The 72,089-nt window shown below is 36.2% G+C and overlaps 4 protein-coding genes and 1 non-coding gene across 6 annotated transcripts; 1 reads left to right on the forward strand and 4 right to left on the reverse strand.

The window, feature by feature from the left end:
• Positions 1-12,451: 12,451 nt before the first annotated feature.
• On the reverse strand, positions 12,452-14,109 carry LOC149495701 (uncharacterized). Its single transcript, XM_089723235.1, has 2 exons — positions 13,426-14,109; positions 12,452-13,240 (listed from the first exon to the last, which is right to left on the reverse strand). The coding sequence occupies exons 1-2, from the start codon at positions 14,107-14,109 to the stop codon at positions 12,452-12,454; spliced, it is 1,473 nt and encodes a 490-aa protein (XP_089579361.1).
• Positions 14,110-16,463: 2,354 nt separating this feature from the next.
• On the reverse strand, positions 16,464-17,300 carry LOC149495702 (uncharacterized). The gene has a single exon (XM_089723236.1). It carries the CDS (start codon positions 17,298-17,300, stop codon positions 16,464-16,466), a length of 837 nt encoding a protein of 278 aa, XP_089579362.1.
• Positions 17,301-29,480: 12,180 nt separating this feature from the next.
• On the forward strand, positions 29,481-29,852 carry LOC149495703 (uncharacterized). Its single transcript, XM_089723237.1, has one exon. The coding sequence runs from the start codon at positions 29,481-29,483 to the stop codon at positions 29,850-29,852; it is 372 nt and encodes a 123-aa protein (XP_089579363.1).
• Positions 29,853-29,891: 39 nt separating this feature from the next.
• LOC119371525 (small nucleolar RNA R71) lies at positions 29,892-29,998 on the reverse strand. The gene has a single exon (XR_005179143.2). It is a non-coding gene; the product is annotated as a small nucleolar RNA R71 (small nucleolar RNA).
• A 17,739-nt stretch (positions 29,999-47,737) lies between these two features.
• Positions 47,738-49,412, reverse strand: LOC149495704 (cytochrome b-c1 complex subunit 6-1, mitochondrial-like). 2 transcript variants are annotated; one of them, XM_089723337.1, is made up of 5 exons: positions 49,347-49,412; positions 48,899-48,948; positions 48,183-48,267; positions 47,980-48,069; positions 47,738-47,902 (listed from the first exon to the last, which is right to left on the reverse strand). In XM_089723337.1, coding segments are annotated over exons 2-5 (210 nt in total). In that variant the 5' UTR covers positions 48,901-48,948; positions 49,347-49,412; the 3' UTR covers positions 47,738-47,869. The 2 variants fall into 2 exon arrangements, with proteins under 2 accessions (XP_089579463.1, XP_089579464.1); XM_089723338.1 differs by having other exon boundaries at positions 48,899-48,953; positions 49,242-49,366.
• Positions 49,413-72,089: the final 22,677 nt, after the last annotated feature.

The raw sequence follows: 72,089 nt of genomic DNA on the forward strand, positions 1-72,089 counted from the left end.
AGATTAGGAATGGTTTGCGGTAACAGGGAGGACGCTTTGGCTGTCCGTCGACATAATCAAAGAGACCTGCCGATCAGCGCTACTTGCTATCCAGACTCAGAAGTTTGAACAGAAGGAGAAGAAATTCATTTGAAATTCATTTTTTTATGCAATGGAGAAAAGGATTCTCAATCGTGCAAATAAATCAACAAGTTTTAATGTTTTAATCACGCTTTACGATTAAGTCCAAATTTCCTGATCAAGTATTCTTAAAGAAAGAACACTCGATTCGTGCTATGATATCCTGCAAAACAAGGCACAACAAAATAATACCCTAAAGAAGGGCAGGTTAGTTTACACAGCAATTGTAGTCCACTTTTATGCAAAAAGATTACATAATTAATTTTCCCCAGTGAAGTCGCCAAACTGTGAACCCCTCCCCCGAATATCATAGGCATATGAATGCATATGATTAAGGATAGAAATGCACGTGAGTGTGTGAGTCGCCACCTTGTTTAATTATTTTAGGGTAAACTAGGAAAAAACCCTATGTGACTCCAATTTTAATTAACCTAGTTACTAGATTAATTATCCCAATGTTTAAGGCACAGTCTGCAAACCCGAAGTGGATCCCGAGACTATGTCATGCTGATAAACTAACCGATGAATGAATGCTTTGCAAGGTGAATGATGGATTAATGAAATGTTTGAGTGATTTTGACTTGCTGCTCGGGGTTAAATCCCTAACGTGCCTACGTACTTCCGTTTGAATGGAAGATCAAAGTCAACGTAGTTCGATAGGCCTTCTTTGAAGGGCTTTGAAGGTGCATGCTTAATGCATGAGTGTGTGTATGCTTCGTGCATGTTTGTTTAGGCATTTTGCCAAAGGATCCATTGATTCGATTAGGCATTCGTCGCCAAAAAAGTTGGTTTTAAGGCATTTGTGCCAAAAACGGTTGTCGGGCGATTTGTCGCCAAAATTGATATTTGGGCTTATTATTGCCAAAATTGATGTTCGGGCTTATTATTGCCGAAATGATTGATTTTAAGGCTTTTAGCCAAAATGTGTTGATTTAGGCAATTTGTTTGCCAAAATGATGTGATTGGGCGATTGTCGCCAAAATGATCGATTTTAAGGCTTTTAGCCAAAATGTGTTGATTTAGGCAATTTGTTTGCCAAAATGATGTGATTGGGCGATTGTCGCCAGAATTGATTGATTTTAGGGCCTTTGGCCAAAAGATTGATTAATTTAAGGCATTTTGCCAAAAAGTTCGATTTAAGCGATTTGTCGCTAGACAGTGGTTAATCTAATTTATAGGCAATTTGTTTACCAAAATTGATTAAACCGTAAGCAATTTGTTGCCAAAATGTGATTGATTAAACTGTAGGCAATTTGTTGCCAAAACGCGATTGATTAAGGCTTTTAGCCACAATTATCGATTAATCGGACCTTTAGGCGAAGTGTTCGAAATAAAGGCAATTACACCGTAGTTATTGATTAACTAGGCATTTTAGCTAATATTGTCGGATTTAAACTTTAATACCACGGTTATTAATTAACCGGACATTTAAGCTTAATCGTGTTTAATTAAGACAGTTTATTTGTCTAAATGATGACGTGAATGCATTTATGCAGTTGTAGAATTATTAAGAGTAGAAGAGAAATATGCATGAAGTGCTAAAATTAAATGAGCAGAGTTTCGTTTGTGTACCTGATTTAATCGACGGCCGCTTCTTAGCTCCAGATTAAGCTCCTCGTTTAGGAAATATTAATTAATTTTATTTTGTTTAATTTTAGTGACCAAGTATCACAATAAAAATGCAATAAAAATTAAATTAAATGCAAAAAGCGGTAAAGAAATCGCAAGGAGCATGGGAGGGAGGAAGATCGTCCGTCAACACAGACAGGGGTGTCAAAATTGAAGAGGTAAGTGGCCTTTTATAGGCAAAAAATGGGTCGCCGGACTGTTTGCAGTCTGGGAAAGTTACTGTAGCAAAGTCAAATTTACTGTAGCAAAGTCCAACTAATTGGCATGGCACTGTTGCAGGCCGGACTGTTTGCAGTCTGGGAAAACTGGCTTTTTGAGCCTCAAAATTTGAGTATTCACAAATACTTGTTTTGACCAGGCGATTAAAAGTTTTGGCTTTGATCAGTGTCATGATGAGTCTTGTGTGTATAAGAAATGGAATGGTAGTAAGGTTGTTTTTCTGGTACTATATGTGGATGATATTCTACTTATAGGGAATTGTGTAGGTATGTTGAATTCTGTCAAAGATTGGCTATCCCAATGTTTTGATATGAAGGATTTGGGAGAGGCTGCTCATATTCTTGGGATTAAGCTTATGAGAGATCGCAAGAAAAGGATGATTAGCTTATGTCAAGCACTTTATATTGATACCATTCTTGCTCGTTTCAGCATGCAGGATTCCAAGAAGGGTTTTCTTCCCTTCAGACATGGAATCACTCTATCTAAGGACCAATGTCCTAAGACACCTGAGGAGATAGAGAACATGAAGGCAGTTCCATATGCTTCTGCAGTTGGAAGCCTTATGTATGCAATGTTGTGTACCAGACCTAATATCTGTTTTGCTGTTGGCATGGTTAGCAGATTTCAATCTAATCCTAGGCGAGAACACTGGACTGCAGTCAAGCATATAATCAAGTACTTGAAAAGGACTAGGGATTATATGTTAGTTTATCAATCTGACGATCTTGTACCCATTGGGTATACAGATTCAGATTTTCAGACTGCTAAGGACTCTCGGAAGTCAACCTCTGGTAATGTTTTTGTCTTGGGAGGTGGAGCCATAAGTTGGAGGAGTATTAAGCAAACTTGTGTTGCTGACTCCACCATGGAAGCTGAATATGTGGCAGCTTCTGAAGCTACAAAGGAAGCTGTATGGCTTAGGAACTTCCTTATGGATCTAGGCGTAGTTTCTTCAGTGCAATTGCCTATTACACTTTATTGTGATAATAGTGGGGCAGTTGCAAACTCGAAGGAGCCACGGAGCCATAAAAGGGCAAAACACATTGAGAGGAAGTATCATTTGATACGAGACATGGTTCAAAGGGGAGATGTGGTAGTGACAAAGATTGCATCGGAAAACAACCTGGCAGATCCTTTTACAAAAAGCTTACCAGCAAAGGCTTTTAACAGTCATGTAGAAGGAATGGGAGTTAAAGTTATTGATGCATGGTTATGAGTCTAAGTGGGAAATTGATAGAGATATACTATTAACCATGCATATGTAATAGTATAGCTATGAATGATTTTCTATTGACGATTATTTCTTTGTATTTAATTGGAAATTTGCATTAAATAAATGTTATTAGCATATGAACAATAATTGTGATTAGTACATTTTGTATGTATTTAATTGGAACAAGTAGAGAATGGATGTTTAATACTGACTATTAAACATATTCTCTAGGACATTAGAAATAATGTTTATTGTTCTTAATCTTGATTTATTTTAATATGAGCAAACATTGATTGTCTTGTGCTTTGATTCATTAAAGGGTGAGTTTCATTGTTGGAATAATATTCTCGGTGAATTGGGCAAAGATTTTTTGTGTTTGTGAAATATTAATTAATGATAGAATCCATGTCTCGGTTTAGAGATTGATGATGCACTTGAAGTAAGCTTATAAGGTTTCATAGTGTAAACCCTGCAGGTAGATATTGAATCCGACACATGAAATAAGTTGAGCGACAATCTTAAAGTTATATTGTGATTTAAATAAATTGTCAGTAAGTTATTTAAATGACAGCATCTGTAATCTTAATGTGGGGAACATTATTTTATTATGTTGTGGAATTGTAAAATAAATAAGGAGTTCAGTCATGAGTTTTTAGTGGAATAATTCATGATTAATTATAATAAGAATATGTTGGTCTACATAGGTTCTTATTATAATTAGTAGCCTGATTTATTTTATTCCTGCGGTCCCTGTAGTGCCCTAATTATTTGGAAAGGTAAGAGTGTATTAAATAATAGATAAATTATTTAGTTTTAAAATAATTGATAATTATTTTAATTAAATAATTTTTTATTTAATTTATTTTATATTAAAAAATATCTTCCTATCGAAGAGAAATTTTTTTTAATATAAGATTGGAAAACCCTAAGAATAGAGAGACGCACGTTATTCTATTCTCTGCCACTCAGAGAGTTCCTAAAGAGAGATAGTTAGGGATTACTGCAGAAGATCGTGGGTGACTCCAAGATCTCTAGAAAGAAGACCGGTGATCGATTCTGCGCTTCAAGAGGTCAGTTTATTGATTTGTTCGATAATGTTTTTAGTTTGCCTCATATGGTTTCGATGAGGGTTGTTTCCGCTTTATATCCAAATTCCTCTTCCAGTCAACATAGTTTGGACCCTCAAGTTTGTTTTGGGTTAAGATGTTTGCAAGGGGACTGAATGATGCCATTTCTATATCATGCATTAAACAAAAATAGCATATCAATAATAAACATTGAATAAATCAAAATTGCAAATATACAACATTGATATCACAATTCAAAAAAAATACACATTCACAACATTCATGAATAGCAACCTCGATGGGAGAATTCAACCAATCACATGTTTTGCATATTATAATTAGATAAGACCGGCACATACTACTCGATGGGAGATAGCATGCCTCTTAAATTAACATTAATGTGTGAGAAAATATTACATCTGATTCATGTCACTAATTAATTTACTCAGATGGAGAGTTAAATCAATACAAACAAATTAGACTAGTTCAGTAATTATATTAAAACATGACATCTTCCATGGGGAAGAAATGCAAATAATTATAACTAGAAAGTAATAAAAAACCACTCACAAATTAATTCATATAATTAAAATAAATTAATTATAATCAAAATTGCAAAATAATACATTTTTTAAGACAATGTTGCAAATAAAATTAACATTTTTGGTTGAAAATGTTAAAAATTTAGTGTTCTGGTCTATTTATGCAAAAAAAAATTAAAACATTCTGGGTTTATCTTGCAAAAACAGAAAATTCTGGGCCATTTTGCAAATTTCAGAACTTGTTTGGACTATTTTGCATAAAACAGAAACTATTGGGCCAAAATTGCAAAAATCGAAAATAGTCTAGGCAATTTTAATAAAACCAGAAACAATCAGGGTCACTTTATAATTTAAATAACTCCAGGGGGCCAAAACGGAATAACTGATACTTTCTGAGTAAAAAAAAATAATAACTTAAAGATCAGGGGTCAAAAATATAAAATTTAAAAAATTGAGGGACCAGATGGGAATTTTGGCAAGCAGCAGCTTCTTCTTCACGAAGAAGCCCTAGCTGCCGCTGCCCCTTTTTCCTGTTCATCGAAAAAGAACCCAAAATATATATATATATATATATATATATTTTATATTAATGCCCATTAAAAACCACAGTTTCAAAAACAAAGGTTGTATCAGGTACTGCACTTTTGTGCTGCTGTCCTTCAAAAACTCTTGAAGCTCTCTTGTAACCATGTACCAATCAAACAATCAAAACAGATTATAGATACACGATTGAAACATGACAAAATAGCCACCATCATACAGTTTCGTATGGCTCTGATACCAATTGATGGGAGCGGGTATAAAGCGGAAACAACCCTCATCGAAACCATATGAGGCAAACTAAAATCATTATCGAACAAATCAATAAACTGCCTCTTGAAGCGCAGAATCGCTCACCGGTCTTCTTTCCAGAGATCTTGGAGTCACCCACGATCTTCTGCAGTAATCCCTAACTATCTCTCTTTTGGAACTCTCTGAGTGGCAGAGAATAGAATAACGTGCGTATATCTATTCTTAGGGTTTTCCAATCTTATATTAAAAAAAACTTCTCTTCGATAGGAAGATATTTTTAATATAAAATAAATTAAATAAAAAATTATTTAATTAAAATAATTATCAATTATTTTAAAACTAAATAATTTATCTATTATTTAATACACCCTTAACTTTCCAAATAATTAGGGCACTACAGGGTCCGCAGGAATAAAATAAATCAGGCTACTAATTATAATAAGAACCTATGTAGACCAACATATTCTTATTATAATTAATCATGAATTATTCCACTAAAAACTCATGACTGAACTCCTTATTTATTTTACAATTCCACAACATAATAAAATAATGTTCCCCACGTTAAGATTACAGATGCTGTCATTTAAATAACTTACTGACAATTTATTTAAATCACAATATAACTTTAAGATTGTCGCTCAACTTATTTCATGTGTCGGATTCAATATCTACCTGCAGGGTTTACACTATGAAACCTTATAAGCTTACTTAAAGTGCATCATCAATCTCTAAACCGAGACATGGATTCTATCATTAATTAATATTTCACAAACACAAAAAATCTTTGCCCAATTCACCGAGAATATTATTCCAATAATGAAACTCACCCTTTAATGAATCAAAGCACAAGACAATCAATGTTTGCTCATATTAAAATAAATGAAGATTAAGAACAATAAACATTATTTCTAATGTCCTAGAGAATATGTTTAACAGTCAGTATTAAACATCCATTCTCTACTTGTTCCAATTAAATACATACAAAATGTACTAATCACAATTATTGTTCATATGCTAATAACATTTATTTAATGCAAATTTCCAATTAAATACAAAGAAATAATCGTTAATAGAAAATCATTCATAGCTATACTATTACATATGCATGGTTAATAGTATATCTCTATCATATACAAGCCATGAGGCATAGACTTAGACTTGGCCTGTTTACAGGCAAGACAAGAATCACAAACTTTCTCGACATGTTTATGCATATGAGGCTATTAAAAATGTTCATTTAACATGTCATAAGTCTTATGTACCCCAAAATGTCCCATCAATCCCCCACAATGAGACTCAGGCACAAGCAAATCACACATAGAGCATTTAGGCACACAAAGTTTGCTGCCCCTAAATAAATACCCATCATGTGTATAAAATTTATCAAATGCTCCATGTTCACATGCCAAATATACATTGCCAAAATCAAAATCAGACACATACAATTCCTTAAGATACTCAAATCCTAGCAACTTAGAACTAAGAGTAGTATGCAAAGCATATCTTCTGGACAATGCATCAGCAACAATGTTATCTTTCTCATGCTTGTACTTAATTACATAAGGTAATTGCTCAACGAACTCAACCCATTTACCATGTCTTTTGTTGGACTTACCTTGGCCCTTCAAGTGCTTGAGGGCTTCGTGATCGGTATGAATGACAAACTCCTTAGGCAATAAGTAGTGTTGCCATATGTGTAAAGTCATCACCAAGGCATATAGCTCCTTATCATAGGTCGAGTAATTGAGTTGTGCTCCATTCAACTTTTCGCTAAAGTAGGCAATTGGCTTCTTCTCTTTTCTCAAAACTGCTCCAATTCCTACACTAGAAGCATCACGTTCAATTTCAAAGGTGTTCTCAAAATTAGGTAAAGAATGTATAGGAGCGGATGTCAACTTCCCTTTAAGTGTGTCAAATGCTTTCTGTTGTTCCTCGCCCCACTTGAACCTAAATTCCTTTTTAATTACCTTCGTGAGTGGTGCGGCAATCGAAGAGAAATCTTGTACAAACCATCGGTAGAAACTTGCCAACCCATGGAAACTTCGGACATCCGAAACGGATTTCGACGTTGGCCATTCCTTAATAGCTTTCACTTTCTCCTCATTCACCTCGATACCCTGCGCACTCATAACAAAACCAAGGAACACAAGTCTATCTATACGAAATGTGCATTTCTTAAGCTTAGCATACAATTGGTCAGTTCTCAAAGCTTGTAATACTAGCCTAATATGCTCAACATGATCATTCAAAGACTTGCTATAAACGAGTATATCATCAAAATATACAACTACAATTTTTCCTAAGAAAGCACGTAAAACATGGTTCATAAGCCTCATGAAAGTACTAGGTGCATTAGAAAATCCAAAAGGCATCACTAACCATTCATACAAGCCATACTTAGTTTTGAAAGTAGTTTTCCACTCATCACCTGGTTGCATTCTAATTTGATGATAACCGCTCATTAAATCTATTTTTGTAAAGTAAGTCGCCCCCACACAACTCATCTAACATGTCATCAAGTCTAGGAATAGGGTGACTATACTTTACTGTGATTTTGTTGACCGCTCTATATTCAACGCACAATCGCCATGTACCATCCTTTTTAGGTACTAAAAGTACTGGAACGGCACAAGGGCTCATGCTCTCTCGCACCAATCCTTTCTCCATAAGCTCATCAACTTGCCTCTGCAACTCCTTTGTCTCCATTGGATTGCTTCTATAGGCTAGTTGATTTGGAATATTGGAGCCGGGAATGAAGTCAATCTGATGTTCTATCCCTCTCAAAGGTTGCAATCCACTAGGCAATTCTTTGGGAAAGACATCATTGAACTCCTGCAACATAGAAACAAACATAGAAGGTAATCCATCAAGGTTAGTGTCAGTGTTAGAAAACAAAGTCTCCTTGAACCTAAGAAGCAACACGGGCTGCCTCAAGGCTATAGCAGACTTAACCTCTTTAGCTCTCATATAAAAAGTGTGTTTCTTTCTCTCCCCTCTCGGTGTTTCAATCACCACTGGGTCATTAATCTGTTTGGTATCTTTTGTGGCCTCTTTGTTCCCAACCTCACTCTTAACACTCTTTTGTTCTCTAGAACTTGAAGCCTCACTCCCATTTTCCCTCAAAGCTGAAGCCTCTCTCTCTCTCTCTCTCAAGCATTTTCTTTTGATCGGCATACACTTCTTGAGGTGATAATGGAACAAGAGTCACCTTTTTCCCCTTATGAACCAAAGAGTATCGGTTGTAGAACCCATCATGTATGCCCTTCTATCATATTGCCATGGCCTTCCCAACAACAGATGGCCTACCTGCATAGGTACTACATCGCACAAGATCTCATCTTTGTACCATCCAATAGAAAATGGCACAAGTACCTAGCGTGTCACCTTCGCCTCCCCACAATCATTCAACCACTGTAGCCTGTAAGGCCTAGGATGTCTAACACATGCCAATTTCGGTTTATTTGCCATATTTACACTAGCTATATTAGTGCAACTACCCCTATCAATAATAAGGATGCACACTTTCCCGCTAATCAAACACCTAGTGTGAAATATGTTCTCTCGTTGTTCAAGACTCTCTTCCTTAACATGCATATTCAAAGCACATCTAACAACTAGAGATTCTCCATATTCAGCAAACAACAAGTTATGATCATCCACATCCAAATTATCATTATCATCATCATGCAAATGTGGCTCATCATCATTATCACTACATTCAGACTCAAAACTAATATTCCCATCATCCTTAGCAATCACAACCCTCTTATTAGGACATTGAGATGCAATATGCCCTTTCCCCAAACATTTAAAGCATTTAATCTCTCTAGAAGGGATTATAGGATTAGAAGTACCTTTGTTACCCTTGAATGTAGATTGGGCAACCTCTTTACCTCTTGAAGTTGATTCTGCCCTTTGGGAACTATTACCTCTGAAATCTCTTCCTTCAACTCCTTTGGACCATTTTGATCCCCCAGTATTGCTGGAATACTTGTTGGTGATTCTTCCCTTTTTCTGTCTTTTAAGTTTCATTGCCATATCTACCATTTCTTCCATTGTATCATAGTGATACATCTCCAAAGCATTGGCAATCTCACTATTCAATCCTCCAAGGAACCTAGACATAGTAATTTCTTCAGCCTCTTTAATCTTGGCTCTAGCTATGCACATCTCCATTTCCTTGTAGTATACCTCCATCTCAACAATAACTGTTCCCACCAGAACATTGCATACCCCTTGAATTCAATAGCTACTAGGTGAGACTTCTTCTCCTCCGAGTAGTTATGGCACTCGAAGATCTTCTCAACCTTCCTTTCCCACTCAAGGTACTCTTTTATGTTGTTGTTTCCATAGAACTCTGGAATCTTCATTTTGATGGATCCCAAATCACCATCAACTGTACCAACTTCAAGATTATTGACCTCGTCATCTTCAGGAGTTTGAAATCTAGTTGGTGAAGTATTAGTTGTACGAGCTCTTATTGTATTTGAACTTTGGGCGGCTTTAATCTCCTGCAACTCCTCTCTCATATCTTGGAGGAAGCTGTTGTAGGATCTAAATTGCGCTTGAATTGACTCCATAAAGAGCTTCAATTGGGGATCTTTAATTTGATTTCCTTCCCCACTAGTTTCTCTAGTCTTTCCTTTATTCATGGTTAGTACTCAAAGAAGTAATCACAAAAGAAGTCAGGTTAAAGTGAAGAAAACACTACCTCATGTGTTTACAGTCCTTACCACTCTTTGCAAATCCTCCAATTGTACTTCAGAATTCCAGGCCAACCATCCAATCTCAAAGTACGTTTAAACTCAATGAAATAAAATCTTAACAAGGAAAGCAAGCTCAATTTCTAGAAAGAAAAAAAAAAGACTCAAACAAAAGACGAATGGTAGCACAAGAACAAGAATGATGTACTACTTAATTATCAATTAGAGTGTAGTAAACAAGCAAATACACCCTAACAACATAAAAGAAGCAAAGGAAGCACAAAGCAAGAAAATAAAAACTAGAATCAAAGAAAGACAAATTTTGGATATAATAGATGAATTTAGTTCACCACAAAGTAACTAAATATGGACCTATGTAATTCTATCCAAAACAAAGCAAGCAAACAAGAAAACCAAGGTTTGTTTTGTAAAAAAAGGTTAGGGACTAGCACGGGGCATGCTAGATGGAAGCACGGGCGTGCTAATAGGTTTTGGTCCGAAATGGAGAGTCAGAGCCTAGCACGGGCGTGCTAAGGGTGGAGCACGGGCGTGCTAGTAGGTTTTGGTCCAAAAATGAGAGTCAGAACCTTGCACGGGCGTGCTAATTGTGAAGCACGGGCGTGCTGACTTCTGTCCTACCTTATCCCACACAATATAACCAAATTTAGGTAGGGTATAGTCCTTAACAAGAGATAAATGGATGGTTTGTGTCCTAAACAATCCCAAAAATTGTTTAATAGTCTTATAAATGCTTAATAATTGCCACAATTTATTTTTTTTTCTTTTTTTTTTCAATTGAGCAAACCTAAGGTCTTTGTTTTTTCTTTCTTCGTTTCTTTTCTTTTTTGATGAAGCAACTGTATGGTCTCTAATTCAATAGATTGTGTGTTTGTTTTTTTTTTTTTTTATTTATCAAGAACACAAGCAACACAAGAGAAGATTTCAAGATGAAGGTTTGATCTAATATGGAACACAAGAAAAGGAATTGAAATGAACCCTAAACTAAGATACCAGAACTTATCTTAAATCTTTGATTTGGCTCTGATACCAAATGATGCGAAACCCGTAGGAAATGGATTCCTAGAACCCTTAATCGGATGGATCAGAAGATCAAGATGAAGTTCACCTTTATGGCACCCCTCGCTTATAAGGAAACGGGAACACCAATAATTGAGAAGTAAGAATCAGATAAATGCCACAAACGAGTTGATAAGTTTATCTAGAATTCTTGATGCAATTAGAGCAAGCAATCTCTTACTATCACTCTAAGCAAGGAAAATAAGCAAAGCTTGAAATTCTGTAATTCAATTGATCAAAGTTGTTTGTTTACAAAGAGGATGATAATATTTATATTAAAACCTAAACATAATGGGCTAACTTTATGAAATAGACCCATTAACAAAATGCCCATACAAAAATAACAAAGAGGCTAAACTAAATAAAGCATAAAATGATAAAAACACATCCAAGTCAGTATCTAGCATGCCCTGGGCGTGCTACCTAGCACCCCCGTGCTACAAGAGGCAGACTCTAGCACCCCTAGGGTGTGCTACACAGCACGGGCGTGCCACACCATCAGCACATGCCTCCAACATAGTAAGAAGCCTAGGAAGGCCTTCAAGTTCCTCACAACACTTGTTAAATGCCACATCATGAAGTTCTTGTGTTATTTGGACTTGAACATATAAGGACATGGCTGCCCCATATCGCTTGGCACGACTTCGTGTAATCGATCCATTAGGAACCACCAACGGATCTCCTACATTGTTCTCCATGCTTCATTGAGCTTTATTGATGAGTGGTGGCGAATCTGTATCAGTATAATTATATGAATCGTAGAACATGTGGTAAATATGTATAAAGAAAGTCAACATACATGGCCGACTGGTCTATGACTTAATTATTAACTATGACTAGCCTAGATTTTATCAAAATTCCGAAAGAACCGCACCTAAAATTTGATTAAACCACTTCGAAACTTAATTTAATTACTCTTAACCCCTAAAATTTAACTTCACTGTAAAAGGTTAAGCAAATAAGCAAATAACTAAGTAAATAAACAATTGAAAACTAATATTAGCTTAACCTTTACATCCTTCTTGTGTAACTATCTATCTATCTATCTATCTATCTTTTTTTTTTTTTTTAAAAGAAATATATATTTTATTGATAATGAAAAATAGGAGAAGATACATCGGTAAGAATAGCCCCCCTAACTATTTTGGGCAAACTTGAGAATGTAATAAAAGTGGTGTACAAATTATGTTTAAGAGAAAATGAAGCTAAATGGTGTGCAGCTTGGTTCCCTTCTCTAAAAATATGTTGAATGTGAATGTTATGCTCCACCAGCAATTTTTTGAAGACCCAATTATCATTCGCCGTTTCAGTCCGTTTCTTCAAATCCACAGAGTCGGTCTCCAAACATTGAATTTCACCTAGGTTAATTGCCCAGAGAGCTCCCTTGAATGCAACTTCCATCGCCAAATCTAGCGAGTGTGATGCGTCAATTTTGAAAGATAGACCAGCTATGAATCTTCCTTGGTAATCCCTAATGATCACAGCGCCAGCCCCTCCATTTCTTCCCTTCACTCCATCTGTGTTGATTTTAAGTTTATTTTTGTCTGGTGGTACCCAACTGACTCTAATTATTCTATCCGAAATGTGTAGGTGATATTGGGGAGTAAGCTTTGCAAGAATTAATCTTTCGTGATTTTTGGCTAGTCTGGAATGCTCAAGATTCATTGCCCAATGGTAAGTCATCCATGTAATTTCCTGTATCAGCCTGTTCTGATTGAATTGATCCTCACCATGAGTGATGTTGTTATATGTTTTCCATATGTGCCAAGTAATAATTCCTGGTAGCACACCCCTTATGATTTTGACAATATCTTTCTCCCCTGCTTGTAGCCACCATAGCATGCATATCTGGTGATAGTTATTAGCTGTTATTACCTGCAAGTCCAAAATATCAGCAAAGAAAAACCATATTGTTTTAAGTTTTGTACATGTATAAAACATATGGTTATTGGTAGCTTCGTCTTTCTTGCAAAAAGGGCATTGGGTGGGTAGGTGGAACCCTATCTTCCGCAAATTGTCAGGCACAGCTAGACTTCTATTAAAAGTTTCCATAAGAAAACCTTAATTTTTGGAACTTGTTTGAAACTCCATATAGCTTTGTCTATGAATGAGCCAATGGTCTGTCCTTGACACCATGTATAAATCTGAGATAGAGAATGAGTGGTTGTGTTTGGATCCTTAGGAACCTCTGCTATCAACTCCTTCCCTCTATCGTTGAAAGAACAGATAGTTTTCCAAATAGGAGAGTCCACTAGTTTGGCAATAAAGTTGTCCCCCCTTGGATATCTTGAATGCATAAAATGTCCCCACCAAGAGTTATTAGCAACATAGTCTTCCCAAATTTTTAAATTTATGGATTTTTGAAGTTTGTCTATGCTTCTGATTCCTAGACCTCCCTGTGTAGTAGGCATGCATAGTTTACTCCACTTCACCCACTGATGCTTATTTACATCAGTTGTTGAGCCCCAGAAGAACCTTGCCATTTTCTTGTTTAAAAGTTTTATAACTAATTTTGGAAGAGGGGAAGCTGCCATAGTATGTAGAGGGATGGCACTTAGGACATGCTTTATCAGGACTAGTCTACCACTTAGAGATAGAGTTTGCTTGACCCATCCATTGAGTTTTTTGTCAAATAGATTAAGGAGTTTGGTGCAGTATTTAGTTCTATTGATGCCCTTTAATATCTGAGCACCTAGATATTCAAAGGGCTGACTGCTCCTTGACATACCCAGGGCTCTCTCCATTGCTCTAAGTTTGTGGCTCCCCAATTTTTCTGATGCTATGAAATGACTTTTTTGGAGGTTTATCCTTTGTCCTGATACTGATTGGAATCTATTAAGGAAATGCTTGAGTTTCAACAGATTAGGCAAACTTCCATTGGTGAATAGTATTAAGTCATCTGCATAGGCTAGGTGACTGACCAGTTGAGAGTGTCTTCCAAGAGAATATGGTGTAAGAACTCCTGATGTGAAATGCTTGTTAAAGCCTCTAGAGAAACCCTCAGAAGCAATGATAAAAAGTAGGGGGGAAAGTGGGTCTCCTTGCTTTACCCCTCTACTTGGTTTGAAGAAACCTTGTGGACTTCCATTAATTAAAATTGAGAGGTAGGTACTGTCTAGAAATTGAATAATAAGATCTTGGAATTTAGGAGAGAATCCAAATGCATTCAATATCTTTGAAATGTAGGTCTAGGACATCATATCAAATGCCTTCTTCATGTCAAGCTTGATAACTAGGTTCCCCCCTCTCACTTTTTTGTCCAAAAGGTGAATCATTTCCTTGGCTATTAATATATGTTGATGAATGCTTCTTCCTGGGATAAAACCAGCCTGTTCCACTGATATTATCTTGTGTAGAACTTTAGAGAGCCTGGTTGCTAGTATCTTGGTGAGGATTTTGCTAAAGAAGGTTGATAAGCATATTGGCCTGAATTGATCCATTCTATTAGGACTTTCAGTCTTGGGAATAAGAGCAATTAGGGTGCTTCCTGCAGCTTTTTGGAATTTTCACCCCCAGAAAAAATTCTTGGCAAGCTGAGGTGACATCAGTATGAATAATATCCCAACATTTTCTAAAGAAATATCCATTGTAACTGTCTGGACCTGCTGAACTATCTGGATGCAAATCCCATATTGCTTCCTTAATTTCCTTTTCATTTGGGATGGATAACAAATGTGAGTTATCTTCTTGTGTGATGATCCTTGGTATACTTGAGAAGAAATCCTCATCTTCCTCCACTGGTTGAAATTGGTACAGATTAGAGAAAAATTGGATGGCCTCCTCTTTGATTTCATCTTGATTATCAGTCCATGTTCCATCCTCCCTTTTAATGGTTAAGATAGCTTGCTGTCTTCTTTTTTCTTTGGTTAGGTTATGGTAAAATTTTGTATTTGCATCTCCTTCCTTAAGCCACTTCACATTTGCCTTTTGTTTCCAATAGTAGTACTCCTCATTAGTTGCTTTTGTCAATTCTGCCCTTCTTTGGAATGCTAGAGCTCTGTTTGCTGCTGTTGGATTATTTTCAAAAATTATTTCTGCCTCCCTTGCTGTTATTTTTGCCCTGTTAATTTTGTCAAAAATATTCCCAAAGACCTCTGAGTTCCATCTTCTGAGTGTTTCTTTAAGAAATTTAAGCTTGAGCATTAGACCATGCATGCCATTACAAGGAGGATTAGAGTCCCAACTTTTCTTAACAGTGTCATGAAATGAGTGATGGGAAGTCCAAACATTAAGAAATCTGAAGCTTTTTGGTCCCTATCCCTGAGGCAGCCAACCTTTCAAGAGTAAGGGATTATGATCTGAGGTTCCTCTGGCTAGAATTTGAGTGGTAAGGTTGGGGAAAATGTCTGTCATTGGAAGGTTGTAGAATACTCTGTCAATTCTTCTCCAGATCCTCCCATTTCTTCGAATACCAGTCCAGGTATAAGATTTGCCCAAAGTGTCATTCTCCAATAGGTCACTTTCTTCTATACCACATACATTCCAGAATAAACAATTCATGAGGTATGGGTGAGGGTAGAAGCTTGTGCCATACTCCGGGTGCATATTCTGCTAGATTGTTGCTTTCTTCTATGATGCATCTTCCCATCAAATTCAGTATCACTAGTGGCAAGTCTTACCAGAGTATTAGTGTCCTCTGTAGTAGTATTATCATCTTTACTAAATTCTTCTTCCTCTCTGTCCAGGTTGATTTGAGCTGGCATTGCTTTGAGGAGTTCCTGCTCTTCCTGATTGAGTTTGGTGAGGGATGTAGAAATGTCTTCAATGTGACCATCATTGCAATTATTTTCTGTGTATGCAGGTTCACTGGGTACCAATATTGCTTGAGGACTCCAGGAGCTAAGAGGATTATCCAGAACTTTCAGGGGATTTTCACCTTCATTATTTGAGAGAGGAGGTAATTGATCATCATGTACCATATTGTCTTCAGTAGGGACCACCTCGATTGAATTGTTTTGAATTTTAGCCTCGATAATCTCCAAAGTGGTAGCCAAATGATTCTCTTGAGTTACTGTATCAAGGTTGGACTGCACTGTTTTCTCATTAGCATGCTGTGCTACAGTGTCCACGTTGGACTTTTGCTCTGTATTATTTTGAATTATTGTGTCCAGTGTGGACTTTTTTGTTTGCACATTATTCTTGGTGACTTTTGGGACCCAGTGCTTTTCTGTGCCTGGCAACTGTGTAGATTATTTGCTGCCTTATGTTTGGCAGCTTCCGATCTTGGTTCACTGGATTGAACATCTGTTATGAGTTTTCTGCATGATGATTCTTGATGACCAATCTGATGACAGGTTTTGCAATAAAATGGGACTTTTTCATAGTTGGGATATAGGTAAAGCTCTGTGTCCCCATTCATTACCCTTATTTTTTGAGGTAGTTCTGAGGATATATCCATTTCAACACAGAAACGTGCAGTAGATGGTCTAGAGAAAGAAGCAGTTGCAGCATCAAGGGTAATAGGCGTACCTAGCAGGCTTGCAATGGAGAACAATGCATTTCTGTCGTGTAAGTGGATTGGAAGATGTTGGAGAGAGACCCAAACAGGCACAATTGGATTGTCAAACCTAGGATCAAAGTCCGGAGACCATTTGGTAATTTTCATAGGGAATTTTTGCACAGTCCAGTTACGCCTAAGAAAGCATCGCTGGTAATCTTCATGGGAGGTGAAGTTCAGCAGAATGTGCCTGTCATCAAGAAGCCCAATAGATGGTCCTCCCGTAAAGCCAACCTTCTCGAACCAAGTTTTCAAAGAAGCCAATGACGGCCGGTCTTGTGAGAAGGATGCTACCAATGCTAAGGAGAAGCATTGAGCCAAGATGGAGACTTCCTCTTTACAGAAAGATATAGAGGGAACGCCCTTATGCTTACTTCCAGATTTGATAGGAATAGAAGTAGTAAAAGTACCTGATAGGATGTCTTTGTAAGATTTCATGATTTGAGTTTTTTCTGTAATATTTCTTCCGCATGATGAAGATGGATTGCAAACTGCGTTGTGTTCCATGGAATAAATCGAAGTATTATTTGAAAAAATAGAAGAAAGATTAAAGAAAAATAGGCTAGATGATCTATCTATCTATCTATCTATCTATCTATATATATATATATATATATACCTTTAATAATTATATACTACTAATTTACAAACAAACTCATCCATTCTTTTCTTATTAATTAAGATCTCGTAATTACAGTTAATGATCCATGAATCATCGTCTATTGAATATGAATAAGCATTTACATATATATCTTTCAACTAGGAATTTTGAAAATACACTTATTAATCCTTAATTAATAGTCGACTATATTACTTAATAATATTAACCTTCATTAGTATTAACTTCATAGAAACGAAAACATCCTAATTATTATCAAATTCATACATATAACTTATTTTAAACACTAAGAAAATTTAATTACTTTGCTAACTAGCTAATTAAACCTTTCTAAGATCGTATAGTTCTTGTTTTATCGACTTTCCGTGATTCTTCAGCCTGAAGCCTAATTTCTAAATTTACGTCAATCCACAGTTCAATATCAATTGATGTCAGATAGTAAAACTAATTATATGTTTATAATCTACACGAAAAATGCAACATTCTGCCTCTTGGGAACTCTGGTCACTGGAGCCACTGCTATTGCCGCCTTCTACGGTGGTCGGAGGTACATGGTTTCAGAATCTTACAACTCTTACAAAAAAACATAGCAAATTTCATATAGAACTCAGTTCTATAGCCAACTACTACAAATTATGTCAATATCTAATGAAATCCCAATTTTTATTACCCTAAGTCCCATTTTGATCAATTCGTTCAATAAATCGCCTAATCTATACAAAATAATTCGTCAAGGAGTGAAGTGGGAGGACAATCAGCTTACCTTATCGGCGATAATCGTCGGAGTTGCTCGGAGGGAAGGACGAAGATGCCACTGTCTCGATCGAGCTGCAGTCAAAGCTTCGCTGTGACTTTTGCACTCACCAAAAATGGAAATGGAGCGAAGGGAAAGGAAGGTCGGACTACAGCGGTGAGGAGTCGATGGCGAGGAGACACGGCGCAGGTCTTTGGTCGTCGAAAAAATAAGAGGAGGAGAGGGGCACGCCTGCGCTTGCTGAAGAGGGAAGAAGAAGAGAAAAAAGAAAATAGTTTCTGGAATTTTCTAGGCCACACTTTAATTTGCGACCCTAATCGGTCGCAACAGTATTGGTCGCAAATCAATCACTAATCCCTTGTAAACGAAAAACTAAGTTTGGCGCTAAATTGCAGCATGCACTTTAGCGACGAATTGTGAAACGGTGATAGATCCATCGCAAAATTGATCACAAATTCATCGCAATTGAATCGCAAAATAAAAACCAAACTGGGGGGAGTTATTAACGCTAGAATTTGCAATCGATATGCAGTCGGTTGCAAATTCGTCGCTAAATTTGTCAGATATTAGTTGCAATTCCGTCGGTGAATATTAAATGTCTGTAACTTCAATTTTCATTGCAAATGGTCGAAATTTTGCCGCCATATTGCAACCGATAATGGGCGGTTGCAAAAATCGGTGGCAAAATCGTGTTTTTTTTTTGTAGTGAGCCGTGCTATATGGCACGCCCGTGCCACAGAATGATATCGATTCAAAGGCGTGTTCACCTAAGCACAGCCCTGTGAACCCCTCCCCAAAACATCAATGCAATGAGAATGCATGTGACTAAGGAAGAAATGCACGTGATGTGTGAGTCGCCACCTTGTTTAATTATTTTAGGGTAAACTAGGAAAAAACCCTAAGTTGACTCCGATTTTAATTAACCTAATTACTAGATCAATTATCCCAATGTTTAAGGCATGGTGTGCAAACCCGAGATGGATCCCGAGACTATGTCATGCTGATGAACTAACCATGAATGAATGCTTTGCAAGGTGCAAGATGATGTGATTTGGACCAATGAACAATGTTTATGTGATTTTGACTTACCGCTCGGGGTGAAATCCCGAACGTGCCTACGTACTTCCGTTTGAATGGAAGATCAAAGTCCACGTAGTTCGATAGGCCTCTTCTAGAGGGCTTTGAATGGGGATGCTTAATGCATGAGTGTGTGTATGCTTTGTGCATTTTGTTTAGGCATTGTGCCGAAGAATTGATTTTTAGGCATTTGATGCCAAAAGTGTTGATTTTGATGGCTTTGAGCCAAAAGAATTGTTTGATTGGACTTATTTGTTTGCTAAAAATGAATTAAGGCTTTTAGCCAAAAGAGTTTTGTGATTTAGGTAATAAATTGCCAAAAGTGTTGATTAGGCGATTGTTGCCAAAATGGCTAATTTTTAGGTTTTAAAACCAAAAGATTGATTTAGTTTTGAGACATTTTGCCAAAACTTTGATTTTAAGCAATTGTTGCAAAAAGTTTGGTTATTTAAAAGGCTTTTAGCCAAAATGTGTTGATTTGAAGACCTTTAGTCAAAAGTGTTGATTTAGGCAAGTTGTTGCCAAAAGAACGTGATTGATTAAGGCCTTTTGATCACAATTATTGATTAATTGGACTAAAGCCGAAAATTGTTCGAAATAAAGGCAATCATACCATAGCCATTGAGAGACTAGATATTTTGAGCCAATATTGTCGGATTTAAACTTTAATACCACGATTATTAATTAACCGGGCATTTAGCTTAATCACATTTTAATTGAGGCAATTTTCTTGCCTATATGACGGTATGAATGCATTTATGCAGTTGTAGAATTATTAGGAGTAGAAAAGAAGCATGCATGAAGTGCTAAAATTAAATAGGCAAAGTTTAACTTACGTACCTGATTTAATCGTCGACCGCTTCTTAACTCCAGGTTAAGCTCCTCGTTAAGGGAATTAATTTTAGTTTAATTTTAAGTGACCAAGTATCACAAAAAAATAAAATAAAACTAAAATTTAAAAGATGCAAGAAAGCAATAAAGAATCGCAAGGAGCGTAGGGAGAAGGAGCGTCCGTCAACACAGACTGAGTGCCGAAAACGGAGTGCCGAGGCCACTATTTATAGGCAAAAACGGACTGGTCCAGCGGCCGGTCTCGGCGGTCGGGTCGCCGGCTCCCGGCGGCCGGACTCGGCCGCCGGCTCCGGCGGCTGGGGCTGCCGGCCCGGGCCGCGCGGCTCCGGTGGCTGGGCCGCCGGTGGTCGGTGGTCTTTCTATCTTTTCACTCCGGAGGCCTTTCCGGGCGCTCCGGACCTCCGAAAAAAATTCCGGGCCCAGATTCGCGATCCTCGCGACGTCCCGGACGTTTCAAGTACCATATTGGCATACTTTCGGTGAACGTCCAAAATGGCCTTTAGTCCGGCCGGACTGTTTGCAGTCCGAAAAAATTGGCTCTTTGAGCCTCAAAATTTGGGTATTCACAGTTGCCCCCCACTGGCTATCATAAAAATGATTTATGAGAGCCAGTGGCTGTCTGAAGGAGCAAATTTTGAGGATGGGCAAAGGAGGAAACCCTGCCGTTGGTCTTTTCTTCTGAAATGAAATGATCAAAATGCATGGATTTATGTTTGGAACTTAAAAATATTTTTGCCTTTTTGAGGACTTGAAAAGAGATTTCGCCTCTTAGAGGACTTGCAAAGATGTTTTGCCTCTTAGAGGACTTGAAAAGATGTTTTGCCTCTTACTGAGGGCTTGAAAAGAGATTTGTTTTATTTTTTTTCTTTGAGAACCAAGGGTCCACCTAAAGTCGAAATGATCAAATGGCTTGGTTTTGGATGAAAAATGGTTGGTTATTGGTTAGAGTTTCGCCCTAGGTTTTATGTAAAAAAGGTCAACCATTAACCGGGTTCTACCCTGGGTTTGTGTGAAAGAGATTGACAATGGTTGGGTTCCACCCTGGGTTGTGTATGTTTTTTTTTTTCATAACACTTGCCCCTGAATCCGACTTGGAGGATTTTGCCCCCTGCTTGAGAGAATTGATGCCCTTATTAGCTGAAATAGAATTTCTTCTTAATGAAAGACTAAAAATTCCGTGATTACTTCTGTGATGGGAGAATGGTGAAGGTTCTTATCACTCCTTGCCCCCAGAATGGTGATGACCATGGAATTCTTCAAAACATTTGTGTTGCACTTGTCCAATCGATTGAGGAAATCAAAGAGAACAAAGCCACTTATATGACTCGAGGAAACGGACAATGTGGATGACATCGCTCGTTTGAAAGGATCGAAGAAACGATGGTCCGAGTGGCGATGAGGTATTAAAGAATTACCTCTCAACGAATATGTTTGACATTTTTTAGGGTTGTTTTGGAAACCCCGGGGATTGAATTGACATTTTCCTCTCTCTCTTTTTTTTTTCGAGGAATGACTCAAAGAGTGACGCTTTCAAAACGAACTTTTGAGAATGGCTCGATTTTTGTGAATTGTTGTGGAATGACCACTGGTGATGGAGACTTGATTTTAAAGACTCATTGGAGACTCGATTTAGAGACTTAAATTTTTCTTGTAGTGAATATTGACTCGAAGGAACTCAGTGATTTCTGGAAAAAATGATTTATATACTCCCAAGGAGACCGTTGAAAGGGATTTTTTTTTTTTTAAGGACATACTTTGCTGTTTATCCTACAAAAATGGACTCTCTAAAAGAATTCATGAAAGCACTTTTTTTTTTTTCCTTAACTTTTGCCTAGTAGCCGCCCTTTCGGGTTTTCGACTCTAGCAGGCTCAATTCTTGCCTGAAGCCGCCCTTTCGGGTTTTCAACTCCAGCTTTTATTTTTCTTTTCTTCTCTTTTTTTTATATATTTTTTTTATATTGGCAAAGAGAAAATGTTATTTATGATGCAAAACTTATGTTTGTGACCGCGCCTTTTGGGCTGCCTACGTATCTCCAAGAACTCTTCGGGGGATGGGGAGAATCAGGTCTTTCGTAGTTCCCTCTGGGATGCGAACTTCGTGCTCGGCTGGTGCGGAATTCATCTCCGACTTGATGCGAAATTTGTTTTCGACTTGCTGTTGGGGCAAAATTCAATTCCGCCTTAATGCTGATTGTGGAATTCACTTCAGATTTGATTTCTTCGGGATTCCTTCCCGACTTGATATTAATACAGAATTCATTTCTGACTTGATTTCTTGGCGGGATTCCTTCCTGGCTTGATGTTTTTGCGGGATTCCTTCCCGACTTGATGTCTTTACGGGATTCATTCCCGATTTTGATGATGTTGAATCAACTTATTGACTCGAGCTCGTATGATAGTGATGGCCCTAGGCGAATTTGACTTTGTCGTTGTAGTGGTTTTAGCACTGGTTGACTGAAATATGACTTGTATTCATCACAAAGAGTTTTGAATACCCACATTGTGGTGGTAACTTGAGTGGCTTGAGTGTTGAAGAAGTTTTATGCTTTGAGTTTGTGGCTTCGCCATGTTTGAATTCTTGAGGTTAATTTGATTCCTTTTCTTGAACTTTATCTTCCTCTGAATTTGAAACTTATTTCCTCAATGGTTCTCCTCTCCATAAGGAATTTTAAGGAGACTCTTCCTTTTCCTTGTTTTGAGAAATGATCCTTGTTTATAAGGACACTTGTGCCTGTGCCATGCTTGGCGCTTGATTTTCAAAGTGTTTGTTGTCATCCAATTTGTGGAAATGACTGCTTCTTTTAACTTGCTTTTTCAAAATGTGAGCAGCCGCTTGGTCTTTGTCCTTATGGCTGAAATGATTTGTCATCTACCCTTGATGGGCTTGAATTTAACGGAGAGCTTGCAGTTGACCCGTTTTTGACAACTTGATTTCCTGTAGCTTTGTCCTTGATTCCTTTCTTTTGTGCAGAGGTTCCTTTTGACCCGTTTTTTTTCTTTTGCTTGTTTGCTTCCTTTGACCAGGGGTTCCTTTTGTCCCGTTTTTTCTTTTACTTGCTTAGAAGCAGCCTCTCCATAAAGAATTTCGAGGCAACTTGATTCTGAGATGACTTGAGTAGTGTATGGATAGCATTGCGACTTCATGCAGACCCAGCCCAATTCCAAACATAACTTCTTTATTCTGTCGCTTTCAAGCTCAAAATTCAGACACCTCTCTGTCAGAGCATCTTCCATTCCTGGGTTTTCGGAGAAACCATTCTGGCCCTAACCCCCTTCAATCGGCTTTACCTCGGTACTGTTTGAAGTCTTGCGTACCCTTTGCTGGATCCTTTCCATGATTACCCTTCAAAACTTCCCCTTTGACAGTGCTTCTTAGGATGCCCCCAGCTTTGATTGATGCAGAGCAAATGAAAGGATGAATGCATTTTTCTTTGCCAATTTTTTATTATCCTTTTTTTTTGTCATCATTTTTTTTATTTTTCAATTTTTTTTATTATTATTTTTTTCGATTTTTTGTTTTTTTTTTTTTGTGCTTTCACAGCAAAGGATAGGGAAAGAGTATAAACATGATTGGAACGTAAACTGATCCCTTTTTATTGATAAGACAAAATTTGTGTACAAAAGACACTTAGATTTACAAATTTGAATTGAATGAAAATGAAAGGAAAACTAAAACTAGACCCTAAAAGATAGACGCTAGGTGGACTGTGATGGACTAGGATTGGATTGACTGTAGTGACTTTGTTCTTCTCGATGCTTAAATCGACCAGACAGGTTGTTGTTGGTCTTGGACAACTCCTTTGTTCTTTTGGAGGTTTGGTCTTAACCTTCTCAGACACAAACTTCATTCATTCTTAAGAAAAGTTCGAAAGGATCGAACAATTCTTGTTCAGCAATTTTTTTGCATTAATCCCATGGTTAGGCAAGGGATTGGTTGATGTTCAGCTTGCTCTTGGGATGATGGACCCATTGTCAACCAGGTCTTGTAAACGGTTTTTCAAAGTCCAGCATGATTCGGTCTTGTGCCCATGTCCTTGATGGTACTCACAGTATTCATTGGCTTTGACATTCCGGGGCAGGGGGTTTGGTAATGGCCTTGCTTCTAAGGGCTTCAGTAAATTTGCTTTCACTGCTTCTCGGAACACCAAAAGGATTGGCATGCCGAGATCAGTGTATTGCCTCCTTGGCTGATTGTTTCCCAAATTCCCAACACGTAAAGGATTCATGGGGATTATACTGGCTATTTCATTTGTCTCACTGGACCCAGCATGATTCTGCTTCTTGTATGAGTCTTCTTTGAGTTGACCCAACTAGATTAAGTCTTCCACCTTAGTTGCAGTTGCAATGAGCGATTGGAACGTAGGCAAGTACTGTGTTTGAAGCTGTGACTGGTAGACAGGCAGTAAATTCTTGATTATTATGTCAACTTGTTCCTGTTCAGAGGGTCGGTTGATCATTTGAGCAACTTTGGCTCTCCACCTCGAAAGGAACGAGGAGAAGGGCTCATTGTTCTTTTGTTTAGTGGTTTCTAGCTCCCTCCGGGTAACATCCACTTCGACATTATAATGGTACTGCGTGTTAAAAGCATTGCATATGTCCTCCCAATTCTTCATTTTGGAACGATCCAAGCTTACAAACCATCTTAATGCAGCACCAGTCAAAGATTGCTGAAACAACTGAGCAAGGAGCTCACTGTTCAGGCCGAACGGGTTTAGTGCACCCACATACATTTTCAGGTGTGTTTTGGGACAAGTGATTCCATCAAACTTGTCCATGTTGGGCATTTCGAACTTCGTGGGCAGTCTTGCTTCAGGGAACAAGGACAAGGAGTCCATGTCCACCACTTCCTTGTGTGTCATAAGGGCAGTGATTGACCTTTCTAACAATTCCAGCTTCTCTCTCATTTTCTGAGCTTCCAGCTCAGAAGCAGTTCCAGAGGGCATGTCATCCAGGTTAAAGGTAGGGTTTGTCGGTTCAGCACCAGGTTCCTGATTGGAGGCAGCAGGTCCACTTCCCCCAGCGGAAGCCCCATTTCCATTACCACCACCTAGTTCAGCTAATAGGGCAGTTCTCTGGGCAGCCAATGCCTCATTCATTCTAGCCTCCATTCTGGCTTCCATTTGTTTTATGAGGTTTTGAATATCAGACAGTAATGCCATTGGTGCAGTTGGGGTTGTCAGACTTATGTGTGAGAGCTCAGTTGGTGTTTCGAGTACGGGTGGTCTCTAGAGGGGCACCTGTGAAAGGACATAGTCAAAATGGTTAGACTATCCTATATAAGGTGTTTTCATAGGGTATGTGAGATAGTGTGAGGTAGGGTGCTTAGGGCTGGACAGCTCGACTTTTCGAAAGGACCATAGTTCTCAAAGAAAATTTTTTTTTTGCTTTTGAAATGGAATGTTCTTTTTAATGAGATGATATGTCATGAATGCGCACAACATCACGTCATACTTCATTTAATGATATGATTCGTATCATTGGGTGCATACAGTCCTAAAGGATAGGTTCTATAGGCTATGACACAAATAGAGAATTGGCTTATAAGGGACCCTTGAACCTTGAGTATGGATATACCTAACCACATGTGAATCAAAGAGTTTCACGTGGGTCCAACAGTACGCATACTCATGGGCCACCCCCAAAAGGATTAGGAGTGGTTTGCGGTAACAGGGAGGACACTTTGGCTATCCGTCGACATAATCAAAGAGACCTGCCGATCAGCGCTACTTGCTATCCAGACTCAGAAGTTTGAACAGAGAGAGAAGAAATTCATTTGAAATTCATTTTTTATGCAATGGAGAAAAAGATTCTCAATCGTGCAAATTAATCAACAAATTTAAATGGTTTAAAGTAAATTCCAATCAAGTTCAAGTTTTCCTTATTAAGCATTCTTAAAGAAAGAATACTTAATCCTTGCTAGGGTACCCTGCAAAACAAAGCATTGTAAAATAAAACCCTAAAGAAGGGCTGGTTAGTTCACACAGCAATTGTAGTCCACTTTTATGCAAAAAGATTACATTCAGTCCCCAGCAGAGTCGCCAAACTGTGAACCCCTCCCCAAAACATCAATGCAATGAGAATGCATGTGACTAAGGAAGAAACGCACGTGATGTGTGAGTCGCCACCTTGTTTAATTATTTTAGGGTAAACTAGGAAAAAACCCTAAGTTGACTCCGATTTTAATTAACCTAATTACTAGATCAATTATCCCAATGTTTAAGGCATGGTGTGCAAACCCGAGATGGATCCCGAGACTATGTCATGCTGATGAACTAACCATGAATGAATGCTTTGCAAGGTGCAAGATGATGTGATTTGGACCAATGAACAATGTTTATGTGATTTTGACTTGCCGCTCGGGGTGAAATCCCGAACGTGCCTACGTACTTCCGTTTGAATGGAAGATCAAAGTCCACGTAGTTCGATAGGCCTCCTCTAGAGGGCTTTGAATGGGGATGCTTAATGCATGAGTGTGTGGATGCTTTGTGCATTTTGTTTAGGCATTGTGCCGAAGAATTGATTTTTAGGCATTTGATGCCAAAAGTGTTGATTTTGATGGCTTTGAGCCAAAAGAAGTGTTTGATTGGACTTATTTGTTTGCCAAAAATGAATTAAGGCTTTTAGCCAAAAGAGTTTTGTGATTTAGGTAATAAATTGCCAAAAGTGTTGATTAGGCGATTGTTGCCAAAATGGTTGATTTTTAGGTTTTAAAACCAAAAGATTGATTTAGTTTTGAGACATTTTGCCAAAACTTTGATTTTAAGCAATTGTTGCCAAAAGTTTGGTTATTTAAAAGGCTTTTAGCCAAAATGTGTTGATTTGAAGACCTTTAGTCAAAAGTGTTGATTTAGGCAAGTTGTTGCCAAAAGAACGTGATTGATTAAGGCCTTTTGATCACAATTATTGATTAATTGGACTTAAGCCGAAAATTGTTCGAAATAAAGGCAATCATACCATAGCCATTGAGAGACTAGATATTTTGAGCCAATATTGTCGGATTTAAACTTTAATACCACGATTATTAATTAACCGGGCATTTAGCTTAATCACATTTTAATTGAGGCAATTTTCTTGCCTATATGACGGTATGAATGCATTTATGCAGTTGTAGAATTATTAGGAGTAGAAAAGAAGCATGCATGAAGAGCTAAAATTAAATAGGCAAAGTTTAACTTACGTACCTGATGTAATCGTCAACCGCTTCTTAACTCCAGGTTAAGCTCCTCGTTAAAGGAATTAATTTTAGTTTAATTTTAAGTGACCAAGTATCACAAAAAAATAAAATAAAACTAAAATTTAAAAGATGCAAGAAAGTAATAAAGAATCGCAAGGAGCGTAGGGAGAAGGAGCGTCCGTCAACACAGACTGAGTGCCGAAAACGGAGTGCCGAGGCCACTATTTATAGGCAAAAACGGACTGGTCCGGCGGCTGGGGCTGCTGGCCCGGGCCGCGCGGCTCCGGTGGCTGGGCCGCCGGTGGTCGGTGGTCTTGCTATCTTTTCACTCCGGAGGCCTTTCCGGGCGCTCCGGACCTCCGAAAAAAATTTCGGGCCCAGATTCGCGATCCTCGCAACGTCCCGGACGTTTCACATGCCATATTGGCATACTTTCGGTGAACTTCCAAAATGGCCTTTAGTCCGGCCGGACTGTTTGCAGTCCGGAAAAATTGGCTCTTTGAGCCTCAAAATTTGGGTATTCACAAGCCCATGCTGCATCCATCCTGGTAACTCAAAGCCCGGCACGCCCTAGCCCTGCGGTCCAGCACACTCGTGCCACAAATTTATCTCAGAGCGTGCTCACTTGAGCATGGCCTATGCTCCGATTACCTTAGAACTAAAGCATGCCCAGACCGTTACCAGTGGCACGCCCGTACTGAAAATCAAGTTTCGTTTTGAGTCGAAAACGTCAGCCCAGTCCCTACCACTTGTATGGGCCCACATGAGATACTTTCCTAACGTGCCAATCAAGTTTAAATCCTATTTAAACGTATGGGAGAGTCCTAATTGAGAAGAAATTAAAAGCCTAAATAGTCTCCTATCTCCAAGAGATTTCCTACTCAATAAAGACTCTATTTCCTAAAAGAAGCCAGAGTTTTCCCTAGGAAGTCTATATAAAGAGAGAACAGATGCAGTGCAGGGGATCGAAGGATATACCATCTTTTGTTCTATTGGTTTTCTCTCTCTAAGACTTCAAGTAGCCAAGATTTGTGTCAAGATTCAAGGAGGCCGTCCACGTTATTTGTTGACTGGTTTTTATCTCTAAACTTTTAATCTTGTTTTTTACTTTTCATTATTCACATTGATTATGGAATTATTTTCAAGTTTAATTGAATTTTATTTAAATACTATGTCGAACTAAATTCTCATACTAGGGATTTGATGTAGCTTAATTTCCTTTCTAATTTATAATATTAGATTTGCTTTTCTTTGTTCAAAGTATAATTCATTATTGAACTTAATGCTTCCAGGCAGAGTTTCTCTCCTAGATTGATTTATTTCATTAATCACTATCAGGAGAAGGGTTTTTGATGTGAAAAAGATAATAAATTACATGAGAATAATAACTTGATGTGGAAGTTATATGTTTTTACTGATGGGGGGTTTTCATAATTTAATGAGCTTAGGTTATGAATTCACAAAACAAACCATAAAACTTAATGATTTAATTCATTTTTGATTGCACTATTGGAAGATAGGTAATTAGATCGGGTTAAAAAAGCTAACAATACATCGGGAGAGCTTGTTAGTGATTTCAGGGTTGTTTCTCCTACTTGAACAATTAAAACTGATTATCAAACTAATAAAATAAATTGGATACAATTAAGTGGAGTCAAAATCCCTAGTAGCTTTTAATCATTGATTTCTTATTATCAAAAAAATTGCTTGCTTGCCATTTATTCTCTTTTTATTCTCTTTTATTTGTTGAAGTTAATTTCTTAAAATAGTTCCCTTGATTGCCATTTAAATAATAGTAGGTTAACATAATTTTTGTACTTGGCATACAATCCTCATGGGAACGATACTCTACTCATTCTTTATTACTTGTCGCGACTTCGTACACTTGCGAAAAATCATTGTCAAGTTTTTGGCTTCGTTGTCGAGGATTGGAGTTACCAATATCAATACTAATTACCCTATTATTAATTTAGACATTTATTCTTATTTTTAATTTTTTTTAGAAGATTATTTCAGGTGTTTATTCAAAGAAGATCAGGCAGAACTGAGCTCTTAATCTTTGATCCAGAAATCAAAAAGACTTGTTATATGAATAAGACCGCTAGGGGAGCACGTGAGAGCAAACAAGGAAAACAATCAAACATGGCAAATGAAATCGACCTAGAGGATAGACCTCAACCTCATCTCCGCACCTTGCTAGATTATACAACTCCTTCTCTCAATGGAGCAAACTCAAGTATCACTAGGCCTAGGGTGGAAGCTAACAGTTTTGAGATGAAACTTGTAATTATTCAAATGCTTTCCACCTCAATTCAATATGGAGGTCTACCTAGTGAAGATCTTAATGCTCATATCATAAATTTCCTGGAGATTTGCGATACATTCAAACAAAATGGAGTTTCTGAGGATGCCATAAAATTGAGACTATTTCCTTTCACTCTAAGGGATAAGGCACGGTCTTGGTTACAATCATGCCCTGCTGGAAGTTTTACAACATGGGAGGAATTAGCTTAGAAATTTTTGGCGAAATTTTTTGCATCTTCAAAGACCATAAAGCTTCACAATGAGATAATGACTTTTTCCCACCAAGGTCAAGAAAGTTTGTATGAAGCTTGGAACAGATTCAAGGACCTATTGAGGAAGTGCCCACATCATAGCTTGCCTAAGTGGTTACAAGTACAAACTTTTTATAATGCATTATCTCCTAATATAATAATTACTCTAGATGCAGCTGCTGGTGGATCTTTTGAAAGAAAGGAAATTAATGAGGCATATGATTTGATAGAAGAGATGGCAAGCAACAGCCATTATCAACACAGTTTCGAAAGGAAGAAGCCTGCAGGAGTTTATGAGATTGATGCCATTACTGCACTCAATACCAAGGTGGATAATATGGTAAGAAAGTTGGATTTGTTGACTACTAACTCTGTTAATTCTATTGTGAAAGCATGTTACAGGTGTAGTGGACAACATGGAATTGGAGAGTACATGTTGGATTCTTTAAATCTGCAAACTTTGGAGCAAGTCAACTATGTGATGAATCAAGGAAGGAAGAATTACCTGTATTCTAACTCTTATGATAACAGATTGAGGAATCATCCTAATCTTTCTCTTGGGAATCCAAACAATGCCTTGAATGCACCACCAGGTTTTCCTTCTCAAGAGAAAAGGACTCAAGATGACCTTCTTACTGCTCTCTCCAAATCTCACATGGACTTCATGAATGAAACTCAAGAAAACAACAAAATCCAACAAGTTGCGATAAGGAACTTGGAAATTCAATTAGGGCAGTTTATAAACATGATAACTTCTTGACCCCAAGGTACGTTACCTAGTAACACTAAGAAAAATTCCAACGAACATGTACAAGCTATCACTTTGAGGGATGGCAAACAATTAGAGGATCCAACCAGAAAGGAGGAAGAAAGGAAAGAGCAGAAGAAGATCCCCATCATTGGCCTAGAAGAAAAAGAGGAAGTAAAGCGTTATATCCCACCTGTTCCTTTCCCACAAAGGCTCAAGAAATTACAAGATGATAAGAGTTTCCTCAAGTTTCTTGATGTCTTCAAAAAGCTTCAAATAAACATCCCTTTTGCTGAAGTCCTTACTCAAATGCCCAGCTATGCGAAATTCTTGAAGGAGATCCAGAGCAAGAAGAGGAAGATCGATGATCAAGGAACGATAATGTTAACAAAGATGTGTAGTGCTATCATTCAAAATAAATTACATCCAAAGTTAAAAGATCCAGGAAGTTTTTTTATCCCTTGTAATATTAGAAATCTTGATTTTGAAAAAGTTTTAGCAGATTTAGGTGCAAGTATTAATCTTATATCTTATGAAGTTTTTAAGATGCTAGGGATGGGAGAGCTGAAACCAACAAGAATGTCTCTACAGTTGGCAGATCGATCAATCAAATACCCAAGAGGAATTGTAGAAGATGTGCTCATCAAGATAGGTAAATTTATTTTTCCTGTTGATTTTGTTATTCTTGACATTGATGAAGATAGAGAAGGATCCTTAATCCTTGGAAGACCTTTCCTTGCAACTGCAAGAGCATTGATTGATGTTTATGAAGGTAAATTAACCTTAAGGGTTGGTTAAGAGGAAGTTGTTTTTGATGTTCTTAAATCTTGTAAACTTCCTATGGATTATAATGATTGCTTTAGAATTGATGTTATTGATGATTGTGTAAAAGACACCTTGAATTTTGAAAATAAAGTGACCATTGATAAAGGTGACATTGATGATCAAAGCATCAAAGGTAAGGAAGTAAGTGAATTACCAAAGCAAGAATTAAAACAACTTCCACCTCATTTAAAGTATGCATTCTTAAGTGAGAATAATTCTTTTCCTGTCATTATTTCTTCTCATTTATCACTTGATGAAGAGAAAAGGTTATAGCAGGTTCTAGAAAAGCATAAAAAAGCCATAGGATGGTCAATTTCAGATTTGCAAGGAATAAGTCCAAGTGTGTGCATGCACAAGATCCTAATGGAAGAAGACTACAAACCTTCAATTGAGCATCAAAGGAGATTGAATCCAAACATGAAGGAAGTAGTCAAAGCTGAAATCATAAAGCTTTTGGATGCTGGCATTATCTATCTAATTTCAGATAGCAGTTGGGTAAGCCCGATTCATGTTATCCCAATGAAAAGAGGTATGACAGTTATGTCTAACAAGAATAATGAGTTAATTCCTACTAGAACTGTCACAGTTTGGCATGTGTGTATTGATTATCGAAAGTTGAACAAAGCAACGTGCAAAGATCACTTTCCTTTGCCTTTTATTGATCAAATGCTTGAAAGACTTACAGCTAACTTATTATTGCTTTCTAAATGGTTATCCAGGGTATTTTCAAATACCTATAACTCTCAAGGATCAAGAAAAGACCACTTTCACTTGCCCTTATGGTACTTTTGGTTATAGAAGAATGCCTTTTGGGTTATGCTATGCTCCTGCGACTTTTCAAAGGTGCATGATGTCCATATTTTTTTGATATGATTGAGAACTTTATTGAAATATTTATGGATGATTTTTCTGTGTTTGGTTCTTCTTTTGATTCTTGTCTCTATAACCTCTCTCTAGTAATGCAGCGATGTGAAGATACTAACCTTATTTTGAATTGGGAAAAATGTCATTTTATGGTTAGTGAAGGTAATTGTTTTAGGGCATAAAATCTCGGAAAAAGGGATTGAAGTGGACAAAGCCAAGATAGAGGTAATTGAAAAGCTACCACCTCCCTATTCAGTAAAAGTAGTAAGGAGTTTTCTTGCTCATGTAGGTTTCTACAGGAGATTTATCAAGGATTTCTCCAAAATCACAAAATCTCTTTGTAATTTATTAGTTAACGATGTTCCTTTTGATTTTAAACAAGAGTATTTGAATGCTTTTAACAGGTTGAGCAAAGAATTGATCTCATCTCCTATCATTGCTACACCGGATTGGAGCCTACCTTTTGAACTCATGTATGATGCTAGTGATCATACTATAGGCGCTGTTCTTAGGCAAAGAAAAGAAAAGAAGTTGCATGTCATTATTATGCTAGTCATACATTAAATGATGCACAATTAAATTATACCACCACTGAAAAAGAACTTTTTGCTATAGTTTTTGCTTTTGATAAATTTATAGCATATTTAATTGGAGCTAAAACAATAGTCTACACTGATAACTCAGCTATTTAATATTTGTTAGAAAAGAAAGATGCAACGCATAGACTAATTCGTTGGGTTCTTCTCTTATGGGAATTTGATTTGGAGATTCGTGATAAAAAGGGAACCGAGAACCTTGTAGCTGATCACTTGTCAAGACTTGAGTTGGGGGAAGAAGGGCAAGCAGAGTTGCAAATTAATGAAGACTTCCCCCATGAACATCTTCTTCTTCTAGCAAATATATAAGCTCCATGGTATGCCGATATAGTTAACTACCTTGCTTGCAAGATTACTCCTCCCAATCTTTCTTATCAACAAAAGAAAGAATTCTTTCAGGATCTTAAATATTACTATTGGGAGGAGCCTATCTTGTTCAAGTATTGTAATGACCAACTCTTCATCGAAACTATATGAGGCAAACTAAAAACATTATCGAACAAATCAATAAACTGACCTCTTGAAGCGCAGAATCGCTCACCGGTCTTCTTTCCAGAGATCTTGGAGTCACCCACGATCTTCTGCAGTAATCCCTAACTATCTCTCTTTTGGAACTCTCTGAGTGGCAGAGAATAGAATAACGTGTGTCTATTTATTCTTAGGGTTTTCCAATCTTATATTAAAAAACCTCTCTTCGATAGGAAGATATTTTTTTAATATAAAATAAATTAAATAAAAAATTATTTAATTAAAATAATTATCAATTATTTTAAAACTAAATAATTTATCTATTATTTAATACACCCTTAACTTTCCAAATAATTAGGGCACTACAGGGACCGCAAGAATAAAATAAATCAGGCTACTAATTATAATAAGAACCTATGTAGACCAACATATTCTTATTATAATTAATCATGAATTATTCCACTAAAAACTCATGACTGAACTCCTTATTTATTTTACAATTCCACAACATAATAAAATAATGTTCCCCACGTTAAGATTACAGATGCTGTCATTTAAATAACTTACTGACAATTTATTTAAATCACAATATAACTTTAAGATTGTCGCTCAACTTATTTCATGTGTCGGATTTAAAATCCACCTGCAGGGTTTACACAATGAAACCTTATAAGCTTACTTAAAGTGCATCATCAATCTCTAAACCGAGACATGGATTCTATCATTAATTAATATTTCACAAACATAAAAAATCTTTGCCCAATTCACCGAGAATATTATTCCAATAATGAAACTCACCCTTTAATGAATCAAAGCACAAGACAATCAATGTTTGCTCATATTAAAATAAATCAAGATTAAGAACAATAAATATTATTTCTAATGTCCTAGAGAATATGTTTAACAGTCAGTACTAAACATCCATTCTCTACTTGGTCCAATTAAATACATACAAAATGTACTAATCACAATTATTGTTCATATGCTAATAACATTTATTTAATGCAAATTTCCAATTAAATACAAAGAAATAATTGTCAATAGAAAATCATTCATAGCTATACTATTACATATGCATGGTTAATAGTATATCTCTATCAATCTCCCACTTAGACTCATAACCATGCATCTATAACTTTAACTCCCATTCCTTCTACATGACTGTCAAAAGTCTTTGCTGGTAAGCTTTTTGTAAAAGGATCTGCCAGGTTGTTTTCCGATGCAATCTTTGTCACTACCACATCTCCCCTTTGAACTATGTCTCGTATCAAATGATACTTCCTCTCAATGTGTTTTGCCCTTTTATGGCTCCGTGGCTCCTTCGAGTTTGCAACTGCCCCACTATTATCACAATAAAGTGTAATAGGCAATTGCACTGAAGAAACTACGCCTAGATCCATAAGGAAGTTCCTAAGCCATACAGCTTCCTTTGCAGCTTCAGAAGCTGCCACATATTCAGCTTCCATGGTGGAGTCAGCAACACAAGTTTGCTTAATACTCCTCCAACTTATGGCTCCACCTCCCAAGACAAAAACATTACCAGAGGTTGACTTCCGAGAGTCCTTATCAGTCTGAAAATCCGAATCTGTATACCCAATGGGTACAAGATCGTCAGACTGATAAACTAACATATAATCCCTAGTCCTTTTCAAGTACTTGATTATATGCTTGACTGCAGTCCAGTGTTCTCGCCCAGGATTAGATTGAAATCTGCTAACCATGCCAACAGCAAAACAGATATCAGGTCTGGTACACAACATTGCATACATAAGGCTTCCAACTGCAGAAGCATATGGAACTGCCTTCATGTTCTCTATCTCCTCAGGTGTCTTAGGACATTGGTCCTTAGATAGAGTGATTCCATGTCTGAAGGGAAGAAAACCCTTCTTGGAATCCTGCATGCTGAAACGAGCAAGAATGGTATCAATATAAAGTGCTTGAGATAAGCCAATCATCCTTTTCTTGCGATCCCGCATAAGCTTAATCCCAAGAATATGAGCAGCCTCTCCCAAATCCTTCATATCAAAACGTTGGGATAGCCAATCTTTGACAGAATTCAACATACCTACACAATTCCCTATAAGCAGAATATCATCCACATATAGTACTAGAAAAACAACCTTACTACCATTCCATTTCTTATACACACAAGACTCATCATGACACTGATCAAAGCCCAAACTTTTAATCGCCTGGTCAAAACAAGTATTCCATGACCTAGATGCTTGTTTAAGCCCATAAATGGACCTATTCAATTTGCAAAGCAAATTTTCTTGGCCATTGTTTATGAAACCTTCTGGTTGCTTCATATAGATGCATTCATCAAGACTTCCATTTAGGAAAGCTGTCTTGACATCCATTTGCCAAATCTCATAATCATAATGAGCTGCAATGGATAGAAGAGTTCTAATAGACTTTAGCATGGCTACCGGCGAAAAAGTTTCCTCATAATCGATCCCTTCTTTCTGAGTAAACCCTTTCGCAACAAGCCTTGCTTTATAAGTTTGCACTTTACCGTCTATACCCCTCTTTTTCTTATAGATCCACTTGCATCCGATGGGTTTAACCCCTTCAGGTGGTTCTACAAGTTCCCAGACTTGATTAGAGTACATGGACTCCATCTCAGATTTCATAGCTATAAGCCACTTATCAGCATCTTTATCTTGTAGTGCTTCATCGTAACAGACAGGTTCAATATTCACTTCTTCAGGGATTCTATCAAAAGCTTCTCCCAAAAGTGTATATCGAACCGGTGGTCGTCTAATTCTCCCACTACGACGAAGTACTACAGGTTCTACAATCACACCTTCATCTTGCTGTGGCTGTAAAGCCGGGCAAGTCCATGACTGGTGGGACTACATTTTGATCATGTTCTGAACTTCAACATGTCTGTCATCACCAGGAGGCAATGAAATGTTAGAAGCCCCAACATTGTGCTCCTGTATATTTGGATCAACAGCTGCCACTTCAGTTTCTACATAACTCCTACTACTTTCAGGTGGTAGTGAAATGTTAGGTACTGAATGTTCAGGCTGATGTTGATTTACTGGTCGACTAACATTTCTTCCACTGCGACTAGGCAATGGAATGTCAGCTCCAACCAGTGATGGTTTAGGTTGTTGTTCTATTGGAAAGGTTCTAGTTGGTATATTTTCTCCTCTCAATTCATACAAGGCTAATTGACTTTTGGGAATATGGTTTTTAATATAGTCTTCCTCAAGATAATGTGCATTGGTGCTAACAATGACCTTTTTATCTTGAGAACTATAAAATAAACCACCTTTCGTTCCTCTAGGATATCCAATAAAGAAGCATAAGTCTGTTTTTGATTCCAACTTATCTGCTTTCCCTTTCAGCACATGGGCTGGACAACCCCACATCCGAACATGACTTAGACTTGGCTTTCGCCCAGTCCACAGTTCTGTAGGAGTTTTAGGTACTGACTTAGATGGAACCAAATTCAGAATATATGCTGCTGTTTCTATGGCATACCCCCAAAACGAAATGGGCAAATCTGAATAACTCATCATTGATCTAACCATTTCCATAAGCGTCCTATTTCTTCTTTCTGCTACACCATTCTGTTGTGGCATACCAGGTGCAGACAACTGTGAAGTAATTCCTTTTTCTGATAAATAAGTAATGAATTCCCTAGAGAGGTATTCGCCACCACGGTCAGACCATAACGACTTGATATATTTTCCATGTCGTTTCTCCGTTTCTGCCTTGAACTCTTTGAATTTCTCAAAGCATTCAGACTTACGGCGCAACAGGTAAATGTATCCATATCTTGAGTAATCATCTGTGAAAGTCACAAAATACTCAAAACCACCCCTAGCTTGGACACTCATTGGACCACACAAATCAGAATGAATTAATTCAAGTACATCATTAGTTCTATTACCCTTTATAGGAAAAGGCCTCTTAGTCATTTTACCTTCTAAACAAGATTCACAGGTTGGTAGTGCCTCCACTTTCAATGAACTCAATGGTCCATCCTTGACCAACCTAGAAATCCTATCTAAATTAATATGACCAAGCCTTAAATGCCACAAATAGGTATGACTAAATTCAATAGGACGTTTTCTTTTCAATGGAACAATGACATCAAAGTTATTAACTTCAGAATTGGGAATTTGCAGTTCAGGTGAAACTTTGAGAATAAAAAGATCATCAATCATTGAGCCAGAACATATCATTTGTTTTCTAAATTTAATAACGACAGAATCATCATAAAATTCATTAAAACAAACCGAATATCCATTCTTGCTCAAACTAGAAACTGAAATTAAATTCCTTCTAATTGAAGGTACATATAAAACATCCTTCAAAAACAATGTTCTATTATTCTCAAAATTCAAAGAAACATTTCCTATAGCTAGAACTGCAACTTCTGTGCCATCTCCCAGAAAAATGCTTACATCTCCTTTATTTAGCTGACAAGTTACCTGAAACCCCTGCAATGAATTGCAGACATGATTAGTGGCTCCAGAATCTACACACCATTGGAGTGTAGTCAACACCGCTAAACAGGTTTCAACTATCAGCATATAAAACAGAGACATACCTTGCTTCTTCTTGGCTAACCATGTTGGACATTGTGACTTCCAGTGCCCAGGTTGCTTGCAGTGAAAACACTTACCCTTAGGCTTTTTCACAGCAACACTTGCACTAGTAGATGCACCACTCGTTTTAGGCTTAGCCTTGTGAGCATTTTTCTTCTTCTTACCCTTGTTCTGGGCAGAAGAAGAACCTCGCTCAACATTAAGCACAACAGGTGTAGCTCCTTGCTTAATGATAGTCTCAGCAGCCACCAGCTCATTCAGCAACTTAGACAGAGTGAAATCCATCTTATTCATGTTATAGTTCAAACGAAACTGCTGAAAACTGGTTGGCAAAGTGTTCAAGATCATTTCTACCTGTGTAGCATTGTCAACCTCAGCACCAAGAACCTCCATGTCATTCAGAAGACTCATCATCTTCAAGACATGAGTTCTAACTGGAGTTCCCTCCTCCATTTTGGAAGTAAGAATCTCCCTCAGTGCATTTTGCCTTGCTGCACTAGTTTGATCTCCAAACATCTCCTTGAGATTTTCGAGCATGTCAAAAGCTGTGTCCATCTTCTGATGCTGATGTTGCAAAACATTTGACACAGAAGCCAAAATGTAACATCGCGCCATCTCATCAGCTTTAACCCATTTCTGGTAAGCTCTGGTGACCTCTTCAGAGGCACCCTCACCGGGTTTTTCAGGACAAACTTCAGTAAGCACAAACTTATACTCCTCAGCAGTAAGCAAAATGTCCAAATTCCTCTTCCAGTCAACATAGTTTGGACCCTCAAGTTTGTTTTGGGTTAAGATGTTTGCAAGGGGACTGAATGATGCCATTTCTATATAATGCATTAAACAAAAATAGCATATCAATAATAAACATTGAATAAATCAAAATTGCAAATATACAACATTGATATCACAATTCAAAAAAAAATACACATTCACAACACTCATGAATAGCAACCTCGATGGGAGAATTCAACCAATCACATGTTTTGCATATTATAATTAGATAAGACCGGCACATACTACTCGATGGGAGATAACATGCCTCTTAAATTAACATTAATGTGTGAGAAAATATTACATCTGATTCATGTCACTAATTAATTTACTCAGATGGAGAGTTAAATCAATACAGACAAATTAGACTAGCTCAGTAATTATATTAAAACATGACATCTTCCGATGGGGAAGAAATGCAAATAATTACAACTAGAAAGTAACAAAAAACCACTCACAAATTAATTCATATAATTAAAATAAATTAATTATAATCAAAATTGCAAAATAATATATTTTTAAGACAATTTTGCAAATAAAATTAACATTTTTGGTTGAAAATGTTAAAATTTAGTGTTCTGGTCTATTTATGCAAATAAATTAAAACATTCTGGGTTTATTTTGCAAAAACAGAAACATTCTGGGCCATTTCGTAAATTTCAGAACTTGTTTGGACTATTTTGCATAAAACAGAAACTATTGGGCCAAAATTGCAAAAATCGAAAAAAGTCTAGGCAATTTTAATAATACCAGAAACAATCAGGGTCACTTTATAATTTAAATAACTCCAGGGGGCCAAAACAGAATAACTGATACTTTCTGGGTCAAAATATAAAAAATTAAAGTTCAGGGGTTAAAATATAATAAACAGAAGATCCAGGGTCAAAAAATAAAAAACTTAAAGATCAGGGATCAAAATATAAAATTTAACAAATTGAGGGACCAGAAGGGAAATTTGGCAAGCAGCAGCAGCTTCTTCTTCACGAAGAAGCCCTAGCCGCCGCCCCTTTTTCCCTTCAACCTGCATTAACGCTGCTGGCCCTTTTTTTTTTTTTTTTTTTTTTCTTTTGCCCCTCTACTGATCTTCAAAACAAAAACCAAATTTTGTCTTTTCTTGCCCCTCTCCTGCTCATCGAACCAACACCCAAAATATATATATATATATATATATATATATATATATGCTTTTTTTATATATATATATTAATTGCCCATTAAAAACTACAGTTCAAAAAAAAATTGTATCAGTTACTGCACTTTTGTGCTACTGTCCTTCAAAAACTCTTGAAGCTCTCTTAACCATGTACCAATCAAACAATCAAAACAGATAATAGATACACGATTGAAACATGACAAAATAGCCACCATCATACAGTTTCGTATGGCTCTGATACCAATTGATGGGAGCGGGTATAAAGCGGAAACAACCCTCATCGAAACTATATGAGGCAAACTAAAAACATTATCGAACAAATCAATAAACTGACCTCTTGAAGCGCAGAATCGCTCACCGGTCTTCTTTCCAGAGATCTTGGAGTCACCCACGATCTTCTGCAGTAATCCCTAACTATCTCTCTTTTGGAACTCTCTGAGTGGCAGAGAATAGAATAACGTGTGTCTATTTATTCTTAGGGTTTTCCAATCTTATATTAAAAAACCTCTCTTCGATAGGAAGATATTTTTTTAATATAAAATAAATTAAATAAAAAATTATTTAATTAAAATAATTATCAATTATTTTAAAACTAAATAATTTATCTATTATTTAATACATCCTTAACTTTCCAAATAATTAGGGCACTACAGGGACCGCAAGAATAAAATAAATCAGGCTACTAATTATAATAAGAACCTATGTAGACCAACATATTCTTATTATAATTAATCATGAATTATTCCACTAAAAACTCATGACTGAACTCCTTATTTATTTTACAATTCCACAACATAATAAAATAATGTTCCCCACGTTAAGATTACAGATGCTGTCATTTAAATAACTTACTGACAATTTATTTAAATCACAATATAACTTTAAGATTGTCGCTCAACTTATTTCATGTGTCGGATTTAAAATCCACCTGCAGGGTTTACACAATGAAACCTTATAAGCTTACTTAAAGTGCATCATCAATCTCTAAACCGAGACATGGATTCTATCATTAATTAATATTTCACAAACATAAAAAATCTTTGCCCAGTTCACCAAGAATATTATTCCAATAATGAAACTCACCCTTTAATGAATCAAAGCACAAGACAATCAATGTTTGCTCATATTAAAATAAATCAAGATTAAGAACAATAAATATTATTTCTAATGTCCTAGAGAATATGTTTAACAGTCAGTACTAAACATCCATTCTCTACTTGGTCCAATTAAATACATACAAAATGTACTAATCACAATTATTGTTCATATGCTAATAACATTTATTTAATGCAAATTTCCAATTAAATACAAAGAAATAATTGTCAATAGAAAATCATTCATAGCTATACTATTACATATGCATGGTTAATAGTATATCTCTATCAGTTTCCGCTTTATACCCGCTCCCATCAGTAATGACCAACTCTTCAGACGATGTGTGCCGGAAGAAGAGAAAAAGTGTTCTTCGTTTCTGTCATTTAATGGAATGTGGAGGATATTTTGGAGCAAGCAAGATGGCAGCACGTATGTTAGAAAGCGGTTTGTATTGGTCTAACTTGTTTAAAGACGCTTTTAACTTTGTTCGTATTTGTGATCGTTGTCAAAGGTTATGAAATATCTCTAAGAGACATGAGATGCCATTAAACAATATCCTTGAAGTGGAGATCTTTAATGTTTGGGGCTTGGATTTCATGAGACCATTTCTATCTTCTTATTCCAACCAATACATTTTAGTAGCGGTGGATTATATCTCGAAGTGCACAGAAGCTGTTGCTTTTCCAAGCAATGATGCCAACAGTGTAATGAACTTCATTAAGAAATATATTTTAACACGTCATGGTACTCCAAGAGCAATAATCACAGACGGAGGTAAGCATTTTTGCAATAAGTACTTAGATTCTCTTCTTCCAAAATATGGTGTTACTCATCGTGTAGGTACCCATATCACCCTCAAACAAGTGGACAAGTAGAGGTAACTAATAGGGAGATCAAGAAAATACTAGAGACCACAGTTGGCCAATCAAGGAAGGACTTGTCAAAGAAACTTGATGATGCACTTTGGGCCTATAGAATAGCATTTAAAACACCAATTGGTATGTCTCTATATCAAATGGTTTATGGTAAGACATGTCATCTTCTTGTTGAGTTAGAGCATAAGGCATATTGGGCAATCCAGTTCCTTAACTTTGATATCAAAGAGGTTAGTAAAAAAAGGTTACTTCATTTGAATATGATGGATGAAATGAGACTTCATGCTTATGAAAACGCCAAGATCTATAAATACCATACCAAACAGTGGTGTGATAAGCACATTATTCTGAGAAATCTGAAGGTAGGCCAACACGCATTGCTCTATAATTCTAAACTTCATCTTTTTCCAGGAAAATTGCGCTCTAGGTGGTCGGGACCATTCATGATCAAAGAAAATTTTCCACATGGAGCAGTTGAAATAGTGGATGGAAACCAGAGTTTCAAAGTCAATACTCAATGATTGAAAGTTTGCCAAAATGGAGACTTTGATCCAGTCAAAACCACTATAAGTCTTGCTTAATCTTGCCTAAATTTGGTCTAGTGCGTTGAGCTTAACGACGTTAAAAAAAAGCGCTTATGGAGATAACCCATATTCTTTTCCCCATCTCTTTTATTTTGGTTTATTTTTGTTATTTCTTTTTATCATTCCCCCAAAAACTTTAATCATGCTTGTTCTTCTATTTTTAGTTAAGTTCTTTAAGGTAAAAGTTAAGACATAGGCTTTAGCATGCCCAAGCCGTGCCAGTTAGCACACCCGTGCTGGCAAAAGGTGCAAAATTGGTCTTCCAAGTTCAGACTCTAGCAGCCCTAGCCGTGCTCATCAGTAGCCCGTGCCAGGTAAGACAATTTTTTCCTCACAAGTCAGAATCTAGCTCGCCACAACCGTACTCATCAGCATGCCCGTGCCAGGTAAGATAATTTTTTCTCATAGGTCATAGGCTCTAGCACGCTTAAGTCGTACTAGGTAGCATGCCCGTGCTTCAAGGAGATGTCGATCTCTAGCCGTGCTCACCATAGCACGCCCATGCCAGCCACCGCCTCAAAGACTTAGGAGTCAGCACGCCCTAGTCATGCTACGTAGCACGCCAGTGCCATGTTCCAAATCTAAATTTTTTAAAAACAGCACGCCCTTTCGGTTACCACACAACTCTTCATTGCCTCCCTATTTAAAGTGCACGCCTAACCCCTCACCTCCATTTTCTCTTCTTCTTTTTCTCAAAGCATGCCCTTCTTCCTCTCTTTCATATCTCTCTTTTTCTCTCCACCAAAAGCTTAGCAACCCTTTTCTTTTCTCTTCTCTTTCTTTCATCATGCCTCTAAGATATAAACGAAGCAGATCTGCCGCTTGAGTGGCCACTAGAATTCAGCCAACGGTTCCTCCTCCTACAGTTCCTCCTCCTACGGCCCCTACTCCTCCTCTGTTTGAGTTCGGCTCGCTAGAACAACAGGAAAGGTACAATAAACTCTCTCTTCGCCTTATTTTGCCTAATCGCTTTATTGATGAATCTGCTCTAGCAAAAGTAAGGCTTAGAGATGCTGTGTTAGAACCTCTTAAGAGCATTGAGTAGGAACAATTTATTGCAATGAAAGATTTTGTTTATGCACCAATGACCTTAGAATTCTTGAGTTCATATTCTGCTCTTATTCGTCTGTTGCCTGATAATTTCCCTAGTAAAATTAAGTTTAGGCTTTTTGGGAGAAATTATGAGCTTTCAGTAACCAAAGTTAGTCATATCTTTGGGTTCCCCATTGAAAATGCCTTAAGCAAATACCTAAAGATTTTAGAGATCGAAGCACATGGACAACACTAACTGGGGAGAATAACTATAATTCTAGATTGTCAAAAGCTTCTAAATTGAGAAACCCAATCTATCAATATATTCACAAATTTTTAGCCAACACAATTTTTGGGTGTAGTGAGAGTCATCGAGTGTTGAGTCTAAATGAATTATACTTTATCTAGGCAATAGATCAGAGGATATTTATTAATGTTGGCTATTGGTTATGATAACGATGGGCTAGAATAGCAAGGGCATACAAGGGAGCTATTATGATGGGGTATTTTGTGACCCGTATTGCATCCTATTTGAGAGTTTGGAACCCTGCTCGGCCAATTTATGACATTGTGGGAGGTGGAAAGGGTACTAGACTTGACTTAAGTGTCATGGTACATATGAAATTAGCAGAGAAGGTAGGGGATTCATACCGTATTGTGAGATCCCGAGAAGAGAGTTTTGATGATGAGGAAGCTAAAGAGGTTAGCGATACTAATCTGAAGGAGTATAATCCGCAATCCTTCCCTGGTTTTGGTACTTTTTCTGGTGCAGGTACCTCTAGAGTTGGCCCTTCCTTTCAGGGAGCGTCTGATTTGTCCAACGATGAAGTTTTTGAAAGTATGATGTCTAAAATGGACATGTTTGATGCCGCCTTAATGGAATGAAGACTATGATATCTAACTGGTTCCAATCCATAGAAATTATGCATGGGAGCACTCGACTCTCGAATAGACACCATGCAAAGCCAATATCAGGGAATTGCTAGCCAACTCCAAACAGTGATTCGATTGCTGCAGCCGCATCCACCTCCACAACCTGAGGATTGATTATTTTTGGTTATTTTTCATTTTTCATTTTTTTTTATTTTTTCCTTTTATTTAATTGTACTATGTATTTTGGATATTATGTTTCCTTGTTTTTAGTGTTTTTTTTTTGTAGCTTTAATAATTTCCAACACCCGACTCTTATCATATCTTTTCCTTCAAATTTTATTGTATTCTTCAATACAATGGTGGTAATGTTTCTGAGCTCTCATATTCTTTTGGCATGTTCTTGATAATATGATAAGATTGGGGAATTGATTTTAAGCACATTTGGGACAATGTGCTAGATTAAGTTGGGGGAAAGGAAATTTTAGTTAAAATTTTAGTTTTATTTGTTTCATTAGTTTAATAAGGTTGAAATAATTATGAGCAAGCTTGGAAATTATCATAATCTATTAACTCGTGATGAATTCAATTGTTTTCGAAGCTAGTTGCTTTTGAGCTTAAATTTTTTTTTTTTTTTACTTAACATGATTGTTTGGTTTAACTATTTGTTTTTAAAGATCAAGAACAAGATTTTTTTTTTTTGTGATTTTATGATATATAAGTATGTTTTAATCAAAATTTATTTAACCTTGGAATTTCTATAACAAATTAGAATTCCCTTTGAGGCAAAATTTCAAATGCTTACATTCAGAAAGAGATGATTTAAGCATTCTTTGTTGAACTCCATATTTAGCCTAGGCCACCTAAGTTAAATTATGACCAAAAATTTTCTTGTTCAACCTTATTAAACCTAACCATTAAACCAATTTAAATTCTTACCATGAGTGCAATAATGTATAAATGAAGAATTTGATTCATATTAAAACATAGCAACAAAAGGGAGAAAATTCCATTAATACTAGCAAGTGAAGCAAGTAGAAAAAGTCAAAGAGAAACACCCTATAAAAGAAGCAATTAATCAAAAATTCAAGTTTGGGGAATTGAAGCAAGGAAAAGTTATTAATAAATAAATTATGAAGAAACCTTGCTAAAGTGTCTATAATTTTGAGCTAGTGAAGAACTTCAAGATAATCTCCCTTTACAAATAAAAATTTGTTTTGATGTGATGAAAATCTTGATATTTTGCATTGTTTGCACTTTTTGTCTATCCTTTTATCCTTTTTCTTTGTTTAGCTAAAATTATACCTAAGGACCCCATTATAACTTAAATAAAAACTTTTTGATCTTGCTGATTGTGTGCATTTCAATTGTGAAAAAGGGATTACTAATTTTACCTATGGGAATGTTGGATTTATATTGTTAAAAAATCTTATTTAAGGTTAAATAATTTCTGTGAAAATTCATATTCTATTTATCATAGGTTGAATAAATTGGTGTTGAAAATCTTATTAACTCATGATTAAATTAAAGAATGCGTTTTTTTGATAATTGGATTTTTCCTAAGAATATAAGTAGCATAGGAAACACTTGATCCATTCTCATGAATAATAATTTTTGATACTTTTAAGTTGTGAATAATTATCCCCATCCATATTAAGTTAGCTTTATTAGTTTGTTTTAGCTTTTGTTTTTCTTTTATTTTTAGTTTTGTTGCTTGAAGAAAAGCAATAGTTTAAGTCTGGGGAATTATGATAGGTGTTATATTTATAATATTTTTAATATAGTTTTTGTTAGGATTTTTAGTAGTTTTAATCACTTTAGTTAGTTTTTATTCAGTTTTAGTTATGTTTTTTTTTTTCAAAGCTTCCTTGAAACATAATTCACTTGATCTTGACGAAATTTGTAGGATTTTGACACAAAAAAGAGCAAAGTAAGCAAAACTCTCAGAGGCTGGCACGCCTTGGCCGTGCAGCCCAGCACGCCCATGCAAGAATCAAGGAAAAATCAGCTTGGAGACTCAGAACATAGCACGCCCTAGTCGTGCTTTATGGCATGCCCGTGCCACAGAATGATATCAATTCAAAGGCATGTTCACCTAAGCACGGCCCATGCTGCATCCATCCTAGTAACTTAGAGCCTAGCATGCCTTAGCCGTGCTGTCCGGCACGCCCATGCCATAAATTTATCTCAAAGCGTGCTCACCTGAGCACGGCCTGTGCTCCGATTACCTTAGAACTCAGGTTCCAACACGCCCAGACCATGCCCAATGGCATGCCGGTGCTAAAAATTGAGTTTCGTTTTGAGTTGAAAACGTCAGCCCAGTCCCTACCACTTGTATGGGCCCACACGAGATACTTTCCTAACGTGCCAATCAAGCTTAAATCCTATTTAGACATATGGGAGAGTCCTAATTGAGAAGAAATTAAAAGCCTAAACAGCCTCCTATCTCCAAGAGATTTCCTACTCAATAAAGACTCTATTTCCTAAACGAAGTTGGAGTTTTCCCAAGAAGTCTATATAAAGAGAGAACTCATTCGGTGTAGGGGATCGGGGGATATACCATCTTTTGTTCTATTGTTTTTCTCTCTCTAAGACTTCAAGTAATCAAAATTTGTGTCAAGATTCAAGGAAGCCGTCCACATTATTTGTTGGCTAATTTTTATCTTTAAACTCTTAATCTTATTTTTCACTTTTCATTATTCACATTGATTATGGAATTATTTTTAAGTTTAATTGAGTTTTATTTAATTACTATGTCCAACTAAATTCTCATACTAGAGATTTGATGTAGCTTAATTTTTTTTCCAATTTATAAGATTAGATTCGCTTTTCTTTGTTCAAAGGATAGTTCATTATTGAACTTAATGCTCCCAGGTAGAGTTTCTCCCTGGATTGATTTATTTCATTAATCACTATTGAGAGAAGGGTTTTTTATATGAAAAAGGTAATAAATTACATGAGAATAATAACTTGATGCGGAAGCTATATGGTTTGACTCATGGGAGGGTTTTCATAGGTTAATAACCTTAGGTTATGAATTCACAAAATAAACCATAAAACTTAATGATTTAATTCATGTTTGATTGCACTATTGGAAGATAGGTAATTAGGTCGAGTTAAAATAGCTAACAATTAAAATTGTTTGATTTTAGGGTTGTTTCTCATACTTGAACAATTAAAATTGATTATAAAAGTAATAAAATAATTTGGATAGAATTAAGTGAAGTCAAAATCCCTAGTAGCTTTTAATCCTTGATTTCTTATTATCAAAAAAATTGCCTTGCTTAATTTCTTTTTATTCTCTTTTATTTGTTGAAGTTAATTTCTTAAAATGATTCCCTTGATTGCCGTTTAAATAATAGTAAGTTGACATAATTTTTTTACTTGGTATACAATCCTCGTGGGAATGGTACTCTACTCATTCTTTATTACTTGTTGCGATTTCGTACACTTGCGAAAAATCATTGTCAGTCAGCTCACTTGTAAAATATATGAATATAAAGAAAGTGGTTTTTGAGGAGGCCTTTCAGTTACTTTAGTTTTGAAAATAGCTTTGGTGCAACCTGCATTGTCAAACGCCAAATTAGATGATGCCATGTGTCAAAACTCTAAAATTTTTCCAACAATAACCAACACTTACACATCTATCAACACAATACAAGTAATCAAAGTATTGCCCAGTACAGTGCTTTAGCCCAAGTTCTTCTCCTTCTATTCTCTTTATACATGTCTGTATTAAGTTGAAAAGCATTTTCCTTATAGTAATAGTGAAGAAAAATAATAAAGTCCCAATTGAAAGTATTTTCCTTTTGTATTAGACCTTTTAATATAAAAGTATTTTACCTCATATTCAATTAAAGGCTTCACACATTTAGGCTTGCAGAAGTCCTCCAGATATTTCTTTTGATCAACAAATTCTTCATCCGCCCTAAATTTAATTAAAATATATAGATATAAATAAACAAATTAGGAAATTTTAGAATCCCCAAAACAAAAAGAAGTTTTATATATATAACAATTTGGATGAAAGTGCTATAAGCTCGACCTTTTATATAAGAACGAAACTATTAGTTGTTAATTTAAAATTTTATCGAGATAAATATAGTTATTATTGATATGTTTAACTTTATATAGTTATTAATTGTAATGACTAACATATTTATTCTTATATAAGGTCCAACTTATAATAGTCAAAGCTAATAATTTTTAATATTATACATGACGCCTTATTTAGGAAGGGTTATGAAACCCATCCCCAACTATGATTGATGTTGATATATTAATAACGTAAAACACTTACCTACACTTGTTATATGGGTGGGTTAATCTAATGCAGACATATAGAACAAACGAGGGAATTGCTGAGTATTTACTAAAAAAAAAAGGACAAAAAAAGAGTCCTAAATGATAAACATTTTTTGCAATAACAATTTTTAATTTGTTTGACATATAGGTAGTCCCATATACCGAAACTAGATAAGTAATTTTCATTAATTACACCAAACAAAGCACAATGCTATTAAACGAATAACCTTAACTATAAGAGTATATAAGCTTACATAAAAGTTAAATTGAATGGTACAGGAATTTACTAAGCGTTCAAAGGTGTCTTTCCTGCACAAGAAAAATACAAATTGATCATTTACAATGATTAAGAATATTGATCCACATAGAAGAATTAACAAAAATCATATGAATATTAAAAAATTGCAAAATAACAATTCAATCGCGAGCAAAAACAATATCATATTAACAATAAAACTATAGTGAATCTAGAATGACTATTAAAATTTAAATGTATTAATCACCATGATCACACCTTTTAGTTGCTCTAATTAATGCAAGTTTCCTATTTTATGAAAAAAGGGAAAAACAATGTAGATTAACAAAATTAGAGCTTACAAATGGAAATGAAGGATTTGGGAGAGATAAAAAAGCTACAAAACGGGATATAAAAAATTTGGACGTTATGATTTACAAATTACACACATATAAAACTTAAGAAACCTTGCCTTTATCCAATTGATATGTATCAATGTAACTTTGAGCTTCAACAATGCAACAAATTGGTATAAATCATCTAACAAACTTGGTTATATATAGCATAGAGATGCTTATATGGTGCCTTGAAAGTGTGGATACTCATAACTTTATGACCATTGAACTAGTCAAATACTTGGCACATGGTTATTGATACTATAATACTTTCATGTGAAATAAACATATTTTGTTTCATATTCATATATTGATACTGTATCCAAATTATTTGATATTCAATTAAAAAGACTCAAACCTAATATCTATCACGGATTAGAAATCTCAATCACCACTTGAAGTTATATTATAATTTTATGCGCGATTTGGTTTGTTAAGAATCAATGGTTGACTAATCACTAAGCGGTGTTTCTTCTTATAATTTAAATTAAATATCATGTGGATATCTATCTGTGTAAACTATATTCCTCCAGCCGAATGTATATATAATAAAATTAAAATGAAACATTTTTGTTATAAAATATAATAAATAGAGAATATATGTAGACATGTAATAGATATAATATAGAGAGAATAGAGAGAAATTGAATTCTTATATTAGAATCTTAGTTATCAATCCATAGGATTAAAGAACTATTTATAGGATACAAAATACAATCTAAAAGACATAACCTTATACACGAAAGGATATAACCTTTCATCCTAAAAGACATAACCTTACACATTAAATGATATAACTATTCATCCTAAAAGATATAAACCTTTATTCCAAAGGACATGTCTTATGTAGAAGATAAATAATTTCTTTAATAAACTTAATGGACATCTATTATATAATATAGTATGTATAATACTTCTCCTTGGATGTCCATTATATGAAGAACATGCCTCGTTAAAACCTTACTAGGAAAAAGTCATGTGGAAAAAAAAATCCTAGTGAAGGAAAAAGAGAATAGTATTCTTTGTGTTTCAAAAATTTATTTCTCCCCCTGATGAAGACATCACTACTTGTCTTTTTCTTTAATGTACCATTCCTTCTGGCAAGATATAATATTTTAATATTATCTCCTACAATATATGGACATTGTTTTCTATGCAAGCAAATTGTATGTACTTTGTACGTGATAGGTGTCATTTTTTATAGTATTTTTAATATAGTTTTTATTTGGAATTTTAGTAATTTTTATCACTTTAACTAATTTTTACTTCGTTTTAACTATAATTTTGTTTAAAGCTTCCTTGAATCATAATCCACTTGATCTTAAAGAAATTTGTAGGGTTTTGGCACAGAATAGAGCATTATAAAGCAAAACACTCAGGATCTAGCATGCCGAGATCGTGCACATTAGCATGCGCGTGCTAAACTTAAAGGAAATCAAGTGGAGACTCAGACTCTAGCACGGCTAGCCCGTGCTATCTGGCACACTCATGCCTAAAGGACCTCAGGGCGTGCTTGCCTAAGCATGCCCGTGATGCGTTTTATCTTGGAAAAGTTAGAGCCTATCACGCCCTGCCCGTGCTATGGCGCACGCCCGTGCTTCGAATGTAAAGCTATCTTGAATTAAAAACGCAAGCCAATCTTTATAACTTACATGGGCCCACCTTAGATATTTTCCTAACGTACAAAACAAGAACTAAGCCTATTTAAGAAGAAAGAAGAGTCCTAATTAAGATGAAATCCAAGCCTAAATAGTTTATGATCTCCAAAGAAGATTTCGTACTTAATAAGGATTCTATTTCCTAAACGGAGTCAGATTTTCTCCCAAGAAGTCTATATAAAGAGAGGAACCATTCATTATAGAGATATCTCTTGTTCTATTATTTTTCTACATAGTTCCCTCTCTCAAAGACTTCAAGCATCCAAGATTTGTGCCAAGATTCAAGGAAGCCATCCGCGTATCAGTTGTCTAGTTCTTATTTCTAAACTCTTAATCTTGTTTTATTTTTCATTATTCACATTGATTATGAAGTTTGATTCAAGTATTATTGAGTTTTATTTGATTACTATGTCGAACTAAATCCTCATACTAGGGATTTGATGTAGCTTAAATTCTTTTCCAATTTATAAAATTAGATTTGTTTTTCTTTGTTCAAAGTATAATTTATTATTGCACTTAATACTTCTAGGTAGAGTTTCTCCCCTGGATTGATTTATTTCATTAATCACTATCGGGAGAAGGGTTTTTGATATAAACAGGGTAATAAATTATATGAGAATAATAACTTGATGCAGAAAATATATGGTTTGACTCATAGGGGGTTTTCATATGTTAATGACCTTAGGTTATGAATTCACAAAACAAACCACAAAACTTAATGATTTAATTCATGTTTGCACTATTGGAAGATAGGTAATTAGATCAGATTAGAATAGCTAACAGTACATATTAAAATATCAATTTTAATCAGATACGTTACTGGCTTACTTCATAAATTGTGATGTCTTTCATAAATAAAGAAATGTAAATCATATATCAATTGTTATGAGTATAATGATCCTTAATATATATACTCAATATGATACTATGATACTTCAAGACATAGTATTTCATTATTGTAAAAAGATACAATACTTCAGGACTAAAGAGCTCTTCATCATTTTTGGAGGTTGAAATTAGTTCTTTATCTCATTAAATGACCTCACAATTATCAATTTCACTAATGGATTAGTTTTATCCATATACAATCATTTCGATCCTTTGGATTATATGTATTGATTAATGGATGTAAATTCCATTTATAAAATGTTCACTCTTTAGGAGGAGAAAAATTTTTTATTTTCAAGTTCTTTCATCTCAAATTTCTCCTTTTAAAAGATTATAATTTTTTGAAAGCTCTTCAGGAGTTTTAATAATTTTCATAAATCAAAATAATGGTAAATTATATTTAATTCTCTTATGAATATATTCTATCAATAAATATTCACTAATTAATTTACTTCTAAGTAGCATAGCATATAAAACAAATATCAATACTTTGTCAAGAAGAGTGGAAACATGATAGAATTAATTTACCTAATGAATATATTCTATCAATAAATATTCACTAATTAATTTACTCTGAGTAGAATAGCATATAAAACAAATACCAATACTTTGTAAAAAAAAGAGTGGAAACGTGATAGAATTACATCATATATTTGTTTTCTACTATAGTCATTTCTTTAAGGCGATTATACCATCTTTGCGACAGATTTTCTGAATTTGTATAGAAATCTTTATAATTTACTTGAATATATTTTCAGAGTTTCAATTTGCATGCTCTAAGCATGTTTTAATCTTTCAAGGATTATTATTGTCAAGTAATCTATATAGAGCTCTACATAATTTCTCGAGAATTTGATTTTTGTTCTTCAAGCAACTTAAATCTTTGAGGGATTTTCACACAGATATCTATATCAAATGAGCCATATAAATAGGGAATCACTATTTATATCAATGTTAGTACTTTGTGAACATTTTATATAACAAGTTTTAATGTTTGGATTACAAATCCAAAAACTTTACTTTTCAAATAGATTATATCTCAATTGTACCAATCCATTTTGGCCAATCACCTTATGTCTATATTTAATACGTTTATAATCAAGATCCTCATCATTTTTCACAATAGTAAGTGCTATAGTATACGAAAAAATACAATCGATATTTATTTTATATCGATTTCATCTTTCCTTGATATGACATAACTTATCGAGATTTCATTATTTTCATTGAATTCATTGATTTTCAGGTACTTGATTTTCTTCTTGAAATTTATCAGTCATGTCTAAGGTCTCTTCTGGAGTTTATTCTTCTAAAGTTTTTCTTTTTAGAATTTGCACATATAACACATTTGCTCATTTTCATTTTCAATGATTCTTGTCCTTAGAACTGATTAATCTCCCATGTTTTAGGCATGCTATAGATTTATTAACATAGGCAGTTTATCATTCAAGGACTTTAATTCTAATAAGATTCTAGCAATTGATTTACAATAGTTTGAAAAATAACTATCTTTAGAACTTCTAGTTCACACAACCTTGTGAGATGATCAAAATTTGATAATAATAATTATTTTCAGTAATTATTAGTTTTAGCTACTTATTTTCTCCCCTTAATGTCGAGATCTATAAATTCTAAAATAGATCCATAATCAAAAGAGGAAAAACTTACAATAACTTATTGGTTTGATGCGAATAATTATTATTATACATAATAGCAATATCTCTATATATAAACAAGGAGTTCGGTTCTCAAAAAAATTGCTTTGAGAACACAAGCATTAAAATTCATTAGATTTGAAGAAATTTCTGGTTCTTTAATAAATATCCATATAAGGATAAATTTTCTTTTTCACATCATTATCAATCGGTATGGTCCAACCGATCATGCCAAATAATAAAGTACTTGGATTTGTAAACTTCTAATTTATAACCATATTTATTTCGATCTTTATCTCCATATGATATCTAATTTAATCAATATCTTTGGAACTCAATGCATTATACTTAATTTTATTGCCTTTTAATATTTTGGTGTACTTATTTGCCTTTCAATATTTTGGTGTACAATGAGTACATAACTAATATCCATATATGTCACATTATTTGTACCACTTATGGTGGTAAGATTTATTTGTATGGCTATCATAATTGCAAAAATTATTATTTAAACTATGATCTCATTAATATTCTCAAATGACAAGTATATCTTTATCATTATTTACATCCACATCCAATATCATATATTATTGCATTCACTTCAGAGAATGCATCAAATCTAGTTGGGTGAATCTCATTATTTCAATACCTAACATTATATGTTATTCCATTCACTTTAGAAAATGGAGAAAAATCCAGTTGGGTGGTCTCACGATCTTTATTAAGATTTCTTTATTTTGCTTAATGAAGTAAAGGACATGAAAATTCAAAATATATCTTAAAATCTTCTCTCTTGATATTGCTATTGCAGAAGAATATTCGAGGCATAAATATCAAAAACGAACATAGGCTCCAAAATAATAATAATAGTAATATCATTCCCAAAGAAATCTTTCAAATCTCAAAATTTATACCATGTGAATATATATACCAATACATAATAATAATTATAATAACTTACAATTTTATGATCTTGTAATGATAAATGCATCTATCAATATAAGCTTTTGATGCATAGTTTTCTATCAAACCATTTCAAAGAAAATTATTAACTTGATGCATTTTATATTAGATTTTTTATTTCTAATTTTGATTTGTCTCTAAGACCTATAGCATCCATATGTATTTCAACGTCACTTATTCATGATATATAATTCTTGCTTGTAATATAAAAGGGCTAGAAATTCAAAGTTTCTATAATTTAACTTAATAATTAATATTAATATAAAATAAAATAATTATATTAACCAAACAACACATGAAAATTTGAAATTAGTATAATTATGAATTAATAGTATCAAAATATAAAATATAAAACACATCAGTTAAAGTAAAAAGAAAAATTGATTCATGTTAAAAACAAATGACCAACTATGATATTAAAAACACTACACAAACATAGCATTGATCAAATACAATAAAAACTGCTAATCAATAGAAATTGTATAAAGTGACTTGAGTGATCAAGATGGGTTCATCATCCTATGTAAATTAGAGAAAAATTTTCAATTGTTCTCTACTAGTATTGATCATGAAATCCTTGCACAAGATGAAATCAAATTAGTAAATTGGATTTGAAATCTTATTGAATGAATCAATAACTATTGCTAAGAGAATTAATATATTTAACTTACCAGCCATGTTCCATGCTTAAATGAAATAAATCAAAATATTATTGATGAATAAATCTTAAATATATTGAGAGATCATTCACTAACGGGTTAAGTCAACCTACTATAGACTTTTCAAATATTTGGATAGTCTTGTTATGTTGCTAGATATCGCTTTTAACTTTCAAATATAAATTTAATTATTTATATTTGGAACCTAACGTATCACATGTATAAGGATTGATATGCAAAATTAAAAACGAGAAATTAAATCAAGTTGGATGTGATTGAAAATAAGTTTTAAGTAAAATTTTATAAAAATTATAATTTTGATCTAAAATATTAAATAGGGACTTAGAATAAATGTTTCTAAAACTTATTGGGTTTAAATATAAGATATTTTAAAAGGTGAATTAATTATAATTTATTTATTTAATTGATTAAATTAATAATTTCTAACTAGGATATATTATGAGTACTTCCCGCATTCCTCTATATGTAGACTTTTATAGCCACAAAATAATATAAGCGTATTTTGAGTTAGAATTCAAAATACTTTTTGCTTTTCAAATTGTCTAAAAATAATTTTATACTTTTTTCATTGTCAATTGGTGAGGATATTGTTAAAGACTGTACAATTAGACGGTTTATGAATTACGACAATCCAGTGAATAACAAATTTCTAATTCTAATTGTGAAAGATTTGATAATAGGTATATTATTTCAAATTAATTATTTATTACTTTAATCATTTAAATGTAATTCCGTTCGTTAAAAATATTATAATATCGATTCCATTGCACATTTTATTCCATATAAAACCAATAGTAACTCCATTACCAATCTCATGGATGAGATACGTACATTCAAAAGAAAAAAAGAAATAGCAACAAAGTGGATAGCGATGACAATTTTACCTGATTCAGTCCGATTTTAACGGATTCAGGTAGTATTTTTATTATCTGTATCAGGTTCGGTACCCGCTACCCGTTATCCATTTAAAAAATATTTAAAATAATTATTTTTTAAAATGAAATTTTATATATAGACACCTTTTTTAATTATAATCAATATATTAATTATATTTAATATTTATATTGTATTTTTTATTATGTCAAAACAATAAATTTTTATAATGCTTATTTACATTTTATTTTTAAAAAATGAAAATTAAAGATATTTTTAATGCTAAACGAGTAGCTAAATAGGTAATTATAATCGAATTTGGGACGAGTTTAGATACTAAAAATGAATTTCTAAATAGGTTCTAATATTTAATTTAGAATGAGATTTAGAATCAGATAGTTTATTTTAGGTAGATATCTGATCGGTTGTCATCCCTAACGGTGAACACTAATTAATCAATTGTATATAAAAGATAAGAGAAGCAAAAAAGTTAAAAAAAAAAAAGAAAAAGTAATAAGGCTGAATTGGTGCACACTTTGGTTTAGTACCTACATGGTGAATAGATGTCAATCAATTATTTGTAATCCTCCAATTGATGGAACACAAAAAGCCAAGAACAAAAAGAAAGAAAGAAACGAAAGAAGAAAAGTGAAAGCATTTAATTCCAATGAACTTTTCCTTTTTGGTGGGATCATAATTATTATTCACAAGCAATTGAGCTTACAGCTTTAACGAGTTCGGTTGGAAGAATTAGACCACTAAAACCCATTACAACTACTCATCCTTCCAAGTTTATTGCATATAATGTAAGTTCTTTCTGCACACTAGAGTTTCTTTTAATATTCTTGAATTGCTATTTAGTTGGTTCTTGTGATGTGTATGAGTCTCTTCTTTTTCTCCTCTCTTTTATATACTTCTTCCTGTTATTTTCTGCATACAACATTCTTCGGAACACAGGCATCTAAGCTTCTGATTCCATTTTTATGTCTAAACTTTGAAGTTTTTGAACTTGTTTATATTAATCTCTGTTTCTAAGCAAAACGTATGTTTTACTCTCAATTGGTTTATCAGTAGACCTATGGACCGGATCTAGGTATGTCATTCTCAAGTTAGACTTACTTAGATTCAGACTATGACTTCATCTATGCACCAAACTAATGAAATGAAAACATAAATTTTTTAAAAAATTGTTCCTTTTTTATGGTCTCACCCATGTTAGATTATTTAATAATCTGTATGTGGCCCATATGATTAAAGGGCTGGTTCTAATTAAGGTGGCCCAAGATGATGGTTATTGGGCTTAATGGATAAGAGCCAGTTAGGGTTTTAATACCCTTCCTCTGCCTTATAAAAGATAAAGGAATCACCAGATTAGGGTTAACACAGAAACCAGAGAGTGTGACGGCTACCTCAAACACATACGGAGATAGTTTGTTTGAGAGAGCTCATAAAAGAAACTCCCGCAGTTGTTGATTATTCTCTGACCATTAAGAGAGCACTTACAGACAAAAGGCCAGAGTTAAGAAACGTAGATCTGCTGTTATGGAGAGAATCGAATTGCCACAACGAGGTAACCCATAACATAGATCTGCCGTTATGGATCAAGGTACGCTTCCGATTATTGTATATTCTTGTCAAACAAATTCTATGAACAATAGAATTGGGCTATATTAAAGATTATTCAACATGTGGTATCAGAGCCTGTACCTGTTCTAGATTTGTTTGATAGCATTTTTTTTGGCTTAATTAATGAAAATTAATTTCGTATTGTGAAATTGATTTATATGGTATAAGCGAAACCAAAATTATAGAAATTTGAAAACTGTTTGTTTTCTTTATGCTTTATAAATTATTTTGTTATTATTTATAGAGAACGGTTATGATATATTATTGGGTTATGTCATTAAAGTTTTGAGATCTTAATTTAATCTCATAAAAGTTTTGCATAAATCAATGTTTAATGAATGGAAAACTTGTTAGTCACCAAAGTGGCCTTGTTTGGATTGTTTTAGACATTGATTATGCAATTTTCAATTGTTCATATTTGTGTAATGTCGTTATATGACATGAAAGTTAAAATTGAACAATTGAGTTTGTTGATTATAATTTGTTAGGTTACCCAAAGGTAGACCATTAATTATAATCAATGGCATTAAAGAGACTTATCATTGTACTAATTAATATGAATGTATATCCAAAGATAACATGCATATTGTATGGAGCATTATTGAATAGTTGATTGGAATAAAAAAAAAAAAGGTAACTGGATTCCAGAAAGGAGCACAGGCGTGCTGTGATGAAACACGGGCGTGCTTCTCTCTGACTTGCATAAAAGCTCGCAAGTTGCTCCATAATGAAAGTCTATTAAAGTATTTTTCTTCTTGGCATCATTAATGATTAAAGCTATGCATTTAAATATTACCCAAAGGTGAATCTAGATGCATAATTAAAGTTGTTATTGGTTGAATCCATTTTATGTTTACTCAAAGCATTAACGTATGAGTATATGTGTAATGTTGCAGCTTCTTTTAACATGTTTGCTATGGGCACTGGGTTAATTAAGTTTAATGGATTGAACTATGCTGATTGATCCGAACAAATCCATTATCAGTTAGGAGTTCTGGACTTGGATTTGGCATTAGTCTCTGAAAAGCCAGCAGCCATTACAGACCAGCACTGAAGCTGACAAGTCCCATTATGAGGCTTGGGAGCGGTCTAACAAGCTGAGCTTGAACTTAATGAGGATGACAATGGCTGAAAATGTTAAGCCATCAATGCCCAGAACAGACAATGCTAGAGAGTACATGCTGAAAATTAAGAAATACTCCCAATCGGATATAGCTGACAAGTCCATCGTAGGATCCTTAATGAGTGAGCTAACGACCAAGAAGTTTGATTGGCCACAATCCATTCATGATCATGTGACTGGCATGCAGAATTTGGTAGCCAAACTAAAATCAATGGGAATGTATGTGAGTGAATCCTTTTTAGTTCAATTTATTATTAACTCACTTCCTCTTGAGTTTGGTCAGTTCTAGGTGAATTACAACACCCTTAAGGAAAAATGGAACATTCAGGAAATCAAGGCAATGTTGATACAAGAGGAAGGGAGATTAAAGAAATTGAAGGAACACTCCATCAATCTCAGATTTCATAATGGAGCTAGTAGCAGCAACAACAAATCAGGGAAGAAAGGCAAGAAAAGGGACAGTGCCCCAATGAAGGTTAATGAGGGCCAAATCCGTAAGGAATTGAAGTGCTACTTCTGTAGGAAGAATGGTCACGTCAAGAAGGACTGTTCTAAAAGGAAGATTTAGTTTGAAAAGAAAGGTATACTTTATGTTTCAGTATGTTTTGAATCAAATCTTATTGAAGTGCCTAATAATACCTAGTGGTTAGATTCTGGCGCAACTACTCATGTGTCTCATATTATACAGGGATTTCTTTCAATCCAACCCATAAACGAAACTGAAAAGTTCCTATTCATGGGAAACAGAATGAAGGCACGAATAGAAGGAATTGGGACTTATAGATTGATCCTGGATACTGGTTGTTATCTGGATCTTGAAAAGTGTCTCTCTGTTCCTGAATGTGCTAGAAATCTAGTTTCTGTAGGGAGGTTGGATAATGTTGGTTTCAGTTTTAAGATTTGTAATGGTATTTTTTCATTATACAAACTTAAGTACTATTATGGTTCTGGTACTTTGATTGATGGTTTGTATCGTTTTAATCTTGATGCTGAATTTATTAAATCCCTGTTTAATGTTGAACACAATATAAGTATTAAACGTAGTGCACATAATGAATGTTCTGCTTTCTTGTGGCATCAAAGGTTGGGTCACATATCCAAAGAGAGGATTTTGAGGTTAGTGAAAGGTGGAATCTTACCTCAATTGGATTTTACTGACTGGGACGTGTGTATAGATTGCATTAAAGGTAAGCAAACTAAACACACATTAAAGAATCCAGCCACAAGAAGTAGTGAATTGGTTGAACTTATACATACTGATATATGTGGCCCTTTTGATGTTCCCTCTTGGGGTGGTGAAAAATATTTTATTACCTTTATCGATAATTTCTCATGGTATGGTTATGTATATTTACTGCATGAAAAGACTCAATTAGTGGATATCCTTGAGATATTCATTAATGAGGTAGAAAGGCAGTTAAATAGAAAGGTTAAAGTGGTGAGATCTGATAGAGGTGGTGAATATTATGGCAAATTTAATGAAAATGGACAATGTCCAGGTCCATTTGCAAAGTTCCTTGAAAGTCGTGGCATTTGTGCGCAATACACAATGCCAGGTACACCTCAACAGAATGGTGTAGCTGAAAGGCGTAATCGTACTCTTATGGAAATGGTTAGGAGTATGCTGAATAATTGTACTGTACCTTTATCATTACGGATGCATGCATTAAAGACTGCTGCATATTTACTTAATAGGGTTCCTAGTAAGGCAGTTCCTAAGACCCCTTAAGAACTGTGGATGGGAAGGAAACCTAGTCTGAGGCATCTTCATGTTTGGGGTTGCCCAGCGGAAGTAAGGATATATAATCCACATGAAAAGAAGCTTGATGCTAGAACAGTTAGTGGATTTTTCATAGGATATCCTGAAAAGTCAAAAGGGTACAAATTTTATTGTCCTAACCATAGTACGAGAATTGTTGAGTCTGGTAATGCTCGGTTTATTGAGAATGGCCAAATTAGTGGGAGTAGTGAACCACGTAAGGTGAATGTGCAAGAGATTCAGATTGAAAATCCAACTCAGATGGATTTTCCTAATGTCTCTTCTTCAGTTGTTGTTCCACTTGTTGTATCACGGTTTAACAACATGGTTGAACAATAAAACAACATTCTGAACCCACAAAATGACCATATAAATGATGAACCAGCAAATAATGAACAATTCACGAATGATCAAGTGGTTTCACAAGAAATAGCATTACGAAGGTCACAAAGGCAAAGAAGGCCAGCTATTTCTAGTGATTATGTGGTTTACTCACTTGAGCATGAATGTGAATTGAGCATTGATAAGGATCCAGTCTCTTTCCAGAAAGCCATGGAATGTGATAATTCTGAAAAGTGGTTTAATGCCATGAAGGAAGAAATGCAATCAATGAGTGACAATCAAGTCTGGGATTTAGTCGAGTTGCCTGAGGGATCAAAACAAGTTGGTTGTAAATGGGTTTTTAAGACCAAACAGGACTCTAAGGGCAACATTGAAAGATATAAGGCCAGACTTGTTGCTAAAAGTTACACTCAGAAGGATGACATTGATTATAAAGAGACCTTTTCTCCAGTTTCCAAAAAGGACTCTTTAAGAATTATTTTGGCTTTGGTGGCTCATTATGATCTAGAGCTTCACCAGATGGATGTAAAGACAGCCTTTCTTAATGATGACATAGAGGAGGAAGTATTGTTTTCCCCCCGAAAAAAAAAAGGATCGAACTTTATTTGTGTACTTAAATATTTATTTGGCAAAGTGGTGACAAAAACCTCTTTTTGGATATACGATGCCGATAAATCGGTCTTATAACTTATTTGAGTCGCCACCCATTATTTTGGCAATGGGACCGTTTCCATTTTTAATTTTATGAAAGTGACTCCATTTTAACCCATATTATTTAAGGTCTTTTATTTGAAAGAAAAACTGGTCAGGCGAACCAAAGAGGTTCTAGGTAAGGGAATTAGTCGGCCCGTTGGAAGCCAACGCCCGAAAAACCGGCCTCTTTTAACCTACGATTTCTAATTTAATTTTATTTTAGAAAAGCCAATTATTTAAACCCAACCCGAATAAATCGAACCGAGTTCCTACGTGGAAAATTAATTAACCGTCCCAATTAGGTCCATTCATTGCATTCATCACAAATAAATCATATCATCCACCATCCATCCATAACACATATCAAGTATAATAAAAGACCCGCTCTTGCCTTATGGTTAAAGGCGGGCCACAAATCGAGTTTGATAATATAATTAATGATAAACGAAAGGAAATAAATCCTAAAAATCTCATAATCATTAATAATTAATTGATCTGGTTTGATTAAAACTTAGTTTGCCCATAATTGATCGTTTTCTGAGTTAGGATTAAAATCTAATTAGTAATATGAAATTAAAATGAAATAAGGAAACTATTCTGGAATTTCAAGACAGTAGCGTCACGCAGCTGTTCCATGAAGAACAGTCGCGTGGCGCAACTCTCCTTATTCATTCTGGAACTTTTAGAACAGTCGCGTCACGCGGGTGTTCTATGAAGAACAGTCGCGTGGCGCAACTTTTAACATATTACTGGAAATAGGAACAGTTGCGTCACGCAGCTGTTCTATGAAGAACAGTCGCGTGACGGAACTCCTAGCTGCGTGACGGAACTCCTAGCTGCGAGACGGAACTATTTGTGACTTATTAAAATTCTCAGCTTTATTGATTATTTATTCAAAATATCACATTAAATATGAATATGAGAATAAAAGTATACTAGGTACACATATAGCTGCGTCACGCAGGTGGTCCAGTCCGAATCAAAGACTTTTGGACATGAACAACCGCGTCACGCAGGTAGTAGCTGCGTGACGCGACTGCCCTGGTCCACAACTACCTTTCAAACTACCTTTTTTACGTTTCTTTTTTGTTAACAATGGTTTAACACAACTCAGAAATACTCAAAAATGGGCAAAATGGCGTTTAATCAATACCAAACTAACCAAATACTAGAAAAATGAGATTTTTAAGATATAGAATGTTATAAATGAAAAAGAGAAGTTAGGATCGTTACCTAGCCCTCAGATTTGAGGATTGCATGCATTGAAGTTAGTTCAGAGATGTTGTATCATGATTCCAGAAGCGTGGTTATCGAGCAAACGTTTTTCTTTTATCTTTTGTCTCTTTTATTCTCTATGTCTTTTTTTTCTTTTCCTTTGATTTCCAAAAAAAAACAAAATGTCTAATGGTTTGATCTTCCTCAAGTTTACTCACTTGAGTTCTTGGGGAAGAAAACCTAGTCGTTTTTTATCAAAAACTTAGTTTAGAGCTTTAGGGTCTTTAGAGAAAAATGAGAGAAAAAGTAAAAGTCAAAAAGTCCCGTTTTTGCTGTAAAATGCTGTATTTATATGGCTAGGGCAACAGGGCAGTCGCGTCACACGGGTAGAAGCTGCGTGACGCACCCGTAAACCTGCATGATGCGACTTACTTTTCATACAGTTGCCGCGTATCCATACAAACAGTGCAGGCCGTTGCACGGGCGCGCGCCAGAGGTGTCAGCCCTATTAGAGCTGCGTGACGCAGCTACTAGTGCCGTCACGCAGGTACTAGCTGCGTGACGCAGCCCTAACACGGGTCAGGCTCCTTTGGGCGGTTTGATTCAATTTTTTGGTTCAAACACTTCTGGTTTATCGTGATACCTTATCCCTTGTCCTCATATCATCATTAGGTCAGGTGGAGGCATAAAATCACGCGTCAACAGTTTGCCCCCCCACTTTATCATTAATTGTATAAACGATTAATGTTAACGTGGTCTATTGACGCGCCTTCTATTAGGCAATCCTCTCGAAGCTCGGTCTGATCGGCTTGAAAAGATGCTGAATCAATCATCTGGTCACCTCCTAAGCCCGGTTTGATCGGCTTTGTCGGCTCCCAACCAATATGTGAATGACTTCAAAGCTCGGTTTGATCGGCTTGGAAGACACCTCCGAGGCTCAGTTTGATCGGCCTGAAGGGTTTTGATCTGATGACAAAGTCTTCAAAGCTCGGTTTGATCGGCTTGAAGGGCTTTGATCTGGCCACCTACTCAGCTCGGTTTGATTGGCTTTGTCGGCTCCAGTCGGTTTTGAAAAGGTATCTTCGAGGCTCGGTTTGATCGGCTCGAAGGACGTTGATTTGATGACAAAGTCTTCAAAGCTCGGTTTGATCGGCTTGAAGGGCTTTGATCTGACCACCTACTCAGCTCGGTTTGATCGGCTTTGTCGGCTCCAGTCGGTTTTGAAAAGGTATCTTCGAGGCTCGGTTTGATCGGCTCGAAAGACGTTGATTTTACCCTGGTCAACTTCGCAACTCAACATCATTGACTGGGGAAGAAATTTCAAACAGCTTCGCAATACACCATCACTGTTTTGAAATTGTTCTGATTAGCTTCGCAATGCACCATCACTAATCAGAAGGACCTATCGGCTTCGAAAAACCATCACCGGTTGGCTTGAAAAATTGTTCACCAGAAGAAGAAGAGCAATGTCCGTGTACGAACAGACCTTGCCTTCTGTTAGAAAAGTATTGGAACATCACATGTTCCCATGCAAAAATTCTCATTAAGGCAAAAGGTCATGCTTTTGCCCCCAGTCCGGAATTCCGGCCTAGAACCAAAAGTATTCACTTTTTGTAAACGCATTATTATTATTTTTGCAAAAATTTTACCAAAAATTTTGGCATAAAAGACTTAACAAGAATTGTTATCTGTATTTTCAAGTATATCCTTTATGATATAGTGTTTAAAAGAAAACTTACCTGAGGGTAATCTGGGCAATTTGATGCTCCTGCCCCCTGTGCGGTGAGTAGATAAAAATTGCTGACGTATACGAGCCGTACATCGACGTCAAGTTGTCGGAATGGGTCATCGTGAGCTTTTGAAATGGGCCGTGTGGGCCTGTTAGGCTCAAAAAGAGATAATGGGTCTGATTCTCTTCTTGGGCTCAGTTGAATGGGCTTTGGCCCAACTGGTTTTACTATAAGTAACCTTCATATCTTTAATCGATTCACTTTCACTTATTCACAAACCCTAAGCGATTGAAAATTCTCTAAACTGTTCAACTGAAAGGATGTCTCAAATCTCAGAAATTCCCGCTTTTGCCTATACTCGGGAGATGGAGAATCTCGGGGCCCTACCCGATATCCCTACATTCAACGGTGAGCCGGTGCCGGTGAGCCGGTGCCGGTGAGCCGGAACCCGCTGACCCCCGGGATGCGACCATTGTAGCTTCTTCCATTGCCGGGTTCAGAGTTTCCAGTCCGGTACGAAACGAGTCAGATGCGTGGCTTTTGATCCGTAACTGTAGCAATAGGACTGTTCTTTATTGTTTATGCCTGCGTCAACAGTCGCGTCACGCAGGTAGGAGTTGCGTAGCACGGCTGTTCTTCATGAACAGTCGCGTGTCGCAGCTGTTCTTATATGAACAGTTGTGTGACGCAACTGTTCGAGGCGCCAGAAACCCTAGCTTGCCTTGAACCTTAGGATCGACCTCTTTTAACTGTGTTTAGACCTTGATTTATTGACTTTCGATTGTTGATAAGTCCGGGCAACTTGCTTTGCCCTGAAATTGCACAAAAACAACACAAATGTAGTGAAACTAAGTTGAAATTGAACTGCTGCGTACCTTCGACAGTTGTGTCACGCAGCTGTTCTTAGGAAGAACAGTTGCGTGACGCGACTATTCGTCAATGAATGATTGCCTTGAACAGTTGCATAACGCGGCTAGCGAGATGCGTGGCGCGGCTTCGTGGTTGCGTGGCACATCCGTTCTTGGGGTCACACATTTTGAACAGTTGCGTGACGCAGCTATGGAGTGGCGTGACGCAGGTGCTGAGATACGCTACGCAGCAGTGTTTTTGAATGCGCAACTGGTGTAAAGCTGCGCGGCGCGACTCTGTAGACGCGTGACGCGACTGGGAGTTGCGTGACGCAGCTATGGTTCAAACCAAAACTCGAATTTTTTTATTTTTTTCCTGCCATAGAAGAAAATGAAAAATTGTTAGTCTTGTATTTATTGAAATTGAAATTTTCTTACAGGTGAATTTGGGCAAGGCCCGCTCGAGTGGCTTGGCCACTGACGCTTCTGCTTTCTGGGACTTATTGGACCCTCCTATGCGAGCTCGGGTTGTCGCTACAGGTTTCGGGGATTACGCTGCAGGATTGCACCGCACGCAGCCTCATTTCCCGCCCGCTATGCGATACACATTGATGGAGCGGTGGAACGATTGCACGTACACCTTCGTTTTTGGGTTCAGAGAGATGACCCTCACACCCACAGACTACGCTGCCATCACCGGCCTTCGTTTAACTGGTCCGGTTCCTCCCCTAGATGCTCGGTACCAGACGGCCACTATCGGAGCTCAGCTAGTCCGTTCCCTCCTTGGTGTCACGATGCAGACCCGATATACCGTACAGGGGTGCATGTCTTACGAGACGGTCTTTCGGTTCTGGGCCGAGAGGATTAGGACCTGGTTGGAGGCTTGGAGGGAGTTGCCGGAGGATGTCCGACCTGTTGCTCCTGCTGAGGCATGGAGGGGTCCACGCACACTCGGTCCTTCTTGTTCTACATCATTTCCTCACAGCTACTATGCACCTCCCAGAATAAGGGAGACCCTGCGGTGCTGGCATGTCTTCGGGATCTGAGCCAGGTCGGGTCCTTCGACTGGGCCACACTTGGTTTGGCTCATCTCTATCACGGTCTGGATGTATGGACCCGTGGTAGCGGTGAGTCAAACTGGCTGTTCATCCGGCCTTTGGAGGTAACACACTTTCACTCTTAACCCTTTTTCTTCTCTTCTTTTTTTTTTTTTTTTTTTTTTGATCCGCCATTCTCAACTGTTCAACTAACTGATATTATTTTCTGTCTCTGTTATAGGTGTGGTCTTACGAGTACTGCATCTATCCGGGCGGTCCGAGCGGTGACTCTCCCGTTGAGTCCAGGAGGATTCCCCGCTATCTGGCCCACTGTCATCATACTTACGCCAGTGGCGAGGATCCCGAGTACTGGCGGAGCTTCCTCAATGACCGGGAGCTGTCTGATGTGAGTACAGAAAGAACCTCTGAATCTTTAGCTTGTCTTCTCTTTATTTTGACACACAACTAATGCTGATTTCTTGTCACTTTTTTTTTTGTAGCTATCCTTGGAGCCATGGGATTGCGAGGCCTAGAGGACCTATCCGGGCCGGGAGGTGGCTGAGTTGCACACCCGGTCGAGACTACTGATGCGAGGATACTGGGCTAACCGGTACTTCCTAGGAGAGAGAGTCTTCGACACTCCGATCGCTCCAGCACAGCGGAGAGTGCCTCATGCCCCTCCTCGGCATATGTGTCTGCTGGAGGGCTTGACTCGAGAGGACCTGGAGGTAGAGTATAGAGGCTTCTCGGCGAACGATTTCCTGTCCGCCGGTGACTTTCCTTCTTACTTTGCCTCTCGGATGCAGGCTCGACTTCCCGAGGTTCTTGAGTACATCCAGGTAACTCATCTGACCTTCAACCTTGTTTACTGTTATCACTCCTCCCCCTTTTTTTTTTTTTTCAACTCACTGATGCCATTAGTTTCTTCGTAACTAAATGTAGGAGTGGAAGATGCACAAGACTGCGGCTCACTACCGGGCTGAGGCAGCGGCTGAGGCTGGTGGCGCGGCGGCTCCGGCCGGACCAGCTGGTGTAGTACTGGGCGATGTTAGCAAACAAAAATCTAAAGTATAAGAAATCTAGTCATTTTAAGATATGAGATAGGCAATCCTCCTTTCTTAGAATGCAAAAATAAGAAGTACTTAGGATAGCATACATGTATTGTTTCTTATCTCAAGGCATTTTTAGGTAATCTATTTTCTATCTCACTAAGTGGTTGCATTTTATGCTCCATACCACTTCACTATTTATATGTATATTTTTCTCTTTTGTGGTTGCATTTTATGCTCCATACCACATTTTTCTTTTTTTTTTTTTTTCTTCTTCTTTTTTTTTTTTTTTATGTGGGAATGTAAATGGTAAGTGGTTGCATTTTATGCTCCATACCACTTTGATTTAGAACGGATTTCCCGTTATTCCCTTTTTTCGTATATTTTTCTCTCTTGGACTACCTTCATCCTTTATTGACTTGAATCATACAAGTATTTAATTTCCCTTTTCTTCCTATTCTTCATTCAAGTTAGGATTCAAGCTTCTCTAAAACAAAAGATAATGTCTAGATGGTTAACTAAAGATTAAAATTTGCTATTGAAAATTTCAATATGTCATATGTAATATTTTAATACCTAAGTTCATATAAGCATGGAAATCTCTTTAATCATGGTATATTTATTCAAGATTTCTATTTCAACAAGCAAAATACAAACAAATCAACATGCAGAGACTAAAACATTGAGCTAAGGCAAAGAAGTTGACCCTTTTTTTTTTTTTTTTAATTGGATTGAAATGAAGATGTAGGTCTCCCCCACACTTAAAAGACACGATGTCCTCATTGTGGGAGGGTATATGCATATAACACACAATGCACATGCATAAAACACACAATAAAATACTAAAAATAAAAATGAAAGCAAATAAGGATAGAAAAACCTTATGCTTCCAGAGAACCTGGAGGTGACGGAGTGAATTCGATGTTTTGTTTCTGAAAATATTTCATCCACTTCCGTGCCATACTCGTTTGGTTTTTTTGGATCGTGTGCAGTTGTTGTCCCTTGTCAAAACCTATGACCTATAAAGTCTCCTGGTATTGCTGTAATGCTTCCACTTTACCTAAAACCTGTGTCCATCCAGTGATTTCTTCATCCTCTTCGTCCGCTTGAGGAGAAGATGTTACTAGTGACTTGCCTCTCCTTTGTCTTTGTTCATGAGCACAAAAGGTTCCTTCATTTTTATCACCTTGCCCTACTCTTCTTTCCCATGACTTCCAGCGATAAACCATTGTGTTGCCAATTTTCCCTTCATCAACTAATCCGGTCTTCTTCAAGAACGCACCATCCATATACTTGTGAAACTTGAAGCCAAATCTCTTTTTGTTGGAGCAGAAGAGGAAGACCCCTCCTTGTTCTTCTTGGCATTTCGTTTGAATGGCATAGTGATGACTTGATGGAGGATTATTGGTGAAAACACACAGAAAAGTTGGTTGCTGGGAGTTTTTATTGCACTAATAGAGTTGGGGATTTTGAAAGAGGAATAGAAACTCTTATATAGATGTGGTTAGGGAAGGATAGGGTTGCTTAGGTAATAGGGAAGTTGAAAAAGAAGAGATTTAATTGGTTTGGAAAGGTTTTTGCAGTTCTTACAGGTTTGAATATCTTGGGAAGGAGAAAGGTTGAATTTGAATATGGAAAAGACAGTTGTGACGTTCTGACCATGGGACATTCGCGCCTTCAATTCCTATTGTCGCGATCGCGTTTCAATTTTGCGTCTCGCGAATGACTTTCTCCAACCTTTCTGACTTCTATTGCACCCTATTCGCGCTCGTGCTTGCTATTGTCGCTATCGCGAATTTGTATCTTAAAATTTTCTGACTTCCTTTGTGACGAAATCGCGCTCGCTCTTTCATGTATCGCGATCGCGAATGTTGATCTCAAACCTTCTGCCTGTTTTTCACAGAAATTGCGCCAGTGCTTGCTGAATTTACGCTCGTGTAATCTGTTTCTGTGAAGGTAAAATTTGCTACACACTTAAACAAATATTAGTCTTTTTCAAAGCCAGATCTTTGGCTGTTAATCAAAGAAAATATTCAAACCGTAAACCTTAGAAGAAATAAAAATAAAACTAATAGAAGTAAACATATATAAATATATATATAAATATATTTTGTAAATAAAAATGCTGTAAATCATACATAAGAATTTTCGTTAAATGACAAGACACCGTTCCCCGGCAACGGCGCCAAAAACTTGTTGCGTCTCTTTTGAGTTCCCGCAAGTATACGGATCGCAACGTAGTAATAAAAAGATCGATCCCATGAGGAACGGGTTATGTCCACTCTACTACTCATCCTTGACACTTATGTTTACAGCAATAAAACATGAAATGATTGAACTATAATCCTATTTAAACTATAACTAAATATACTACTTAATTCTATAGGTAAAGATATAGTAGAATACTTAGAAGAATTGATCATGCATTAGATTTTCTTTTTCTATAGCAAAGCGTGTAACATGCAATAAACGATTCTCTAATCACATGTGGTCAAGTATAATTCAACCTCTCGGTACAGAATTATTCTTTTTATTGTATGTATCTCTACAGACAACAAATGCCTTACTTTGTCAACTATTAAACCTAGATCTTATTCTTTGATTATTTCAATAAGTTAGACTTAACTTTGACAAACTAAGTTAAAGATTCACATGCAAACCCAACTAAATGAATTCTATCTCTTTGATCCTTACCAAATTATTTCTTTCTGAGAATATAATTAAGTAAGCTTGATTAAACAAAGACCAAAAGATAACTTAAAGAAACTTTATTGAATGAAACCAATTAACATTGTTGCTTTGCATAGAAAATTATGAAGCACAACATGCAAAAAGTCTTTAATAAAACAAGAGAAAGATAGAAGTAATCAAACTCAAGCCTCTTGGAGGGCGTCACCCCTCGAGGAACTCCTGGATGTTTTTTTTGCACGAACAATAATAAGTGACTCTCGTCATCTTATTTCTAAGTACTACTTTATTATTTTCTACTGTATTATAATACTACATTTTTCCTATTACATGATGCATATTGCATATGGCATATTGCATATATGGTCTATGGCCTATGGCCTCTGACATCTTTTCATCTTGATTTGGACTTTAATTTATAGAAGAGGAAGATGATGGCAGTTATGAAGGTGGTTGGCTGGCCAGAAGGTGCTTCAGGTGACTTCTCTTGGGAAGAGTCCCGACCTATGCATGGAAAGACATGATTTTCTGGTGAAAGATGGCAGTTATGTCTCCTGGAAACACGACTCACGCTCGCGAGGTTCAAGGTCGCGCTCGCGACTTCTGCTTCAGATGCTTCTGCCTCTCAAAAGTGCTTTGCGCGCTCGTGCAGATGGAAGTCGCGCTCGTGCATTTCGTTGGCAAACCTTCTGCCTCTCAAAAGTGATTTGCGCGCTCGCGCAGATGGAAAGCGCGCTCGCGACTTGGCTTTTCTGGGTGTAGGTTGCGCACGCGACTTCTTCTGGTGCTCGCGACTGGCCTATTTCTTTTCCAACACGACCTCCTTCGCATCGCGAAGTCTGCTGAGAAATTTTCTTCCATTTTTATCAACTTTTTGGTCCTCTTTTCTATATAAAGCAAGCCTTTTCATTCCTTTGCTCAAATTGTGTTCCTGGAAATTACTTTGAAACAAAAACAATACAAACAAGCGTAAAATATAAAAACATCATGCATTCATGCAATTTATATGAAAATAACATAACAAAATTTGCCCGCTTTGCGAGGCTATCAGATGTCCCGTTTCCGCCGGGTATGGAGGTGGTGTTGGATCCTGGCCTTGGCTTGGGATCTGGCATCATTATTCCTGCTGATCTTCGGCAGGCTTCTCCTCCGGTACAGCTGGACCCTGAGCACACTACACATGTAAGTTATAAACCAAATTTACAAAGTTAAGAGCACTTTACCTGAATATCCTTTTAATGGATTTTTATTGTTTACAGGTGCCGGCCCAGAGGTACCAGGAGATCTGCCAGCGATTCGGGTTTGCCCAATCCTACATCAGCCGACTTTACTCCGAGCGACATGAGCTGGTATGAATTTTACACATTTTTACCTTTTTGCTTCTTATTATTTTGGTAACCTTTCTTACACATGCTTGTCTTTACAGGAGCTGGAGAATGGGAGGCTGCGGAGGCATCAGTCCTGTCAGTCTAGTGCCGTGAGCCGGCTTCAGGCAGAGGTGGAGCGGCTTCGGACGAGACTAGAGGTTGAGGGCATCCCGCTCGACTCTTCTGATGAGGATGAGGATGGCTCTTCTTCCGATGACGCACCACCATCTCCACCCCCTCCGGCTGTTGCTGGTCCTAGCCGTAGGCGGCGGTAGTCCTGCTGCACGTCTCCTCCATTTTTGAACATTTATTAGTTTTCTAGTTATTATACATTTTTTGGATGGTTGTACAATCATATCCACATTTTATGGTATTATTTATATTTTTACAATATTTGGCCTTTATCACTTTATCATATGTGTTTTTATTTTATAACCGTGAAGTCTTATTCCTGCAAAAACAAAACACAAACACAATACCAAACACAAAATAGCGATGTCCCATTTGTTCATAAAAAATGGTTCATCTTATTAGCAATCAGTGAATCGATTTATTGCAAATGTATAAATGAAATGAAATGAATAAAGAATAAAATAATGAATTTAACATGGAATATGACCA

Source organism: Jatropha curcas, chromosome 6 (genome assembly GCF_041381405.1).
Source record: "Jatropha curcas cultivar XTBG-Jc1 chromosome 6, XTBG_Jcur_1.0, whole genome shotgun sequence".
In the NCBI taxonomy this organism is placed as follows: Eukaryota; Viridiplantae; Streptophyta; class Magnoliopsida; order Malpighiales; family Euphorbiaceae; genus Jatropha; species Jatropha curcas.

Excerpts from the sequence above, each read along its gene's own strand:
- LOC149495701 (XM_089723235.1), bottom strand. The coding sequence starts at position 14,109 with ATGGAGAGAGCCCTGGGTATGTCAAGGAGCAGTCAGCCCTTTGAATAT. Across the intron at positions 13,241-13,425 it reads AACAAGTTCCAAAAATTAAG|GTAATAACAGCTAATAACTA; the intron begins GTTTTCTTATGG and ends TTGGACTTGCAG.
- LOC149495702 (XM_089723236.1), bottom strand. The coding sequence starts at position 17,300 with ATGAAATCTTACAAAGACATCCTATCAGGTACTTTTACTACTTCTATT.
- LOC149495703 (XM_089723237.1), top strand. The coding sequence starts at position 29,481 with ATGGCAAATGAAATCGACCTAGAGGATAGACCTCAACCTCATCTCCGC.
- LOC149495704 (XM_089723337.1), bottom strand. Across the intron at positions 48,070-48,182 it reads AGCCTTTAATTGAATATGAG|ACATGTATAAAGAGAATAGA; the intron begins GTAAAATACTTT and ends AACTTAATACAG. Across the intron at positions 47,903-47,979 it reads TGTATTGTGTTGATAGATGT|GTTGCACCAAAGCTATTTTC; the intron begins GTAAGTGTTGGT and ends TTGACAATGCAG.